At 40.1% G+C, this 67,485-nt stretch overlaps 1 long non-coding RNA gene across 1 annotated transcript; it reads right to left on the bottom strand.

The window, feature by feature from the left end:
- Positions 1 to 40,381: 40,381 nt before the first annotated feature.
- On the bottom strand, positions 40,382 to 62,537 carry LOC125094324 (uncharacterized). The gene is made up of 3 exons (XR_007125457.1): positions 62,491 to 62,537; positions 40,798 to 40,906; positions 40,382 to 40,694 (listed from the first exon to the last, which is right to left on the bottom strand). It is a non-coding gene; the product is annotated as an uncharacterized LOC125094324 (long non-coding RNA).
- Between the last annotated feature and the right edge of the window lie 4,948 nt (positions 62,538 to 67,485).

Genomic DNA, 67,485 nt, shown 5'->3' with positions numbered 1-67,485 from the left:
TGGTGTTTTCTGGAACCTACGTGTCATATAATTTTGCAACATTTGAATGCTGAAACACCTAGGAAATTCCTGCTGTCTCCTATTAAACCAGGAGAGATTTGCAAAGAGGTAAAATGATGTAACTCTTAATTATTTTTTTGTCTTGAAAGACGTAGTTATTTTTCATACAAAATGTGATTTAGTTCAACATGCAATGCATTTTATTGTCATTTTTAATGAATTAATAAATGCATGTTTATTATGCATATTAGTACACAGTGCATGTTTTTAATTCTCAGTTTTAATTTTTAATATGGCATCAGTTACTATAAAAAATGGAAACAAAAGCTCTTAAGAGTCCTCAATACTTTTTAAGGGTATAAAATGGCCCTGAAATCTTAATCTTTGAGAACTACAGCTCTTAGCTAGAAATGGTGTCTCTCTTAATCCCCCACGAAAGCTGTATTGTTCTTTCTTGCTTTTGGTGAAAAAAAAATTGAAGTTTGGAGAGGTTAGGTAAGCTGTTCAAGGTCACATAACTCACAATAAAAATTTTCAAGAAACAAGAGTTCAACAGCTTTACAGTGACTCAAATTCTTATCTTTTCAAATTTACTGTGACTATCCCTTCCTTATATGTTACTAGACACTCCAGCTGGTATAAAACTCAGCAGCCCAACAGCCTCTATGTGCATAAAAGACCACAAAACCTAAACAGTTCAAAAAAGTCTTGTAATTGTCTTCCAAATCTCTACTTGTTTCAGATTCAGATAACATTAGAGATTGCACACATTGCTCTTGATTTTCCCAACTCCCTCCCACCAAGTTTCCTATAACACGAAGATCACATTCCATTCTGATCATGAACCTGACATTTTGCCACTACAGAGTATGGACACACTATTTGTCTCTTCCTTTACTTTCATCTCCCTGCTATCAGAGCCCCAAATAGTTAGGAGCCCAAAAAGATTTCTCATTGGTTTAAACCAAGCATGGTAATTCTGTTCAGCTTGATAAGTGGTTAGTATAAAGAGGTTATGTGATTCCACGCTGGCCAATAACATGGAAAACCACTGGGTTGAATTTCTAGGAAACCACTGCTTTCAGGGAAAAAATCGATTTGAGGCATGGTGCTTTACTGCTTAGAATATCAACTGTGATTTCTGGAGTTTTTCAGCTTTCTTGAAAAAAATGAGGCTACCAACTATGAGAAAAACATCTAAAAGTATCACAATGATCTTTACATTATTGAGCTGTTGAATTAGAACCAGAAAATGTTTACCTTCAGATATTTTATGAGATAAATAAGCCTTTATTTAGCTAACTTACTCTTAGTTCATTATTCTGTTATTGAAGCCAAACATACTACCAATTGAAAAGTACAGAGAGGTTTTCCTTAAATTTCAGAAATATTTCCCTATATAAAAATCTCTTTGCCAATAAAAGTAGATCCATTAATGAAATAGAAAATAGGACTTGCAGACAAGTATGTTAAAATAGTACATACATAAGTATATTTTTTGAGAGTTTAAAAGAAAATATGAATAAGATAAAGAGAGAAATTGGAGAAATAAGAAAAAACCAAAAGGATTTCTAGACCTGAAAAATACAGTATCTGAAATGAAAACTTCACTGCATGAGATTAATGGTAGATTAGATAGCAACAGTTAAAAAAAAAAAAGTATGATCTGAAAACAGCAATAAAAACTACCCAAACTTAAGCTCAAAGAGAAAAAAGACAGTAAATAACTAACAGAGCCATAGTAAATGAGGGAAAATATTAAGTAGTCTAATATAAATGCAGCTAAAGACTGAGAGAAGGAGGGAAGTAGAAAAGAAAGTTTACAGAGATAATGGCTAAAATTTTATTCAAATATAATAAAAACTATAAACACACAGCCAAAAAGTTCAACAGGCATCAAAAAAAAAAAATAAAAACAAAGAAATCTGTACTGAAACCTATCACAATCAAATTGCTACAGCCCACTGATAAAGAGAAAAATCTTAAAAGAAACCATAAGTTAAAATGACACATTATATTCAGAGAAACAAAGATAAGAGTGACAGCAGATTTCATATCACAAACAATGCAAGACAGAGGACAATAAAACATCTTTAAGTGCTGAAAGGGGGGAAATGTCATTCTATATCCAGTGAAAATATCTTTCAAAAGTGAAGAGTAATTTAAAATGTTTTCAGATAAGCAAAAACTAAAAGAATTTATTGTGAAGATATCTCAGCTACAAGAAATGTTAAAGGAAGTTCTTTAGACAAAAAGAAAATGATACCATATGGAAACTTGGATCTACTCAAAATAATTCAGAACAGTTTAACTGATAACTATCTGTGTAAAGGAAGAAAGTGTTTCTTCATGTTTTAACTATTTAAAAGTGAATTGCTTAAAGAAAAAGTAAGCACAATGCATTATAGAGGTGATAACATGTAGAAATAAATTCTGTTACAACCAAAATATAAGGCATGAGGGAGAACAGAAGTACACTGTTTTTAAGAGTAATATGTCGTAGAAGTAAATGGATACAAAATGATATACAATGCAAACATTAATAAGAAAACTGAATAACTCAGGATGCCTAGCTGGCTCAGTTGGTAAAGCATATGACTATTGATCTTGGGGTTTTGAGTTCAAGCCCCAGGCTGGATGTGGAGCCTACTTTAAAAAAATAAATAAAATATTTTAAAAAGAAGAAAAAAAGAGAACTTTGTGATTCTACCCACAGATAAAACAGACTTTAAGTTGAGGAATATTGCTAGTGAGTGATAAAGAAGAACTTCTCATGATAAAGGTTTAATATGTCAAGAGACCTAAAAATCATAAATGTGTAGATACACAGAAGTAAAAGAGAAATGGACAGATTCATTGTTTCTTTGGGTTTTTTTTAAGTTTTTTGTTGTTGTTGTTGTTGTTTTTCAGCATAACAGTATTCCTTGTTTTTGCACCACACCCAGTGCTCCATGCAATCCGCGCCCTCTCTAATACCCACCATCTGGTTCCCCCAACCTCCCACCCCCCGCCACTTCAAACCCCTCAGATTGTTTTTCAGACTCCATAGTTTCTCATGGTTCACCTCCCCTTCCAATTTCCCTCAACTCCCTTCTCTCTAACTCCCCTTGTCCTCCATGCTATTTGTTATGCTCCACAAATAAGTGAAACCATATGATAATTGACTCTCTCTGCTTGACTTATTTCACTCAGCATAATCTCTTCCAGTCCCATCCATGTTGCTACAAAAGTTGGGTATTCATCCTTTCTGATGGAGGCATTATACTCCATAGTGTATATAGACCACATCTTCCCTATCCATTCGTCCGTCGAAGGGCATCTTGGTTCTTTCCACAGTTTGGTGACCATGACCAGAAGAGACCCTGAATCACTAAGGAAATGTTGAAAAACAAAAATAAAACTGGGGGCATCACGTTACCTGATTTCAAGCTTTACTACAAAGCTGTGATCACCAAGACAGCATGGTACTGGCATAAAAACAGACACATAGACCAGTGGAACAGATTAGAGAGCCCAGATATGGACTCTCAACTCTATGGTCAAATAATCTTTGACAAAACAGGAAAAAATATACAATGGAAAAAAGACAGTCTCTTCAATAAATGGTGCTGGGAAAACTGGACAGCTATATGTAGAAGAATGAAACTCGACCATTCTCTTACACCGTACACAAAGATAAACTCAAAATGGGTAAAAGACCTCAACATGAGACAGGAATCCATCAGAATCCTAGAGGAGAACATAGGCAGTAACCTCTTTGATATTAGCCACAGTAACTTCTTCCAAGATATGTCTCCAAAGGCAAAGGAAACAAAAGCGAAAATGAACATTTGGGACTTCATCAAAATCAAAAGCTTCTGCACAGCAAAGGAAACAGTCAAGAAAACAAAGAGGCAACCCACGGAATGGGAAAAGATATTTGCAAATGACAGTACAGACAAAAAGTTGATATCCAGGATCTATAAAGAACTCCTCAAACTCAACACACACACAAAACAGATAATCATATCAAAAAATGGACAGAAGATATGAACAGACACTTCTCTGATGAAGACATACAAATGGCTATGAGACACATGAAAAAATGTTCATCATCACTAGCTATCAGGAGGATTCAAATTAAAACCACCTTGAGATACCACCTTACACCAGTTAGAATGGCCAAAATTAGCAAGACAGGAAACAACATGTGTTGGAGGAGATGTGGAGAAAGAGGAACCCTCTTACGCTGTTGGTGGGAATGCAAGTTGGTGCAGCCACTTTGGAGAACAGTGTGGAGATTCCTCAAGAAATTAAAAATAAAGCTTCCCTATGACCCTGCCATTGCACTACTGGGTATTTACCCCAAAGATACAGATGTAGTGAAAAGAAGGGCCATCTGTACCCCAATGTTTATAGCAGATTCATTGTTATAGTGGAGATTTCAACACTCTTCTAGTAGTTGATAGATAAATTAGAATAGGGTGACTAGAAGATGTAAACAACATTTACCTCCAACTAAATCCATAGTTGTAGAAAAAAACTGATAAAATTAAAGGGAGAAATAGACTATTCAATAATACCCCATTTTCAATAGCAGATACTGCAAATATGCAGATCAACAAGGAAATAGAAAAGATGAATAACTCTAACCATATCTAACAGACATTTATAGAATATTCCACCCAAGGGCACATGGGTGGTTCATTTGGTTAAGCATCTGCCTTCAGCTCAGGTCATGATCCCAGGGTCCTCGGATAGAGCCTTGTGTTGGGCTCTTTGCTCAAGGGGGAGCCTGCTTCTCCCTCTCCATCTGTCTGCTGCTCCTCTTCCTTGTGCTCTCTCTCTATCAAATAAATAGATAAAACATTTTTTTAATTTTTATTTATTTTTTTAATTTCTTTTCTTTTTTTGATAGAGAATGTTTTTTAAAATTTTTATTTTTTTAATTACTCTTCAGTGTACTAGAATTTATTGTTTATGCACCACACCCAGTGCTCCATGCAATACGTGCCCTCCCCAATTCCCACGACCAAGCTGGCTCAACTTCCCACTGCCCACCCCTTCAAAACCGTCAGATTGTTTTTCAGAGTCCATAGTCTTTCATGGTTCACCTTCCCCTCCAATTTCCCCCAACTCCCTTCTCCTCTTCATCTCCCCATGTCCTCCATGCTATTTGTTATGCTCCACAAATAAGTGAAACCATATGATAATTGACTCTCTCTGCTTGACTTATTTCACTCAGCATAATCTCTTCCAGTCCCATCCATGTTGCTACAAAACTTGGGGATTCATCTTTTCTTTCTTTTTTTTTTTTTTTTTTACAGCTTGGTATTCATCCTTTCTGATGGAGGCATAACACTCCATTGTGTATATGGACCGCATCTTCCTTATCCATCTTGGTTCTTTCAACAGTTTGGTGACCGTGGCCATTGCTGCTATGAACACTGGGGTACAGATGGCCCTTCTTTTCACTACATCTGTATCTTTGGGGTAAATACCCAGTAGTGCAATTGCAGGGTCATAGGGAAGCTCTATTTTTAATTTCTTAAGGAATCTCCACACTGTTCTCCAAAGTGGCTGCACCAACTTGCATTCCCACCAACAGTGTAAGAGGGTTCCCCTTTCTCCACATCCTCTCCAACACATGTTGTTTCCTGTCTTGTTAATTTTGGCCATTCAAACCGCTGTAAGGTGGTGACTCAGTGTGGTTTGGATTTGAATCTCCCTGATGAGATTGATGATGAACATTTTTTCATGTGTCTGATAGCCATTTGTATGTCTTCATTGGAGAAGTGTCTGTTCATATCTTCTGCCCATTTTTTTACATGATTATCTGTTTTGTGTGTGTTGAGTTTGAGGAGTTCTTTACAGATCTTGGATATCAGCCCTTTGCCTGTAGTGTCATTTGTAAATATCTTCTCCCATTCAGTGGGTTGCCTCTTTGTTTTGTTGACTATTTCCTTTTCTGTGCAGAAGCTTTTGATCTTGATGAAGTCCCAAAAGTTCATTTTCACTTTTGTTTCCTTTTGCCTTTGGAGACATCTTGAAAGAAGTTGCTGTGTCCAATGTCAAAGAGATTACTGCCTATGTTCTCCTCAGGATTCTGATGGATTCCTGTCTCACGTTGAGGTCTTTTATCCATTTTGAGTCTATGTTTGTGTATGGTGTAAGAGAATGGTCAAGTTTCATTCTTCTACACATTGCTGTCCAATTTTCCCAGCACAATTTATTGAAGAAACTGATACAAAGTCAATGTACAGAAATCAGTTTCTTTCTTATACACTAACAATGAAAATACAGAAAGGGAAATTAGAGAATCAATTCTGTTTACTATAGCATCAAGAACCATAAGATACCTGGGAATAAACCTAACCAAAGAGGTAAAGGATCTGTACTCAAGGAATACAGAACACTCATGAAAGAAATTGAAGAAGACACAAAAAGATGGAAGACAATTCCGTGCTCATGGATTGGAAGAGTAAACATTGTTGAAAAGTCTATACTGCCTAGAGCAATCTATACTCTCAATGTCATTCTGATCAAAATTCCACCGGCATTTTTCAGAGCTGGAGCAAACAATCCTAAATTTGTATAGAATCAGAAGAGACCCCAAATTGCTAAGGAAATGTTGAAAAAGAAAAACAAAACTGGGGGCATCAGGTTGCCTGATTTCAAGCTTTACTACAAAGCTGCAATCACCAAAGCTGCAATCACCAAGACAGCATGGTATTGGCACAAAAACAGACACGTAGGGGCACCTGGGTGGCTCAGTGGGTTAAAGCCTCTGCCTTCAGCTCAGGTCATGATCTCAGGGTCCTGGGATCGAGCCCCACGTTGGGCTCTCTGCTCAGCAGGGAGCCTGCTTCCCTTCCCCTCTCTCTCTGTCTGCCTCTCTGCCTACTTGTGATCTCTGTCTGTCAAATAAATAAATAAAAATCTTAAAAAAAAAAAAAAACAGACACGTAGACCAGTGGAACAGAGTAGAGAGCCCAGATATGGACCCTCAACTTTATGGTCAACTAATCTTTGACAAAGCAGGAAAAAATATACAGTGGAAAAAACTAGCAAACTGAATCCAGCAACATGTAAGGAGAATTATACATCATGACTTATCCCAGAAATACAAAGTTGGTTCAATATATGAAAATTAGTCCATGTAATACACTATGTTAATAAAATAAGAATAACATCCACATGACCATCTCAATAGAGAAAAAATACATTTGACAAAATCCAAAATTCTTTCATGATTTAAAAATAAACAAATAAATACCTCAACAAACTAGAAGTAGAAGGAAATGTCCTCAAACTGATAAGGTTTTATACAAAAATCCCACAACTAACATGACACTTAGTAATGAGAAACAAAGATTTTTCCCTAAGAGTAGAACACAAAGATTTCCACTTCTGCCACTTTCATTTTAATATTGTACTGGAGGTTGTAGGCAGAGAAATTAAACACAGTAAAAAACAAAGGCAAATAGATTGGGGGAAAAAAGTAAAATTGTATTTATTTGCAGATGATTTGATTGTACATACAGAAAATCCCAAGGAATCCCCTAAAAATTGAACAAGTAGGTTCAGCAAGTTTGCTTGACATAAAGGCATTTATTAACAAAGCCTATGAGACATAGAAATAGTGTCTAATTTTACCTAATTCCATCGTGCCTTTTCACCTTCATCAGTAAAATGGAAATAATCTTACCTGCTTCCCTGGCTTAGATGGATTCAACAAGACAATATATGGGAAAGTCTAATTCAGTGCTTGACACCTAATACGTGCTCAAAAATGTTAGTTCCTTCTTTCCTTCCTTATTTAGCTCACTATATTGCTACTTGAAGATGGTGCTTAATAACAGTAATTTGATGAAATACAAATATTCTAGTACAGTTGGATCACCTGACATTCATACATCAACATAAAATAAGCTAATCGAAAAGTTTGTCTCCTACATCTGAGCTGAGCTCAGCTAGAATGGGAGTGAATGTTACTTTGGCAGTCCTGGTTTCTCTCCCCAGCTCCTGCCTTCATAGAGTGTTCACCACATCCCATTTTCTGCAATCAATTCCACCTAATGATTAAATGCCTTCAAGTCCCTCTGGCTGAGGAAAGTAAGGGTTAAGGGAAAGGGACAAACATGAGAGTATAGAGGAAGGTTTAGACTTCCTGCCAGCTCCTCATTAAATTACACTCATTGTACTCTATTTCCCAGGAAAGGAATATGGCATCTTCCTTACAATCTACCTCCCCTTCCAAAAGAAGAAAGGAAGGAAGGAAGGAAGGAAGGAAGGAAGGAAGGAAGGAAGGAAGGAAGGAAGGAAGGAAGGAAGGAAGGAGAGAAAAGCTAATTTTAAAGAGAATTTTCTATGGCATGGGCCAAAAAGAATATGGAATTTCAAGTTCACATGAAAGGGGCTAGAAAACTGGAAGATGACATTGATGAGGGAAGACAGAATTATACATAAAATGATTACTGACCTCTTTCTTCTGTTTTCTCCTAGTGCTACCAGACCCTAAATGCACTCAAGTTTTCTTCACTCATTATAATACCCAAGTGTCATGTAGGACAAGAGGTGGGGTAGGGGCCAGAAGGGACAAAGGGGACAGTTCTTGCTGACTTCCAAAGACTTACATTCAAGGAATACACAACCCCATTGATCTCATTGGTCCAACACAGTTCATAGAGGGGTTCAGCCCCAAATAATAATGATTGTATCTTTTACTGGGTGGCACCCTGTTATGGGTTCAATTGTGTCCCCATGAAAATACTAATGCCCTAACTCCCAGTACTTATGAATATAACCTTATTTGGAAATGGGGTTTTACAGATGATAAAGTTAAGACAAGGTCATTAGGTTGGGCCTTAATCCAATATGACTGGTGCCCTTATAAGAAGGTGAAATTTGAGGGGCACCTGGGTGCCTCAGTCGGTTAAGCATCCAACTCTTGATTTCATCTGAGTTTATGATCCCAGATATAGGGATAGAGCCCTATGTCAGGCTCCACACTCAGCAGGGAATCTGCTATTCTCACCCTCTCCCTCTGCTCCTCCCCATCCCACTCCTGCTCACACTGTCTCTCTAAAATTAAAAAAATAAATAAATATTTAAAGAAAAAAGAAGAAGGGGAAATTTGAACACAGAGAGAAAGACAAAGGGAGAACACCATGTGAGGATGAAGCCAGAGATGAGGGTATGCATCCCATAAGCCAAAATGGCCTGCAAAGCACCAGTAGTTAGAGTAAAGACATGCAACAAATCCTCATAGCCCTCAGAAAGAACTCTGCTGACACCCTGATCTTGGACTTCCAGCCTCCAGAGCTGAGATCCGAAATTTCTGTTGTTTAACCCTTCCAGTGTGTGGTACTTTGTTATGATAACCCAAGTAAACTAATACATCCATTCCATTAGCCAGCGGGATAAGGATTCATGGGTTCAGGACCTTCACTATATCTTCCATGGAAGGTATATAAACCAAAAGGTCCCTGATCAGAATTACCAGTTGTGACCAAGGGCCTCTTCTCCTTGGCTCTACCCCAGGAGAATGGTTAACATAATTTTCTGATCTATCTTATCCTGATCCTTTAAATTAGGTCAGCCTTCCTAGGTCCTGGTCCTAAGAAGCACACCTGCTCCGAGAGCAGTACAGACCTCAGTGGCTCGTGTCCTGAGCTCTGGGATCAGATAGACTACATTCCCACACTGACCCTTCCACATTCCAGCTGCATAACTTGGAGCAGGTACATAACTCCTCTCTGCCTCTGTTTCCAGGAAGGTGGAATGTGCTTCATGGTGTGGTTCTGATGGGTGCACAAGCACAGTGTCTGGTTCCTAGCTAGTGCCCATTAAATGTTTGTTTACCACATGCCTCATGGAACAGCTACAGTTACACATAATTGCTCCAGAGTCCTTCCTCTTGCTCTCGTGTCCCCTACCAAGAGTGTGGCTCAATATCTAAGTTTTGGAAAAATACAGGGCCTCCCTTTCTGATTTTGATTTTTTACTTTCCCCACTGTCCATTTCTGCTATTACTTCTGAGGTTCGGACTTATCCTATATTCCAAACCCAACCTCCAAACGCCTCCTGCTGAGCCTACCCAGGGTCCCTCTTCTAAAGCTCTAAGGGAGAGATACTGGTAATGCAACTATCCCAACAAACCTACTCTGGAAAGCCCCAGTCATCATGGAAAATGCCTTGAGGAAGCATTTACATAAGTGCTGTCTGTGGAGGTGGGCCCAGAAAATGAAGGATGAATAGGTGCACAAGCTGGTAGATTTGTAGCGAATTAAATATATAATCAATTTCACTACTCAGTCTAAGGTTCAAAACTTCTATTGCTGGTCAGAACAAAACAAGCCTGGGATCAAGGTGTTCCAACAGTCATGCTTTGGCAAGCACAATGCAGAGAGGTAATTGTGCATCCAGCAGGCTTTGATGAGTCTCATGGCCCCACCTCCTTCAAACACACGAGCGATCATGTCAGAACAGATAACCAACTGACTCCCATAAACAGGGGCTTGTGAGTCACCTTGCAGAAATCAGGACCCCAGCTGCTGAGATGAACAATGTCAACACTGAGAGTTTGCTGGAGACAATTTTGTGCACAACAGAGTGAATTTCAGCAGGCTTTTGCTCTGCTAATTCAGAGTGACAAACCGTGTGTCTTGTGTGAAACTGCCTACAGCAGCAGTTCCCAGCCAGGGGAGACATTGCCTCCTTGGGGACGTTTAGAATGCCTGGAGACATGTTTGGTTGTCACAGCTAGGAGAGTCAGTACTACTGGCCTCTAGTGGGTAGAGGCCTGGGAAGCTGCTAGTCACCCCACATTGCATAGAAAAGCCCTGCGCTACAAAGAATTATCCAGCCTAAAATGTTGACAGTGCCTTGATTGAGGAACCCTGTCCTAGAAGAAAGGAGCAGCATTTTTCTTCCTGACTTGTATACATGGCTTCTGACTGCCCACAGTCTGGTTCCAATCTGGTTAACCAGCCTTAATACAGATGTTAGCTATTGGCTAAAAGCATGAATGTCTGAGTTCAAATCCAAGCTACCCCACCAACTTGAACAAGATACTTCATTATGGGTGCTTCTGTTTCCTCATCTATAAAATGGGGATATTAATAAAATTTGCAACCAACGACTATTTAAGGACTGAATGAACTACATGAAAAAATCCATGCAAAGTGCTTCATTAAGTATCAAGCATTTAAAAAGCAACTTTAACTATGGTTTTTCTTAACCACTGCTTGACTTTATTTCGTGTTATTTTGGAAGCCACTCTTTTTGCCCTGCCACTGGATGAGAAGCCCTCTCCTTTCCACTGTCCCACCTATGATCATTTTTTCTGCTTCAAAGTTCAGTTCAAATGTTGGTTCCTCTAGGAAACCTTCCCAGGCCTGCATGTAGGGATCAATCACTCCCTGCTCTGAGCTCCTTGGCATTTCATTTACTCCTGTGTCTACCCTGATTACCCACCAGTCTGCCAGCTCCTGCATGGCAGGAGATATATCCTGTCATCCTGCCTGCCCTGGGTCATGCCACAATGAATAGTCTTCAAATTAACTTCAGGCTGCTTTTGTCACCATTGTCAGCCTTTGTTATGTCCCTTACCAGCCTGAGAGCACTTCCTCACTCTTTTGGTTTGCTGAAATAAACAACAAACTCTACATGCTAAGGTCATCTCTGATGGTGAATGTCCCTTGGGCATGAGCATGAGTCCAAGATTTATGAGACTTTCTATGGATGGGATTGGGAGTGGAGAGGGTATAGTTCCAATGTAGATACTCTGGTAAGAAGGAATGAAGTCCTCTCCCCAATTCATATCAAGGGGATAAAGATAGTGGTCATTGCTGTGACCACTAAGATCCCTATTGATCAGCCATTGCATGGGCCTTTTCATGAACTGTCTCCCTGATAGATCCCATGAGGGAGGTATCAGAACAATCCCTATCATCATAATTACTTAACCAATGCCATATCACAGGTAGGTCTAGCTGCCTCAATGTCTTTATTTTAATGACACTGGTTTACTGTTCCTCTAACATAAGTCAATTGGCATCATTCAAAGGACAGTAGAAAAATCTGGCTTCAAGTTAATAACCTTCTTTAGACCCACAGTGGCAGATATAAATGCCAGCTGGAATGTTTCCTAAGCTTTTTCTTCTCTAACAACAGAAGACATTCTTCAAAAGAAAACTTAAAAACAAGCTAGTCTGTTTTGTAAGACTACATAACACAGAACTGTACTAGGTTGAAGTTGATGGGGGGACCTCGGGAGCCACACCCACCTGCCACCCCCTCCCTACTCCTGGTGCCTTTAAAGGAGTTCTGAGGAACCAGCTAATCCAATGTTTACATTTTGCAGATGTGGGAACAGAGACTCAAGAAAAGGAAATTATTTGCTAGTAGTTACACTGCTCAAAAGCAGCAGGATCAGAAATTAATTCTAGGTCCCTTGGCCCTGAATTCAAAGCTCTTTTGAATTCTTTGTTGATATATTTTGATGCCTCATTATGACAACTAGACTTTCTTACTGAGAAGGCAGAAATATAAAATAAAGCTCAAAAAGTCATAAAGGATTACTATGTCTCATCCAGTATGATGCCTTCCATTACGAGATGCATCCAAATTTGAGATGTTAAAAGTTCTGGAGCTTAGAGGCATGTATCATAAGAATCCAGTATGTCAGACTCGCTGGCCTAATTCTGTGCCTATTGCAGACCCACTACCTAATGACTGCTGATTCAATTTCACATCAGACATCTATGGGATACTGTCTATTAATGAACACAGACAGACAGACATAGAAGCAGGACTTGGGCCACTGAGAGGCAGAAAGGTGGAGAGGAGAAGAGGAGGGAAGGTTGTCTGATGCTCCCTCCCCAGTGCAGAGGAATTTACATAGAGAAGTATCTCCCTGAAAACAGTCTCCAGCTGGTCCCATCTGTCCACCAGGTGATTTGGGTCCTGACCAGTCTGTTCTCACTCTCCCTGCCAGGTAGAAACATACAGAAGACGCTGGTAGATCCAGCCCTGCTAAAGCCCAAAGCTGGAAGCTCTAAACTTAGAAGATGGTAATGCTTTGTCCACTCTCCCAGCCCATCTCTATACAATTCACAACAAAATGGTATTTTTCAGAATGACACTAAAATTGCATTAATGCTGAAAGAAAAAAAAATTAATTCTGGACCTTACATCAATAAAATGTGGTATATGGGTCCATACAATACTTATTCTTTTGAATTTTGGTGGAAGATAGTTCTAATGGGTTCTTTCTGTCCCTCAGCACTCTATATTCTAAGACAAAAGTTCTAATAATTTTTCTTTGATTAACTCCTATTTCTGGTGCGCAAATATTTTCCATTTATTCTGTCCCTATGGAAAGGAAGGTGGAATCTACTACTCATCCTCAGATGAAGTAACTTCTGTGACAAGGAATGGATCTTGTTTTTCAAACATCTTTGTTGAGACATAGTTGATAAGCAAAAAATTGGGCATAATTAACATGTACAATTTGATGAGTTTTGATATATGCAAACACCCATGAAACCATCACCACAGTTAAGATAATAAACATATCTATCATTTCCAAAAGCTTACTTGTATCCCTTTGCTTTTCGTATTTGGTTTGTTTTTGTGATAAGAACACTTACATGAGATCACTACCCTCTTAATAATTTTTTTTTAAAGATTTTTTTATTTATTTGTCAGAGAGAGAGGAGAGCGAGCGAGCACAGGCAGACAGAATGGCAGGCAGAGGCAGAGGGAGAAGCAGGCTCCCCGCCAAGCAAGGAGCCCGATGTTGGACTCGATCCCAGGACGCTGGGATCATGACCTGAGCCGAAGGCAGCTGCTTAACCAACTGAGCCACCCAGGCGTCCCACCTCTTAATAAATTTTTAAGTGCACATGACAGTAGTACTATCTATAAGCACTTATCTCTTGCATAACTGAATATTTATACCTTTTAATTAGCAAATCCCCATTTTCCTCTAACCCCAACCCCTGGCAACCATAATTCTATTCTTGATTTCTACTAGTCTATTTTAGATACTACCTATAAGTAGAATAATAGAGTATTTGTTCCTCTGTGACAGGATTTATTTCACTTAATTTAATGTCCTTAAGCTTTAACCATATTATCACAAATGGCAGGAATTCCTTCTTTTTAAAGGCTAAATAATATTCCATTATATACATATACCATATATGTATTGTACCATATGCATATAATTCTCTATCCTTTCATCTTTGGATGGATATTGGGTTGTTTCCATATCTTGGCTACCATGAATAATAATGCTACAAGGAACATAAGGGTATTAACATCTTTTCAAGATCCTGATTTCAATTATATTGGAATCGGGATCTTGAAAAAATATATATATATATATATGTGTATGTACATGTGTACATACACATAAGTGGGATTGATGGGCCATAGAGTATTTCTATTTTTAATTTTTGAGGAACCTCCATACTGTTTTCCATAGTGACTACACCATTGTACATTTCTACCAAAGAATGGGGCTTTGAGATGGAAAAAGGAATCAAAATTCTCTCCTGGCCAAGTTAATGGGTGAAGCTCCTACCCAACCACCATTGTCATAACTAAAAGTTCTTAAATTTCAAAATGACAAATCCTAAAAATCAAAAGCAAAATGAAACAAACAAAGCTAATAGTGTTTGGAGTTAGTGGCTTAACCATTCAGAGAAAAGGATTATTTTAACTGAAATTTAGAATACAGTAATTTGATTGTACATCCCTTTGAAGACAAAAACAACAACCAGAAAGTAATCTTGAAGTATTTTCAGTAATATTGTTATTAGTAATATTGATATAATTGTTTTGAAACTACAAGACCTCAGCCAAGTGTTATTAGAGATTTTCTTTGCCTAGATTTCCATAGGTTTAAAGTAATATACCATGAAGGTGGCCTCATGAGTTGGGGAAAGACAGTGGATATTCTGAATCTAGACCAATCTCCTGACCACCTTTAGCTGTGGCTAGTTAATTTCTCAAAAGCAAACATCCATTTTCACAGTAATTTTTAATTTTCTGCTGAAAAAAACAGACATCTCCAATTATAAAATGACTTATCCACACACATGGCTTGGCCTGTAAGAAATGTGAATTTGGGGGCACCTGGGTGGCTCAGGTCATGATCCCAGGGTCCTGGGATCGAGCCCCGCATCAGGCTCTCTGCTCATCAGGGAGCCTGCTTCCTCCTCTCTCTCTCTCTGCCTGCCTCTCTACCTACTTGTGATCTCTGTCTGTCAAATAAATAAATAAAATCTTAAAAAAAAAAAAAAAGAAAAGAAATGTGAATTTGATCTTACTATCAGGTGAAAATGTGTCCTGGTTTGCCTGGTACTTTCTTGTTTAAGGCTGGAAATCCCAAGTCCTCAGTCCTGGGCAAACTGAGACAGTTGGTCACCCTATTATGCAAAAAATTAATTCACTTTTTCCGTGATCTGTCTTTCTTTTTAAAGTCCTCTATATCAGCTGGTAACAGTTCAGGCCATGCCTTCTAGAAAAGATGGCACCATGACAAAATGCCTTTTCTCCTACCACCATAGTTCTCTTTTGATAGAAAAGAGGGCAGACAGTTGGGGATGGGTAGGATGAGGACTTTAGGTCATCTTACTGTAACCCACTTCCCTAGCACCTTATGTTTTTCACTGCTTTTCAAAGTCCCACTTAGAACACTACATCAAAAATTAATGACATACTGTATGGTGACTAACATAACATAATAAATAAATAAATAAAAACCCACTTGCCTTCCCAAAAGTGCCATACCCCCAAGGTATGGAAGGGAAGAAAAATGAATGGGTAATTCCCAAACCAGCTTGAGTAGAGATCTGAGACAAAGGAAGGGAATGGTATCATAAATTCCTAGAAGCTTAGGATCTATGTGTGTTTGACTCCTTTGAAGGGGGCAAGATCTAGGATGAGTGTGTAGGTGGCTTCTGAAAAGCAAAATAAGAGAAACATCATTTGGTTGCAAAAAGAAAATTAAAGTCAGACAGTTCATGCAATGAAGTCATCCACTTGTAGGGTCTGGATCCAAAGGATGTGACTAGCTGAGGGAGCCAAGATAGGCAGAAAGGAGTGAGGATTTTAAGGAGGAGCCTACAGAGCAGACCATGGAGAAATCCCATGAAAAGAGACTATGGCCATCACGCTTTTTCTTTGGTTTTAAAATACTTATTATGGAGAATTATAAACATACACAAGAACAGAAAGAATAATATAATGAAAACAAACTGAGGGTCCTGGGGGGAGGAGGGTAGGGAGAGGGTGGTTGGGTTATGGACATTAGGGAGAATATGTGCTATGGTGAATGCTGTGAAGTGTGTAAGCCTGATGATTCCCAGACCTGTACCCCTGGGGCTAATAACACATTATATGTTAATAAAAAAATTAAATAAAGAATAATATAATGAAACTCCATGTATCCATTTCCAGCTTCCAACAATTTATTAATTCATGGTGAATCTTATTTTATTTATTCCTCCCACTCCGTAACAGCAGATAATTTCAAAGCATTTCAAGCATATACATTTCAAATTTCAAAGTATAGACATTATACTGTTTCATCTATAAATATTTCAGTGTATAACTCTCAAACAGAAGACCTCTCTTTCAAAGCATATTTACAATCCCATATCATGTCTAAAAAAAATAAACAGTAACTCCATCCTAGCATCAAATACCCAGTCTGGTCAGAGTTCCTCCATTTCCTTACTACACTGATTAATATGTCTCTTAATTTCTTTTTTTTTTAATTTTTTAAATTTATTTTCAGCGTAACAGTATTCATTGTTTTTGCACCACATCCAGTGCTCTATGCAATCTGTGCCCTCTCCAATACCCACCACCTGGTTCCCCCAACCTCCCACCCCCCGCCACTTCAAAACCCCCAGATTGTTTCTCAGAGTCCATAGTCTCTCATGGTTCACCTCCCCTTCCAATTTCCCTCAACTCCCTCCTCCTCTCCAACTCCCCTTGTCCTCCATGCTATTTGTTATGCTCCACAAATAAGTGAAACCATATGATAATTGACTCTCTCTGCTTGACTTATTTCACTCAGCATAATCTCTTCCAGTCCCGTCCATGTTGCTACAAAAATTGGGTATTCATCTCTTCTGATGGAGGCATAATACTCCATAGTATATATGGACCACATCTTCCTTATCCATTTGTCCGTTGAAGGGCAGCTTGGTTCTTTCCACAGTTTGGCAACCGTGGCCATTGCTGCTATAAACATTGGTGTACAGACGGCCCTTCTTTTTGCTACATCTGTATCTTTGGGGTAAATACCCAGTAGTGCAATGGCAGGGTCATAGGGAAGTTCTATTTTTAATTTCTTGAGGAATCTCCACACTTTTCTCCAAAGTGTCTGCACCAACTTGCATTCCTACCAATAGTGTAAGAGGGTTCCCCTTTCTCCACATCCTCTCCAACACATGTTGTTTCCTGTCTTGCTAATTTTGGCCATTCTAACTGGTGTAAAGTGGTATCTCAATGTGGTTTTAATTTGAATCTCCCCGATGGCTAGTGATGATGAACATTTTTTCATGTGTCTGATAGCCATTTGTATGTCTTCATTGGAGAAGTGTCTGTTCATATCTTCTGCCCATTTTTTGATATGATTATCAGTTTTGTGTGTATTGAGTTTGAGAAGTTCTTTATAGATCCTGGATATCAACCTTTTGTCTGTAGTGTCATTTGCAAATATCTTCTCCCATTCCGTAGGTTACCTCTTTGTTTTGTTGACTGTTTCCTTTGCTGTGCAAACCCCGAATTGCTAAGGAAATGTTGAAAAACAAAAATAAAACTGGCGACATCACGTTACCTGATTTCAAGCTTTACTACAAAGCTGTGATCACCAAGACAGCATGGTACTGGCATAAAAACAGACACATAGACCAGTGGAACAGATTAGAGAGTCCAGATATGGACCCTCAACTCTATGGTCAAATAATCTTTGACAAAGCAGGAAAAAATATACAGTGGAAAAAAGACAGGCTCTTCAATAAATGGTGCTGGGAAAATTGGACAGCTATATGTAAAAGAATGAAACTCAACCATTCTCTTACACCGTACACAAAGATAAACTCAAAATGGATAAAAGACCTCAATGTGAGACAGGAATCCATCAGAATCCTAGAGGAGAACATAGGCAGTAACCTATTCAATATCAGCCACAGTAACTTCTTTCAAAATATGTCTCTTTCAAAGGCAAAGGAAACATGAACTTTTGGGACTTCATCAAGATCAAAAGCTTCAGCACAGCAAAGGATATTTACATTTTTCTATCTTTACATGTTAGAAGCAACTTCATGTTGCTCCTAAGTCATTTTAACAAGACTCCAAGGGTCTTTGATAGTTTCCTTGCTTTCTGGTGTGATAAGATGCCCCACACTCATCCTATACATCTCTTATCTTAGACCTGGACTAATGTACTTTTGCAAGAAAATCCAGTTCTTTTTGTGAGAAATGTTATTTGGATACAAAAATTAGGATGTGAAGGTCCTCATTGCTACTGTATTGATCATTCTTTCTAGGTTTTTTCAATGGACAGAACTAATTTTTTTTTCTTTTTAAAATATATCAGCGATTCATTTTACTTGTATCTTCTCTTTCTAATAAGGAGAACTTCAGTTCCTAATAACATTAAAATTATTACTTATATTACATATTTAAGTACATATTTGTGTGTATGTGCATGTGCCCATATATCTATATCTTAGTATGACACAGAAGTGACATGAACAGGGCCTCCATTCTCATGACAGAGGGTGGTGAGATAATATAAGTTAAGTATTGAGGGTACTTAAAGAGGAGTATGTAGAAGAGGACAAGGAAAGAAGAGGAACACAAAGACCATTAAGAAGTGAGGGATACTTCACTAGCACACCATGCACAAAACATTGTTCTCAGTATTGACTATGTAAACTCACTGAATCTCACTACACCACCAAAAGATAGGCATTATTCATCAAAAGAAATGAAATCTTGCCATTTGCAATGACGTGGATGGAACTAGAGGGTGATATGCTAGAGTGAAATAAGTCAATCAGAGAAAGACAACTATCATATGATCTCTCTGATATGAAGAATTTGAGAGGCAGAGTGGGGGATTGTGGGGGGGTAGGGAAAGAAAAAGTGAAACAAAATGGCATCAGGAGGGAGACAAACCATAAGAGACTCTTAATCTCACAAAACGAACTGAGGGTTGGGGAAGTATGGAGAGGGTGGTTGGGTTATGGACATTGGGGAGGGTATGTGCTATGGTGAGTGTTGTGAAATATGAAGCCTGATGATTCACAGACCTGTACCCCTGGGGCAAATAATACAGTATATGTTAATAAAAGTAACTAAATAAAAAAAGATAGACATTGTTATTATCATCATCTTAAAAAAGAAAACTAAATTACAGAGAGGTTAAACCACTTGTCTAATGTGAAATTACTAGTGAATAGCAGAGACAAGATCCAACTTTGATACTTGGACCTTAGAGTACCATCATGATGCTATATGCCTCTCAAGATAGAGTTTTAATGAGTGACATAAACACACACAGACACACACACACACACACACACACACACACACAAATACTCACACACACATATCCAGATACATGATTTGCAAGGTTAACATTAGCAAACCCAAAATTATAAACATCTCACTATAAAATGGGATTTGGAAATCTGTAATATTCTTACACAAACAGCACCACTCATAGGGGAGAAGACCAGGAGGAGATTGGAATTAAAACTCTCTCTTTCTAGGTAGATAAATGATCAACAGATAATTGGATGGATGGGTGGGTGGATGGACAGAGGAAACTATCTATCCATCCATCCATCCATCCACTCTTTCTTCATTCTGTAAATTAAGATACTGAGAGAGTTAGGGAAGTTAAATAAGAAACTTCCCAATGTTAATCACCTGGTAAAGCTATGAATCAGAATTTTTTATTCCAAAGAGTTTGTAATGCCTCTACTTTGAGGAACCCAGTGTGACAGAGGTAGTGGATGGATAGTCTTAAATGTGGGATCCAGGTTGTCTGCTCTCAATGTACAGCACTAGCATTATCCAAGAGGTTTCCCTTCTGAACAGAGAATTCAATCCACTTTTCCCCTAAAATGAGCTAGAAATAGTTCATTTTTACTAAGCTGTCTCAGCATAATGGGTGAAAAGGGTAAGTCCCTAATGCAAGCCAGAGCAGGTGCAGGAAGCCATCCACCTCCTCCCTGCATCCCAGAAGGCCAATCATCACAGCCTTTGTACCAGGAGGACCAGGAATCAGGGCCTACAGCTGGGCAGCTCTCATGCCAGGAATGTATAAACCCAGAATGGAAGCTGGAGGGAGAAAGAAGGCAAGCTTAGCACATCAGTTCCCTGACTTGCTCCCCGTTGGAGTTGGAGCCGGGGAGAGCAGACATAAAAACAGCACCAGCTGGTGTGTTTCCTGGCAGGGACACCAGCCACAGACTTGCCTGCCCCCAGACATAGGCGTGCATCAAACTTCCATCTGTAGCCCCATTCCCTTTGTTTACCCAGCCTATGAGGCAGGAGAAAGGAACAAACCAATGTTTCAGAGACCCAACAGGACATAGTCTCTGCCTCTGGTGGAAGAGGGTTGATGGATGATAGCCTGGCAGTCAACAAATGAAGCCTCATTATATTTGTAAATCCAAGTATGAAATAAAAGAGCTTTCTAGGCACCTCTGCTGTCACACCTGCCCTCAGCAGCTGCCCTCACCCACCTTCCCTACCCATGCTGTCTCTCAGCAGTCCTGGCTACTCTACAGGGCTGGGGCCGAGTAGTCCAGGACAAGGTGAGGCTCACCCAGCAGGGTTGAGGGCAGAGTAGGAAGAGAGCCCCCTGTGCTACCTTGGCTTTTTGTCCTGGTCTGTCCACCTGACATGTCGGCCCCTTGTCTCCCATTCCTGGAATGGCAGCCTCTTACTTGTTCTCTTTGGGATGTCCCTAAAATGGGCATCAGGCAAGAGAGATGAAAGAATGGGTGTCCATACCTAACTTCTGACAGGGTTTTCCTCCTCTTTAAAGTTTACCCATGCCTCTTCTCTTTGCTTCTCTCCTTTAGTATGGCCACATGCTGTCTGCCGCCATGAAAGCCGAAACTATCTGTGGCCAGTTCTCTCAGAGGAGCCCAGAGATCAAGGTGAAAGCTGAGACCCAAGTCTCTTTTCACAGTTCAGTTCAGCAAGACTTTGTCAAGTACCAATCCATGTGCAAGGCCTAGAAAGAGGCAAAATGAAGAACCAGGAGGTCTCTGTCATCATGAGATCACCTTAAATCCAGCATTGCACAAATAAGAAGAACCTGATGTGCTCAGCATCTATTCGTTCCACAAACACTTAGCACCTCTTATTAAAAGGGACCCCATTCTGTATCATGCTTAGCAAAATAAGTCAATCGGAGAAAGACAACTATCATATGATCTCCCTGATATTAGGGAGAGGAGATGCAACATGGGGGGTTAAGGGGGTAGGAGAAGAGTAAATGAAACAAGATGGGATAGGGAGGGAGACAAACCATAAGTGACTCTTAATCTCACAAAACAAACTGAGGGTTGATGGGGGGAGGGGTGTTGGGAGGGGGGGTGTGGGGTTATGGACATTGGGGAGGGTATGTGCTATGGTGAGTGCTGTGAAGTGTGTAAACCTGGCGATTCACAGACCTGTACCCCTGGGGATAAAAATATATTATATGTTTATAAAAAATAAAAAAAAATAGAGTTAAAAAAAAGGGACCCCATTCTGAAAGAAAATGGACTCTCTCTCTCATGACACCAGTGAAGGTAAAGTGTTTTCCTAACATGACAACTTGAAATAAAATTATTTCAGACCAACATATATCACTGTCTCATCCAACCTTGATCAAGTACCTATTGTATGTGTGAATGGTGCCTCATGTTAGAACCTGTGGGGTATACAAACATAATTGAGTCGCGGATTCAGGCATTGAGTGAATCCAAGTCTTCAAGGGTATAAAATTGAGTGAAGAGACAGGAACAAAATAACAGTAACTTCAGTTCAGGACACACTAAGTTACAAATAAGGAAGAGAAAGCTACAATTCATCAAGTGGCCACTTACTATGTGCCTTGTGCTTTATACACAAGATTAGTAAAGTGTCTTTACTAATTTGGGGCAGTATTTTCTAATCATCTATTCTATGCTCCAGGCCTGGTGATAGGGCCTTGAGAGAGATACAAACAAGCAAACACATCATTACAATGTAACAGAAAGTAGTGACAGGCCCCTTGATCCCAACTTGGAAACAACTTGGAAAATCAAGAGGGCTTCCAGGGAGAAGTGACTCCTAAGTTGAACCTGAAGAATGAGTCAGCCAAGCAAATCAGAGGAAGAATTTGTTCCTGGCAGAGAAAAATGGCATCTGCAAAGTCCCCAAGGCATGACAGGCATTTGGTTTCCTCATTTAATAAGAGAGGAAACAGAGGTGAATCTGGGGGTGTTATAGAAGTTCCTCAAAATCACACAGCTAGTAAATGACACAAGTAGAATTTGTTTCTTGAGCAAAGAGAGAACAAAAACCAAAAAAAAACCAGAAAATTAAAATGTGGTGTTATGAGTGCTACAGTAGAGATGTGTACAAAGCCCTTAGGGGAGGGGCTGACGGTAGAGAAGGGATCTATTGTTGAATACCTGAGATGTTCCCAGCCCTACATTAGAGATGTGTATGCACCATCTTATTTAATACTTGCAATAGTTCTGTAAAAGCTAATAATAGAGAGAGAGAGAGAGAGAGAGATCTCCACTGAAGAGATCATGGAGTGCTTTGATAAAGAGGTTAGAAATGAAAGAGGGTAGATCCAAGGGGAGTGAACACATGAGGTAAAGGGAGTGTTAAGAGACAGAATCATGGATGGGCCAGAACATAGGATAATGTAGGGGTTACGAGGAAGTGTTTTAGAAAATAAAGTTGGAAAGAATTTTTATACATGGGAAGATCCATCCATCAAGCCCCACCAGCACCATGATTGACTCCAAATGACATTGGACATTTTAAGAGAAAGATAAAAGGAGAAGACAAAACATTGGGTACTATAATATAGAGACAGAGGAGCCCTCGGCATAAACTGAATACTTGTACCCCCCAAATCCATATGTCGAAGCCATGATTCCCAGTGTAATGATATTTGAAGGTGAGGCCTTTGGGAAACAATTGGGTTTGGATCAGGTCATGTGGGTGAAGCTTTCATGATGGGATTGGTGCCCTTAAAAGGGAAAGAAGAGACCCAGGCATCATCTCCATGCCTTATGAGGATAGAGCAAGAGGGCATCCATCTCTGCCAGGAAGCAGGCCATCCCCCAGGAAATTCATCCAGTAACTTGATATTGGCCTTCCTGACCTCCAGAACTGTCATAAATAAAGTTCTGTCCTTTAAGCCACCCAGTTATGATATCCCAAGCTGACTAAGATAGCCCTGCAGTGGGAGACACTCCCCTGACCTGAAGGGGTAAACACAGAATCTTAAACTCATCCAAGGGAAGAGTGTGGGTTCTCCATGCCCAATGGATCTGGATGTACTGGCAGACTGTCACTCCCAGAATGACTGGCAGTGGTCCACTGTCTTGGCCCACATTTCCATCTTTTCTTCTTCTCTTTCTTTCTTTCATTGCTTCTACCATTCCTCCCTATGAAAAGCAGAGTTGAGTTTATTACTTCTTGAGATAAACAAACCTAGTTGTAAAAAAGGGGGGAGGGGCTTTATAACAAACTCTCTCTTTCTCTCTCTCTCTCTCTCTCTCTCTATATATATATATATATATATATACATATAGCTTCAGAATTACATTTGATGGAATAGCTGAAAGTGTGTTGGATTTTTAATGATGGTGTCTGGCTACCACATTATAAATTAATTAAAAAAATCTAAAATTCATTCCTTCAAATTCAAGTTTCCACAACAAATTGATAACTAGAGGCTTCTTCACAGTACAAAAGAAGGGTTTTATTTACTCTTAGTGGTTTTTTTCTTGTCTTACTTTGGTGATCTCCAGTAAAAATCAAAGTTCTTTTTTTTTTTTAAAGATTTTATTTATTTATTTGACAGAGAGAAATCACAAGTAAGCAGAGAGGCAGGCAGAGAGAGAGGAGGAAGCAGGCTCCCTGCTGAGCAGAAAGCCCGATGTGGGGCTGGAACCCAGGACCTGGGATCATGACCTGAGCCAAAGGCAGCGGCTTAACCCACTGAGCTACCCAGGCACCCCTAAAAATCAAAGTTCTTATGAGAAAAAAGAAAAGGTACGAATAGTCCAAAAATTACTGAAAGGAGACAAGAGTTTGAGAGGGTCGAAGGTAGAGTAGGACTTGCTAGCAGTTTATAATCAACCCTCCTGGGAGGCCGGGTAATGGAGAAGTGCATGGGCTTTGGAACCAAGAGACCCACGGATGCCACCAAGTTCTCTGATTGTGGCAAGTCACTTCTGTTTTGGTCTCATTGAGAAGGTAAGGATGCTGCTCCATGTCCTCCCTACAGGACTATTGCAAGTATTAAATAAGATGGTGCATGACAGGTGATCAATAATAGATCCCTTCTCTACAGTCATCCCCTCCCCCAAAGGCTTTGTATAAATCTCTACTGTAACACTCATAACACTGCATTTTAATTTTCTGTTTTTTGGTTTTTGTTCTCTCTCCCATTAGATATGAGCCACTTAAGAATACAAGCCATGTCCAATTTTCCCAGCATCATTTATAAAAGAGACTGGCCTTTTTCCACTGTATATTTTTTCCTGCTTTGTCGAAGATTATTTGACCACAGAGTTGCAGGTCAATAATTGGGCTCTCTGCTCTGTTCCACTGATATATGTGTCCATTTTTTTGCCAGTACCATGCTGTCTTGGTGATCACAGCTTTATAGTAAAGCTTGAAATCAAGCAACATGATCCCCCAGTATTGTTTTTCTTTTTCAACATTTCCTTAACAATTCAGGGGCTCTTCTGGTTCCATACAAATTTTAGGATTGTTTGCTCCAGCTCTTTGAAAAATGCTGGTGGAATTTTGATTGGAATGGCATTGAAAGTATAGATTGCTCTAGGCAGCATAGACATTTTAACAATGTTTATTTTTCCAATCCATGAGCACGGAATTGTCTTCCACCTTTTTGTGTCTTCTTCAATTCCCCTCATGAGTGTTCTGTAGTTCCTCAGGTACAGATCCTTTACCTCTTTGGTTAGGTTTATTCCCAGGTATCTTATGGTTCTTGGTGCCATAGTAAATGGAATCAATTCTCAAATTCCCTTTCTGTGTTTTCATTGTTACTGTAGAAGAAAACAACTGATTTCTGTACATTGATTTTGTATCCTGTCACATTACTGAATTGCTGTATGAGTTCTAGTAGTTTGGGAGTGGAGTTTTTTGGTTTTTCCATATAAAGAATCATGTCATCTGCGAAGAGAGAGAGTTTGACTTCTTCTTTGCCATTTTGAATATATTTTATTTCTTTTTGTTGTCTGATTGCTGTTGCTAGGACATCTAGTATTATGTTGAACAAGAGTGGCAAGAGTGGGGATCCCTGTCATGTTCCTGATCTCAAAGGGAAGGCTGTCAGCTTTTTCCCATTGAGGATAATATTTGCTGTGGGTTTTTCATAGATAGCTTTTATGAAGTTGAAGAATGTTCCTTCTCTCCCTGTACTTTGAATCATTTTAATCAGGAACAGATGCTGTGTCTTGTCAAATGCTTTTTCTGCATCAATTGAGAGGACCATGTGGTTATTCTCTCTTCTCTTATTGATTTGTCCTATCACATTGATTGATTGGTGAATGTTGAACCACCCCTGCATCCCATGGATAAATCCCACCTGGTCATGATGGATAATCTTTTTAATGTGTAGAAGAATGAAACTCAACCATTCTCTTACACCATACACAAAGATAAACTCAAAATGGATAAAAGTCCTCAAGGTGAGACAGGAATCCATTAGAATCCTAGAGGAGAACATAGGCAGTAACCTCTTCGACATTGGACACAGCAACTTCTTTCAAGACATATCTCCAAAGGCAAAGGAAACAAAAGTGAAAATGAACTTTTGAGACTTTATCAAGATCAAAAGCTTCTGCACAGCAAAGGAAACAGTCAACAAAATAAAGAGGCAACCCACTGAATGGGAGAAGATATTTGCAAATGACACTACAGACAAAGGGCTGATATTCAAGATCTGTAAAGAACTCCTCAAACTTAACACACACAAAACAGATAATAATGTCAAAAAATGGGCAGAAGACATGAACAGACACTTCTCCAATGAAGACATACAAATGCCTAAGAGACACATGAAAAAATGCTCATCATCAATCTCATCAGGGAGATTCAAATCAAAACCACACTGAGTCACCATCTTACACTGGTTAGAATGGCCAAAATTAATAAGACAAGAAACAACAAGTGTTGGAGAGGATATGGGGAAAGGGGAACCCTCTTACACCGTTGGTGGGAATGCAAGTTGGTGCAGCCACTTTGGAGAACAGTGTGGATATTCCTTAAGAAATTAAAAATAGAGCTTCACTATGACCCTGAAATTTCACTATTGGGTATCTACAGATGTAGTGAAAAGAAGGGCCATCTGTATCCCAATGTTCATAGCAGCAATGGCCACAGTCACCAAACTGTGGAAAGAACCAAGATGTCCTTCAACAGACGAATGGATAAGGAAGATATGATCATATATGCAATGGAGTATTATGCCTCCATAGGAAAGGATGAATACCCAACTTTTGTATCAACATGGACGGGACTGGAAGAGATCATGCTAAGTGAAATAAGTCAAGCAGAGAGAGTCAATTATCATATCGTTTCATTTACTTGTGGGGCATAAGGAATAACATGGAGGACATGTGGAGATGGGAAGGAGAAGGGAGTTGGGTAAAATCAGAGTGGGAGACGAACCATGAGAGACTGTGGACTCTGAGGAACAAACTGAGGGTTTTGGAGGGGAGGGGAGTGAGGGATTGGGTGAATCTGGTGGTGGGTATTATGGAGGGCACATATTGCATGGAGCACTGGGTGTGGTGCATAAACAGTGAATTCTGGAACACTGAAAAGAAATTTAAAAAAAAAATAATACAAGCCATGTCTTATACATTTATCTCTGGCAAATAATACAGTGAATAGTAGCCCCTCCATTAACCATTCCCCACATGCTTGAGTTTTTAAGTTCTCACCTCAGTTAAGGATCTAAAACAGACACTTTTAAAAAACTAAAGCCAGTGGTACAGATTTCTCAGGGGTGTTGAAGTTCAAGGGAGAAGCAGGCAGGCTAAGGCAGGAGTCATCAGGGAGAGTTTGTGGAGGGATATGGGACTTGAGAGGAATATTGAATACTAGGCAGCCCTGAGTGGAATTAGGGAAACCACTTCAGAAAGGAGAAAAATGTGCAAAAGAATGGAGGCAGAAAAAGCATGTCACATTCAAAGGACAAGAAGATGATAGATGCTCTCAGGTTTTTGCAAATGATATGGTAGGAGTATGGATCCACCCTCGTGCCCAAGGAGAGGAGTAACATGATGTTTAAGTAGGCCAGACACAAAGTCCCTCAATCTCCCAATATTCAAAAAAAGGAATATCCCTGGAAAATATTTGTGCCTTGTCTGGTGTTGTTGGAGAAAAAAGTTCACATAAAGGAACTGAGAACCCCAGAGAATCCCTACATAAGGTGTTGAGGGGGTCATCATGCACCAGCGTCCCAGCCCAGTATCCTGATGGACCAGGCAGCTTACAGGCTTGGATGGCGGGCCATTGATTCTCAACTCAGTAGCAACCTCAGAAGGATGCTATCACAAGCCGTCTTGTCCAGGGAAACAGAACCAATAGTATATGTATGTACATACATAGAATAAGATATATTTTAAGGAATTGGATCACATGATTATGGGAGTTGATATGTCCAAAATCTGCAGTGTGGGCCAGCAGGCCAAAGACCCAGTAAGAGCCAAGGCTATAGTTTGAGTCTGAAGACCATCTGCTGCAGAATTCCCTCTTGCTCTGCTGAGGTCAGTCTTATGCTCTAACTTCAACTGATTAGATGAGGCCCACCTACACTATGAAGGGCAATATGCTTTACTCAAAAATCGATAGATTTATATGATATATTTATATTTATAATGTTTGGCCAACTCCCTGAGCACCGTAGCCCAATTAAGCTGACACATAAAATTAATCATCACAGAGTCCAAAGCCTTCCAAAAAAGAATGACAAAGGACACGTTTGAGGAAGGAGCATTTGTTAGAAATGGAGGGTAAGTTTCAAAAGAAGAGATAGAACCACAAATGTGAAAAGACATGATAATTAAGATAGATCAATTTTATGTGCAAAGTATTTTTCACAGACAGTGTTTTATTTCACTCACTCAACACTCTAAGACTGATCTTACTCCCATTTCAAAGATGAGGGAAGTAAGGTTTATTAAATGTTTCTCTTGAGATCACAAAGCCAGGTGACCAAGCACAGATGCTATGTTTCCTAAATCCACTGTGTGATTCTTTAAAACCAAACTGCCTATCTTCAGAAAAACTGGGATGATCTAAGCACAGAATATAACTCAGAGGAGAAAAGACAAGAAAACAAACAGCACTGGTGAAACACACAGAAGCATGTCATTCTTGGTGAGTGGTCAGCTCAGAAGTAAACTGTGTCTTAGCTCCTCTGGGAAAGGAAGGGAGGAAGGAAGGAAGGAAAGAAGGAAGGAAGGAAGGTGGGAAGGAAGGAAGGAAGGAAGGAAGGAAGGAAGGAAGGAAGGAAGGAAGGAAGGAGAAGAGGGAGGGATGGAAGAAGGAAGGGAGGGAGGGAGGAAGATAGATGTGACTACTGGTGCCATCACTGGCTGCAATTTTAGATGAATACTTTAGAAGATCCACAAAGAACTCTTGAGTGGGGAGCTCCTTTCAGAACAGGTTAAAGTATCATAATTGGTCAGGTCTCTTGCAAATTGCCTGACTCAGAGTCCTGTTTATTACCATTTCCAAATGACAGAAAAGCATTTCCTTCCTTTGTGATGGTCTGGAAATTGAACAAACTGAGAGGACCCCATTATCTGCTCCTGATTGCAACCCACAACTGGGTTTTCTTATGAAGCACAAAGGAAGAAAGAAGAAAGGGCATCTTTCCTTTCCAACAGGAAAGATAAATTGTGAGTTGTTATGAAATTATGTTGTTACTATTTTAGGCCTAGCTATAAATCTGTGTATCTGCTGGGTTAGCTTATAGTTGTCATACACGTGGTCAGTCCAAACCGAGAGTATCTTTCATGATTCTATATATCACTGGACAAAGAGCACAAAGACCAGACTCAGCCAGGTCACTAACCAGCAGTGTGAGCTCCGATGATTGACTTAAGCTTGCTGACCCCTGCCTTGTCTACTTCCCAGCAGAGTTGACATGTGAACAAGTGTTTTGCAAGCCATAAGCCATTATTATCACCATGGTTAAAACAACAATAACACTTATTTTGTCTCCAGTTTATAATTTCATGCCATCATCCATCTGGGATCTATTCTGTCCTATAGCCTTTGGGACCTCTGTGGTCAGTGACAGTGAAGCTGGAGAAAGTCTGACCCCAGCTAGACAGGACCTGGAGATTCCAAAGTATCATGGAGCCTTTATTTATGTAATATCACTGGTGAGTTTTTTGCATCTGATTACAATAGTAATTCCTCCAACTACAAACACACACACACACACACACACACACACACATAGAAATCAAGCAAGCATAATCCTTGGAGTCAAACCAATCATGATTTAAATCAGGTTCTCTGCTATATAATAGCTAAGTAACATGAAATAGTTACACATCATTTCTGGACCCCCTTTTCTCATTTTAGAAAAAGCAAGCAATTATAAAGAATTGTATACAAATGATACACATACAAAATCAAATACAAATGTATTTAAGGTAACACAAAATTACATAACAAATGTTATATAATAAATGCTAAACAAATGTTAATCCTTACCACTTATGCTCTTGCCTCCACAATACACCAAAACAGAAATGACATTTTCCGGATGAGACCTTCACAAACTGGATTTTCTTTCAGATATTAAGCATACCTTGTACATACCAGGAATTATGCTGGACACCGAACACACAAATGTAAATAAAAATCATCTTCCAAGTACATGATATTTGATGATAAGAATTAAGCTGAGTCCAAAACATTAAGTGAAGTATCAAAACATACTCTGTTGAGAAATGAAGATCCTTTGGGAGATGCCTTAGTAAAAATAAGGTCATGGTGCCCATGAACACAGGGCTAGATCTGTCTGGATGACTACCAGACTTTTAGCACCTAGTAAAGAGGGCCCTCAATAAATGTTTTATCTTTTTTTAAAGATTTATTTATTTTAGAGAGAGAGAGAGCATGATGGGGAGGGGCAGAGGGAGAGGGAGAGAGTCTTTTTTTTTTTAAGGTTTTATTTATTTGAGAGAGAGAAAGAGAGAGAGCACATTAGCAGGGGAAAGAGGGAGAAGCAGGCTCCCAACTGAGCAGTGATCCTGATGTGGGGCTCCATCCCAGGACTCTGAGATCATGACCTGAGCTGAAGGCAGATGCTTAACTGACTGAGCCACACCAGTGCTCCAAGGAAGAGAGTCTTAAGCAGACTTTGTGCTGAGCACTAAGCCTGACCCAGGGCTCAATCCCAAGAGCCCAAGATCGTGACCTGAGTCACAACCAGAGTTAGACGCCTAACTGCACCACCCAGGGTCCCCACAATTAATGTTTTCTTAAACAAACCTATTAAGAAACAGGAAAGAACAGGGGTGCCTGGGTGGCTCAGTTGTTAAGCATCTGCCTTTGGCTCAGGTCATGATCCCGGGTCCTGGGATCTAGCCCTGTATGGGGCTCCCTGCTCAACGGGGTGTCTGCTTCCCCCCTCCCACTCCCCCTGCTGGTGTTCCCTCTCTCTCTCTGTCTCTATCTGTCAACTAAATAAATGAAATCTTTAAAAAAAGAAAGAAGGAAAGAAAGAAAGAAAGAAAGAAAGAAAGAAAGAAAGAAAGAAAGAAAGAAAGAAAGAAAGAAAGAAAGAGAGGGAGAGAAAGAAAAGAAACAGGAAAGAACAATGAGTAATTAGCAATTACCCATTAATCAATTAATTACATTAATTCTGGTGTGTTGAGAGACATCCACCTGCCAACAAAATCTCTTTCCATGGGGCGCCTGGGTGGCTCAGTGGGTTAAGCCGCTGCCTTCGGCTCAGGTCATGATCTCGGAGTCCTGGGATCGAGCCCCGCATCGGGGTCTCTGCTCTCTCGGGGAGCCTGCTTCCTCCTCTCTCTCTGCCTGCCTCTCTGCCTGCTTATGATCTCTCTGTCAAATAAAAAAAAAAATCTCTTTCCATACACCTTCAAGGTGCAAGAAGAATCATCACTCGGGGTGTCTGGGTGGCTCAGTGGGTTAAAGCCTCTGCCTTCAGCTCAGGTCATGATCCCAGTGTCCTGGGATCAGGCCCCACATCAGGCTCTCGGCTCAGCGGGGAGCCTGCTTCCCCTTCTCTCTCTCTCTGCCTGCCTCTCTGCCTACTTGTGATCTCTGTCTGTCAAATAAATAAATAAAATCTTTAAAAAAAAAAGAAGAAGAAGAAGGAGAATCATCACCTCTCAGGCAAGAATGGCTTAGTGAGGTTCCTGTGTTGCAAATGGTTGGAGAACTAGATTCACTACTGTGAATCATCAGCTTTTCAGACCACATCTCTCCTTTTCCAGATGCTGACCAAAGTCACACAGTTCAATAGTAAAAGAGCCAGGATCAACTCTATATTGTGATCACCATCAGAACTTTTTGCAATGTGTCTTCAGACCTGCATTGGACTAAATGTCTGCATAATCTTGAGGAGCTGAAATCTGCCCTCCCATAACCACAAATACCCTGAAAGAAAAAGGCAGTTGAACTCCAAACAAGTTCTATATAAAACAGGACACATTGTGCCATGTTTCAAAGAGGCAACCTGTCAAACAGGCAGCTCTGTCCACAGCTCTTGCAGCCAGAAAGAGGGGTTTTGTTTCCAGTTTCCTAGAATCTCCCATGTTATTTTGGGGCCAGTCCCAAGAAAGTGAGAGATTCAGTCCAGTCTCTGTCACTTGTATCAACCAGGACAAGAACAGTCTGAATTCTTGCCCTTCATTCTCACTTTATTTTTTTTTTTTTTTTGGATGTTAAGTTCTAGGTTTGATTGTCTTTATTTTTTTTTAATTTTTTAATTTATTTTCAGCATAACAGTATTCATTGTTTTTGCAATACACCCAGTGCTCCATGCAATCCATGCCCTCTCCAATACCCACCACGTGGTTCCCCCAACCTCCCACCCCCCACCCCTTCAAAACCCTCAGATTGTTTTTCATTCTCACTTTAAACCACTTTCCCCTGCTATAGTAACGCCAGCAGAAGGATAGGGTTGCTGGCCATCATTCCCTCTCCATCATCTGGAATGCTCCTGCAAACAGGTGGTCTTCATAACCCAGCCCAATTTCACCTCATCGAGCAACTGGGGTACTCAGTGTGAATACCTTTGGCTTCCCACCTATAGATGCAAACCTATACTCATTAACACAGTATAACCTCATATCTACTAAGCTCTATGCTAAATGCTCTACATATCTCATCTAGTCCTTATAACAGTCCTACACATGGGTAATAGTATCATCGTTCCCATATTACCAGTGAAGAAAATAAGATTTAAAATGTTCTATCACTTGTAAACTGCAGAGCCCAATGCAAACCCAAACCACCCGGCTTGACATCACATTACAGTGTCACCTTCCTCTGCCACTTTCAGGAAATGACATGCTGCTTCTCTGGCCTCCAAGGAAAGGATCTCTCTCCACCCCATCTCCTCAACCCCCTGCCTCTTCAGTCATGTTATTTTAGTTTTTTCTCTCCTTCCTTTATTTTTGACCACTACTTCTGTATTAATTCCTTCTACACAGTATACATCCATCTCATCTTATTAAAAAAAGTTGCTCAACCCTCTACCCACCTCTACTTCTGTTTCTTCTGCCTTTGTTCTCCTTTCCTTCACAGCTGAGCTTCTTGAAAGATTCATCTGCATTTATTCTCTCCAATGTCACTTACTACTGCCTTTCCAATTCACCAAAATCAGGAGTCCTTATAATACCATTCCTGTATAAATCTCCCAGCTAAAGTCACTAGTCAATGCAAGTGTGCATCAATAGTCCAAACTCCCTCCCCACCCCAGCTCCAAACTTGTATCTCAAGTGTGCCTGTTGACATCTTGTCTCATAGACATCACAAATTGATGTGTCCCCATGACTCCCCTGGTGACACCCTAGGTTTCCTATCACAACTGGCACCACCATCACCCAGCTGCTCTCTCCACATGTCCTCCTTGATTCTTCCCCTTCTCTCAGCCTCCAATTAAATCTACTTGAACAGCAAATCCTGATGTGCTTGCCTCCAAAAATATTTCAAAACCATTTGCTTATCTCCATCTCCACTGAAGCCCCGGAGGTCCAGGTGCCAGCACCTCTTATCTGGACCACTGTAAGAGCCAATGAACTTATGTCTCCCCCAACCACGACTTCCTTCTCATGACCTACATTTTTATCCAGTTCTAAAGACTCATTAAAATGGAAATCAAAGTATGTCATTGCCCTGCTGAAAGCATTTTGGTGGCTTCTAATTTTTTTTGTGGAAATAAGGTTTCCTCAAATCCCAGCATGACTTGACTTTCTCATTTCCCCAAGTGTTGGGAGCATGGACATTGCTGTCAAAAGGATTTGTGTCATTTTCCATGCAACTCTGGCCAAGTTCTATGAAAAACGAAGATACAAATGCATACTTCACAGAGTTTCATATAGATTTTTTTCAATTAATTATCATTAATTAAAATAATAATTACCTTCAGAAATGTATATACATCAGAGTTGGTATTTCAGATTATATGAGACAATATGGACCACTCAGTAAATGGTACTGTGAGAATCAATCACTTGTTTTAAAAAATAAGTTGTAGTGGATATCTGCATCACGGATGTAAACCCATATATAAACATTGATTCTAAATAGTTTATATATTTAAATATTAAAGGCAAAACTTCAAAACTATTTATACATGTGTAAAAGAACATACTCTTATGATTCAGAATGGCTCAGTCAGTTAAGTGGCTGCCTTCAGCTTAAGTCAAGATTCCAGGGTCTTGGGATCAAGTTCTGCATCAGGCTCCTTGCTAACAGCGAGCCTGCTTCTCCCTCTGCCTGCTTTGCCTGTCATTCCCCCTGCTTATGCTCGGTCTCTCTCTCTCTCTGAAAAATAAATAAATAAAATCTTTAAAAAGAAAAAAAGAACACAAAAAGTTTACACTTAAAAAAAGAGAGAGAGAGAAAGATGAACTTAAATGAACAGGCCCACAAGTCTTCCAAGTCCCATTTCATAATCACTGTACCCCCTTCATTAGGAGGCAGCCACAAGTTGTGGTCTGTGCTTCCTTTCCTGGTAAGTCCTAGGCTCCTGCACCACTTCCTGTTGCTCTCTCAGCCTCAGATTCTCAGTGCTCAGAGCTCTGATGCATTTTCACAGGACCCAACCCCAATGCTGAATGTTGCAATCTAGAAAACCTACCCACATGTGGAATAGAATATTAATCAAAAATAGCTCACTCTTGAGTGATTTCAGACTCCAAAGCCTGTTTTGATGTGAAAAGGACATTGAATTTCTAATTCTCTGGACCCCTGTGGGAACCATTTTCCCATCAAGGATTTGGACGGAGGTGACTGCCTGTAACCAATTAAGATGTGTGTTTGGTGTTTGGCAGCTCCCTGACCCACGGCTTCTGTCCCTTCATCACCGGGGGCCTTGTATTGAGTGGCAGATGCAGGCAAAGCAGCAGTGACTGGGTTAGGCTACAGCCTGTGTCGTTTGGCTGTGTTTACAGTCAGCCCAGCTGCAGTCAGTCAGTCGCTCTGATGCTTGGGGAACAACAGTAGCTTTTCCAAGTCAACCTATTATGCTTCGTGGCATAACAGAAAGAACATTATAGAAGAAGCACTGAGATTTCCAGCTCCACTGCTGTGACGTTCTGTGGCTTTTCCCCAAAAAAGTAACCTCCCTGGACCTCACTCTCCCTGTTTGGAAACTAATAACAATTCTGCCTTTTTTCCCAGGGCAAGGAGAGGTTTTACAGATTAAATGCAATGATGAATTTAAACTCTAAGTTAATACACAAATATTAATATTAGCCAACATTTTAATGCTTTTTATATGCTAGACATTCTAATTGCTTTATATGTGTTGAATCATTTAATTATACTTGTAATTTTATGAGCTAAGTACTGTTAGTCCATTCTAAATATTAAAAAAATAAATAAATAAAGGCATAGGGGCGCCTGGTGGCTCAGTCAGTTATGTAGCCCACTCTTGACTTCAGCTCAGGTTATAATCTCAGGGTCCTGAGATCAAGCCCCACATTGAGCTCTGTGCTCAGCAGGGAGTCTCTCTCCCTCCCCTTCTGCCCCTGCCCCCCTCAAATAAATAAATCTTTAAAAAATAATAAAGCCACAAAAAAATTTAAGGCTCTGGCTGACAAAATTTAATGGTGAGATCCAGGATCTGAGACTAGGCTCTACACTACCTGGTTAAGGTGCTACACTGAACATCCTAGGGATTGTTTTCCTATTGCTTTAGTTTTACTTTTAATAATATCTTTCATACCAGAAGGGCCATCTGTACCCCAATATTCATAGCAGCAATGGCCACAATCGCCAAACTGTGGAAAGAGCCAAGATGCCCTTCAACAGATGAATGGATAAAGAAGATATGGTCCATGTATACAATGGAATATTATGCCTCCATCACAAAGGATGAATACCCAAGTTTTGTATCAACATGAACAGGACTGGAGGAAATTATGCTGAGTGAAATAACTCAAGCAGAGAGAGTCAATTATCATATGGTTTCACTTACTTGTGGAGCCAAAGGAATAACACAGAGCACATTGGGAGATAGAGAGGCGAAATGAGTTGGAAATCGGATGGGGGGACAAACCATGAAAGACTGTGGACTCTGAGAAACAAACTGTGGTTTTTGAGGGAAGAAGGGTGAAGGGTTGGGTGATCCTGGTGGTGAGTGTTAAGGAGGGTACGTATTGCAAGGAGCACAGGGTGTGGTGCATAAACAATGAAACTTAGAACACTGAAAAAATAAAATAAAATTTAAAAGTAATAATAATAATAATAATATATTTCATACCAAGAAATTTGTATCTTGTTCATGCTTCTATAAAAACACTTGCCATTTTGTTATAATTTAGTTTTTGTATCCCTGTCTTTCTCTGCTAGAGTCTGAGGGCAGAAACTATATTGTCATCTGTAATATTCCCAGCACTGTGTACCAGTAATAGGCACTCTAGAGATTTGTGGGCTGGATAAACAGAAGAAACAAGACAATGGACAGAATGGACAGATGGATGGATGGATGGATGGATGGATGGATGGAAGGATGGATAAACAGATGGATGGATAGATATAGGTCACTATCCAAATGACCATCCTGCCCCAAATTGTCAGGTTTTGCAGAGTGGTATTTGACCATCTTGAAATGACAAAATTATGTATTTTCTTCATCCTCACTGACTTTTTTTTTAATAACTTTAAATTATTTTTACATAGAAAATCCGTTGGCTATTGTCAAAGTTTATAAAATAAAAAATAAAAGTAAAAACCTGAGGTTTGAAAAGGACACAAGAAATGGAGCTGTTCCAGTGATGAAGAAAGGATGGGCTGTGACCTCTCGAGGAAGAGCTGATTCTAACATTTAGGCATTTTTGTACTTGCTTTCTTGGAGCACTACAAGAGTGATAACTGCATCTTGAATGTCTTTGAATCCTGAGCACACCTACTGTGATCCAGAAGCAGCCACACAGTACACGTCAGGCTGACACATGCAGACCAGTGGGTTGGCTACATCCCAGCCTCTCCTCTCGCTCGCCTTTCCAGTCCCACCCAGCAGGTATCTCTACCTCTGCCCTTCCCTCCTTCCTGAGAAATGTTCAGCTGCCTGTCCTCCCTCCTCTAGGGCAAAAGTACTAATGAGAGCAATGCATTAACTTTATCCTGACTTTTTTTTTTCCTAAAGACTTTATTTATTTATTTATTTGACAGACAGAAATCACAAGTAAGCAGAGAGGCAAGCAGAGAGAGAAGGGGAAGCAGGCTCCCTGCTGAGCAGAGAGCCTGATGCAGGGCTTGATTCCAAGACCCTGAGATCATGACCTGAGCCAAAGGCAGAGGCTTAACCCACTGAGCCACCCAGGCGGCCCTACCCTGACTTTTGTATGAGAAGCATTTCCTGTTTAATAGAAAAGCTCTTCACTCAAGGCATCAGCAAATTTCCCTTATGGGAGAGTCACACAAAGTGACTCAAAATCTGATCTGCCAAAAAAACTGAAGTATGATCCTACAGCCAAAGCTTCCAACTTGTGTGAGACTAGGCTCTTTCTCTCTTTATTCTTTTCTTCTGCTGAGATCCATGGGCTCTTTTCCTTGCCATCCTTGGTTTTATCCTTCAGTATACAGAATTAAAAAAAAAAAATCAAGATTACTGGGGGAAAAAATAAAAGAGGGAGGGGAGGGGGGGAGGAGATGCCAGCTAAAGAGTGTGGCCAATATTTATTGAGCACTTATGTCCAAGTTATTAAACTACTGCCTCTCAACTCCATATCCACCCTTCTGTGCTCTGCTCTGATGTTGGGATTGAGGTAATAAACCATATTTCTTTGTTGCCAAGTGTTCTCTTCCATGCCCTGCCCACTGGGCTGCTAGAGAGACGGAGACAGTGGAAGAGGAAGAGGCAACAAGCTCCCTCCTGCTTGACTCTCTGTTCCTGTCTGTGTCACATAGGCAAGAGCTCTTTACCTGGGCAGAAGTAGTTTGTTTTTTTTTTTCCAGTTTGTTTGTTAGTTTCCCACACTCTCAAGATTGGTCTCACTGTGCTTCCTCAGAAACACATGGTGCTGGCTGGTGTCCCCTCCTAGAGGCTTGGGTTGTGAGCTCCTTCTCTTTGGGTCCACATTCTGATAACCTCACCACATTCCTTCATTCTCCCTTTACTATGCCTGTGCTACCTCGTGGGGACTTTTGGTTTTTGTTTGTTGGCTGGCTTTTGTTTTGTTTTGTTTTTCCCATTTTTTCCTCTAATCCCTATTTTACCAATCCCCTATATTAAATTCTCTTCTGTTAAGATGTCAGTTAGAATTTCTGCTTTCTGAATGAACCCTGATTGATTCAATTTCCTATGTGCCAGACACTATGTGCCTTTTACACCTATAATTGCATTTGCCCTTTACAAAATCCTACAAGGGCATTATCCTCTTCTTTATGGGTAAGCAAACTGAGACACAGAGCAATCAAACTCTTGCCCAAGCTCACATAGGCTTGCTTGTGGTGTTGGAAGCATCTAATTCCAAGAAGGTCCTATCTAAAAATACCTATTTCCATGAGACTTATGCTTTCTGAGAGTGAATCTACGTCTTTAGTGCCAGGGTCCTTCTTAGAACCAAAACTATAGGCAAAGTTCCCTGAATAAAGAAGCATGTCACTCTCCCTCTCCACCCACAGATGGAAACCACACAGAGATTTATTACTGCCAGATGGCTGCAATGTAGGGATGAGACAAAAGGATACCTGGAACACGGAAGACCAGCACAGTAATCCAAACTTATTTACCACCTACACAGCTACAAAGGAATTAAATTTCAATTGAGAAATGATTATGCCTTTCCCCGGAGTTTCTGATGAAAAAAGCAAATGAAGTTATTAGAGTTGTCTGGAAGCCACCCCACACCATAATGTTTTCTTTTTTCCTTGCAATACATCATGTGTCTCTCTCTCTATTGGCGTCACTCTCTTTACTCCTTTTGGCATCTCTTCATCTCGTGATCTCCTTCAGTCATTTTCATTCCTCTTTTTCCATCACTTTTTCACCCTACCTGCCACTTCTGCAAGTAAAATAAATTCTTGGAAGACAACTTCATCCTTGGAGAGATACAGTCAACTTTTTTAACCTTTTTAACACAGAAAATATTTCCAATACTGACTTTCTCATCAAGAAGTTACTTGTAACACAAAACCTTCTGAAGCCCTAGTAATTCCTCCTATCTGTTTTGTTGGTGATTGAAATGTGCACACCTGGTGTGTGATGACAAGGTTACTCTTACTCAGATCAATGGACTTCAGGAGATTTGTAGTGCTTTCCTTCCACACAAGGAGCCACAACTGGCCATATCTTTATCTTTGTCTTTTAAAAAGTTCTATCTCATTCCCAGTTATTAAAAAGCCAAAATGAGGGCCTCCTGGGTGGCACAGTCAGTTAGGCCTCTGCCTTTGGCTCAGGTCATGACTCCAGGGTCCTGAGATTAAGTCCTGCACCAGACCCCCTGCTCAGCATCTGTTTTTCCCTCTTCCCTGCTCATGCTCTCTCTCTCTCTCATAAATAAAATCTTTAAAAATAAATAAATAAAAGAAAAAATGATGTGTCTTACATGTTTCTCTCCACTTTTTTATTAAATATATGGTCTTTTAGTTTTCAGATTTCAGATTTCAGATTTCAGAATCTAATCTGAGATTCTTGGATTTGGCATTCTACCCAGTATGGCTTTTTCTAATCATTGTTTGAAAAAATAACCATTTTTAGTGGGGCCTACTGATATCTCAAAAAGAAAGAAAATGATCTCATTTCTTGTTAAAAATTTTATCACCAAAAGTCACGATTACTCTTGGGACGAGCCTGCAGTGGGTGCCCATTCTGCTTAAAAGGCATCCTCCTGCTGTCTGACAGGGGCGTTTTGGGACCGTGGCTATGGGATGGCACCAGCCGCAACCTCAGTTAATACTCCATCCTCATGGATGACATGAAGGGTCCTCTGGGAGGGCGCTGAGCTTGTAATGTAATGGGAGTAAGATGAACATGGGTGTGAATCCCAACTCTACAATTTACTTACCCACTCAGAGTCCCAGCTGTCTCATTTTATAAAATGTAGATAAATGCTACCATTAAAGTTAGTAAGAGGGAGGTAATATCCATGCTAATCTACCTAATTGTTCGAGAAACAGTGTTAGATACTGGTGGAAACATTCAATCCACAGAGCAACTCCTCAAGTTACATTGAAGTTGACATCTATTTTACATATGAGGAAACCAAGTCTCAGACAGTTAATGAGGTTTCCCAAATTCCAAAACAAGTAGATAGTCAACCCACGTCAAAATCAACTTGTCCATTCCAAAGTTATATCTTTTCCCCAAACCACACTGGTTTCCAAAAAAGAATAGGTGGGTACATTTGCAAACAGCCTGAATGGTAATGAGGTGGGAATTCTCTTGCCAGAGCTCTCTAAATTACACCATATATCCCCTTCAGGGACATAACAGTGATGGCAGGGGAAGGGTGTGAAAGAGGAGCAGAGGAGAGCACAGTGTCAATGGCAGGGAGAAACTCTCAAACAGTGAGGGAAAGACTGGCAGCAGATGAATTTGGTGGACAAGTCTGACTTCACTTGCATCCATGAAGGGTACCACCCATGTGCAGTTTGGTCTAGTGCTATATAATATTGCTGAAGCTTGAGGATACCAATATACCACATTATTCTCTCCTAAGGATTCTGGTCCAGTTGGAATGTAGACAGAGGTTCTAGACAAGAATTAAAATACAGTGTCTGCTTTATTACTAGTAGAGCTTAATTGTAGAATGATGCTTGAACTCAAAGCCAAAATGGGCCACTGAAATGACCTACCTCTATCTTTCTCTCATATTTCTCAGGAGATTCTACTTCTAGAGGAAACTAAGATGTTGGCCAAATGAAAGAATCACTTTCAACGCTCCAACCTGGACCTCAGTTTTTCCTTAAAAGGAAAGACATATTGGGGTAATTATATATCAAATAAGCTAGCTCCAGAGGGAAGGGGAGACAATCCTCCTTCTAAATATATTAACATAGTATTATAAAACATTACAACCCTTTTTATTAAGACAAAACAAAATAATACTCATTACTTTGGTTCATTATGAAGACAAAAACTTGCCTAGGAAACTGACTTCCACATGTAAAATTATTTCCATGGGAAAATACCTTTCACCTACCAAATAAACCAACACCAAAATGTTAGAAACTCAACCCATTTATCAGTATAAATACAGCCCTGCATTCTCACAGTACCCACTATTTCTAAGGGAAGGTCAGCTTCAAAGCTCTTACTTTTAATTGGGACCAAAAAGAAAAAAATTGCTAAACTCTAGTTACCATCATAATGATGAGGAAAAATCCAAATTCCATTGAATCTTTTCCCCTTCATCACCTTCTGTGTACACAATACCCTCTGCTTATGTTTGTCTTCCTTCCAAAGACCTAATTATATAGAAAAAGAAACATTTTTAAAGATAAAAGTTCTTGTTGATGTTGTGTGAATTCATTCTGTTGTGTTTGGGAAGCTAAGTTTTGCAGAGTCCAAGGAAAGAGAATTTGCCAAATAATTCCCCCAAAGAGCTAATTTGCTGTACTCTATTTTTAGAGATTAGTATCCTCACTTTGGCTCACTGTGAAATAGGATCTACTTATTTTGCTTCAACTGTGCACACAAGAAATTATTCTGGAACTGCAACTTGACTATCATTTTGGAATATTTCATTCAATAAATATTCCCTGAGAATTAAGCATTTAGGGATAAACCCTAGTAAGTAGCAATATAGAGTTTCAGGTTGGTATTTTCAATATCAATATAGATGATCCATCCAACACTCTAGCTTCTCAATTCTTTGACTTTCTCTCCTACAATAATTGTGTCCTCTATCTCATCTCACAAACCCATCCCATGTCCTATCCCAGATTACCACCTTCTACTGCTATCCTTCTAAAAGATCAGCTGGAAGAATCCCACACTTACTACCAACTCCATCTCCAGATCTCTCCTGCTGTGCTCACATTTCAACAATCCCTCAATCACAACCAGATTAAAATTTATTCAATTTAGTGTTCCTCATCCCTCACCCTTTTGTTTTTAGTCATGTGAAAATCCATAGCCCGTCATTATAATCAATTCTCTACATAGGCATCTATTCTCCCCCCCACTCTTCCTTAGGGAAAATCAAAAAATGAACCCAAAAAATGCTTAAAACTAATTCTCAACCTTCTTTTGTGCCTGCAAACAGCTGGAAGAAAACACACAAGCGCATGGGTGATTCCACTTTGAATTCCCGAGTAGTGACGTCCAGAGAGTCTCATTGCTGTTCGTGAAACGTACCACATGCCCTTCTTCAAACATCTCTGCCTGTTTGGCTGCCTGTTTCTCAGCTTCTTCCTCAGCATCCCTCCTCAAAGTTCTGCCATTTTTGCTACTTCCTTATTCTTAGTGAATGACCTTGCATTTTATTTAATTGAGACAGAAGCGCCATCAGAAGATAACCTCCAAATGTTTCACACAAAACTACCACACTAAATACACCTGAACCATACATACTGCATCTCTCCCCATATAATAATGGCATGCTCCCGTCCATGGCCAAAACTTCAACATGTGAATTAGTTCCTATCCCATTTCACTAACTCAAGGAAATTGCTCCAACGAATCTCCATTTCTTCTATCATCAATCATTTCCCCTTCTTGTTCATTACCAGCAGCATCCAAATATAATATAATGTCCCCCATCAATCACTTTCAACTACAGTCCATTCCTTTCACAGAAAAACTCTTCCAAGAGTGGTCCATGTTCTGTCTGCGCTTTCCATCTTCTCTTGAACATCCTCAAGTTAGGCTTTCAACTTCATATCCTCACCAAAACTAATTCAATCAGGGTCAGCAATAGCCTTTACTCTGCCATTCAAAACCAATTCTCAATTCTTACCAGATGTAGCCTATCAGCTACATTTAACATGATGACCACTCTCTAATCTTTGATATATTTCTTTTACTTACCTTTGGGATTATCACTTGGCTTTCCTCCTAACACACTGGCCACTCCTCAGGCTCATTCACTGGTTTTCCTGACGTATGAATGTTGGAGTGCTCAAAGACCTGTCCTTTGGATCTCTGTTCTTATTTATCTACATTTACTTTCTTGGATAGATCAACTCATCCAATCCCATGGCTTTAAATATCATTTATATGCTGATGATATTCAAATACTCATCACTAACCTGGACATATCCCCTGAACTCTAAACTCCTACATTCAACTTCCAATTTAAAATATTCCCCTACATGTCTCATAGGCATCTCAAACTTCACATTTTTAAAACTCAGCTCCTTCTCCTTTTCTCCCAACCTGCCCTTACCCTCATCTTCCCCATCTGAGTAAATGGTAGCTCCATCCTTATAGTTTCTCAAGTTGAAAAGTTAAGGTAATTCTTCACTCCCATCCTGCACTTTGTTTTCAACAAATCCCTGTTGACCTTAATTTTGAAGACTATCGATAATCAGACCACTTCTCACAACTTTCTGTTATCACTCTAGTCAAAGCTGTCATAATTCCTTTTTTGGATTATTATTATAGACCTAGTCAGCAACCCTTCCTTTTTCTGTCCTTGCCCCTCTACACTCTGTTTCCTGTATAAGAGCCAGAATGACCTTCTAAAATTATAAATCAAATTCTCTCTCTCCTCTGTTCAAAACTCTTCAATAGATTTTTGCATCACTGAGAATAAATTAGAAGTCATAACCCAGTCCTGAAAGGCCACTGGTGTCTAAGACTGGCTCCCTTCCTCGCTGACCTCATCTCCTACTGGGGCCCATCTCTTACTTTACTCCTGCCACATGAGAGCCTCAAGGCTGTTCCTGACCCATCCAAGCACATGTCTACCTCCAGGAGTTTGTCCTGACTGCTCTCCATGTCTGAGAACTGATTCCTCATGACATCCTCTTAGCTGTCACCTGCATTTCACAGAGGACTATACTCCAATGTTAGTATATTAAGAGGATTTCCCCTAAGTAACCTGTCCAAAATAGTTTTGCACTATCATTCAGTGTCCTCTTCCTTGGTTTTACTTTTCTTCTTAACACCTATTATCATATGACATAGCGCATAATGTCTAGAGCCCACCCACGCAATTAGAATATAAGTTCCATGAGATTAGGAACTCCATATCTTTTTTTTTTAATTTAATTTTATTTTTTCAGTGTTCCAAGATTCATTGTTTATGCACCACTCCCAGTGTTCAATGCAATACTTACCCGCCTTAATACGCACCACCACGATCACCCATACCACCACCCCCCTCCCTTCGAAACCCCTCCACTTGTATCGCAAAGTCCACAGTCAATCATGGTTCATCTTCCCTTCCAATTTCCCCCAACTCACTTGTCCTTTCCTCCTCCTAATGTCCTCCATGTTATTTCTTATGTTCCACAAATAAGTGAAACCATATGATAATTGAATTTCTCTGCTTGATTTATTTCACTCAGCATAATCTCCTCCAGATTTGCCCATGTTGATACAAAAGTTGAGTATTCATCCTTTCTGATGGAGGCATAATATTCCATTGTATATATGAATCATATCTTCTTTATCCATTCATCTGTTGAAGGGCATCTTGGCTCTTTCCACAACTTGGCGATTGTGGCCATTACTTCTATAAACATTGGGAATACATATGGCCCTTCTTTTCACTGCATCTGTATCTTTGGGGTAAATACCCAGTAATGCAATTGCAGGGTCATAGGGAAGCTCTATTTTTAATTTCTTAAGGAATATCACACTGTTTTCCAAAGTGGCTGCACCAACTTATATTCCCACCAACAGTGTAAGAGGGTTCCCCTTTCTCCATATCCTCTCCAGCACTTGTTGTTTCTTATCTTATTAATTTTGGCCATTCTAACCGGTGTAAGGTGGTATCTCAATGTGCTTTTGATTTGAATCTCCTTGATGGCTAATGATGATGAACATATTTTCATGTGTCTGTTAGACACTTGTATGTCTTCTTTGGAGAAGTGTCTGTTCATGTCTTCTGTCCATTTTTTGACGTTATTATCTGTTTTGTGTGTGTTGAGTTTGAGGAGTTTTTTTATTCATCTCGAATATCAGCCCTTTGTCTGTAGTGTCATTTGCAAATATCCTCTCCCATTCCATGGGTTTCCTCTTTGTTTTGTTGACTGTTTCCTTTGCCGTGCAGAAGATTTGATCTTGATAAAGTACCAAAAGTTCATTTTCAGTTTTGTTTCCTTTGCCTTTGGAGACATATCTTGAAAGAAGTTGCTGTGGCCAATGTCGAAGAGGTTACTGCCTATGTTCTCCTCCAGGATTTTGATAGATTCCTGCCTCACATTGAGGTCTTTTATCCATTTCGAGTTTATCTTGGTGTACAGTGTAAGACAATAGTTGAGTTTCACTCTTCTATACAGAGCTGTCCAATTTTCCCAGCACCATTTATTGAAGAGACTTCTTTCCACTGAATATTTTTTTCTTCCTATGTCGAAAGTTATTTGACCATAGCGTTGTGGGTCCATATCTGAGCTCTCTACTCTGTTCTACTGGTTTATGTGTCTGTTTTTATGCCAGTACCATGCTGTCTTCGTGATCACAGCTTTCTAATAAAGCTTGAAATCAGGCAACGTGATGCTCCCAGCTTTGTTTATCTTTTTTTTTGTACTAAAAATAAGACATTTCGTTTTATTTGTGATTTTCACATTCTTTTACAGGAATTTATTCATATATTACTTATGTGATAAAACGTTTAGAGATGGAGAAAATATTAGAACACCAGAAGCAAATAGATCATAACACTGATTTTATATGCTAAAAATATGGGTGATTCTTATTTTCTTTTTACTTTTTTTTTATTTCTTTTCAGCATAACAGAATTTATTGTTTTAGAACCACACCCAGTGCTCCAAGCAATACGTGCCCTCCTTAATACCGTCCACGTGGCTCCCCCAACCTCCCACCCACCCGACCCCTTCAAAGCCCTCAGATTGTTTTTCAGAGTCCATAGTCTCTCATGGTTCACCTCCCCATCCAATTTCCCTCAACGCCCATCTCCTCTCCATCTCCCCATGTCCTCCATGTTATTTGTTATGCTCCACAAATAAGTGGAACCATATGATACTTGACTCTTTCTCCTTGACTTATTTCGCTCAGCATAATCTCTTCCAGTGCAGTAACCATGTTGCTACAAAAGTTGGGTATTCAACCTTTCTGATGGAGGCATAATACTCCATAATGTATATGGACCACATCTTCCTTATCCATTCGTCCATTGAAGGGCATCTTGGTTCTTACCACAGTTTGGCGACCGTGGCCATTGCTGCTATAAACATTGGGGTTCAGATGGCCCTTCTTCTCACTACATCTGTATCTTTGGGGTAAATACCCAGTAGTGCAATTGCAGGATCATGGGGAAGCTCTATTTTTAATTTCTTGAGGAATCCCCACACTGAGGAATCTCCACACTTCTTCAAAGTGGCTACACCAACTTGCATTTCCACCAACAGTGTAAGAGGGTTCCCCTTTCTCCACATCCCCTCCAACACACGTTGTTTCCTGTCTTGTTAATTTTGGCCATTCTAACTGGTGTTAGGTGGTATCTCAATGTGGTTTTAATTTGAATCTCCCTGATGGCTAGTGATGATGAGCATTTTTTCATGTGTCTGATAGCCATTTGTATGTCTTCATTGGAGAAGTGTCTGTTCATATCTTCTGCCCATTTTTTGATATGATTATCAGTTTTGTGTGTGTTGAGTTTGAGAAGTTCTTTATAGATCTTGGATATCAGCCTTTTGTCTGTACTGTCATTTGCAAATATCTTCTCCCATTCCGTGGATTGCCTCTTTGTTTTGTTGACTGTTTCCTATGCTGTGCAGAAGCTTTTGATTTTGATGAAGTCCCAAAAGTTCATTTTTGCTTTTGTTTCCTTTGCATTTGGAGACATATCTTGAAAGAACTTGCTGTGGCTGATATCAAAGAGGTTACTGCCTATGTTCTCCTCTAGGATTCTGATGGATTGCTGTCTCACGTTGAGGTCTTTTATCCATTTCGAGTTTATCTTTGTGTACGATGTAAGAGAATGGTCGAGCTTCATTCTTCTACATATAGCTATCCAATTTTCCCAGCACCATTTATTGAAGAGACTGTATTTTTTCCACTGTGTATTTTTTCCTGTTTTGTTGAAGATTAGTTGACCATAGAGTTGAGGGTCCATATATGGGCTCTCTACTCTGTTCCACTGGCCTATGTGTCTGTTTTTATGGCAGTACCATGTCTTGGTGATCACAGCTTTGTAGTAAAGCTTGAAATCAGGTAATGTGATGCCCCCAGTTTTATTTTTGTTTTTCAACATTTCCTTAGTGATTCAGGGTCTTTTCTGATTCCATACAAATTTTAGAATTATTTGCTCCAGCTCATTGAAAAATACTGGTGGATTTTTTATTGGAATGGCATTAAAAGTATAGATTGCTCTAGGCAGTATAGACATTTTAACAATGTTTATTCTTCCAATCCAAGAGCATGGAATGGTCTTCCATCTTTTTGTGTCTTCTTCAATTTCTTTCATGAGTGTTCTGTAGTTCCTCGAGTACAGATCCTCTACCTCTTTAGTTAGGTTTATTCCCAGGTATCTTATGGTTCTGGGTGCTATAGTAAATGGAACCGATTCTCTAATTTCCCTTTCTGTATTTTCATTGTTAGTGTATAAGAAAGCCACTGATTTCTGTACACTGACTTTGTATCCTGCCACGTTACTGAATTGCTGTATGAGTTCTAGTAGTTTGGGGGTGGAGTCTTTTGGGTTTTCCATATAAAGAATCATGTCATCTGCGAAGAGAGAGAGTTTGACTTCTTCATTGCCAATTTGGATACCTTTTATTTCTCTTTGTTGTCTGATTGCTGTTGCTAGAACTTCTAATACTATGTTGAACAAGAGTGGTGAGAGTGGGCATCCTTGTCGTGTTCCTGATCTCAATTGGAAGGCTGCGAGCTTTTTCCCATTGAGGATGATATTTGCTGTGGGTCTTTCATAGATAGATTTTATGAAGTTCAGGAATGTTCCCTCTATCCCTATACTTTGAAGCATTTTAATCAGGAATGGATGCTGGATTTTGTCAAATGCTTTTTCTGCATCAATTGAGAGGACCATGTGGTTCTTCTCTCTCCTCATATTAATTTGTTCTATCACATTGATTGATTTGCGAATGTTGAACCATCCTTGTAGCCCAGGAATGAATCCCACCTGGTCATTTTGGATAATCTTTTTAATGTGCTGTTGGATCCTGTCTGCTAGGATCTTGTTGATAATCTTAGCATCCATATTCATCAGTGATATTGGTCTGAAATTCTCCTTTTTGGTAGGGTCTTTGCCTGGTTTGGGGATCAGGGTAATGCTGGCTTCATAGAAAGAGTCTGGAAGTTTTCCTTCTGCTTCAATTTTTTGAAACAGCTTGAGAAGAATAGGCATTATTTCTTCTTTGAAAGTTTGGTAGAATTCCCCAGGTAATCTGTCAGGTCCTGGGCTCTTGTTTTTTGGGAGGTTTTTGATCACTGCTTCAATCTCGTTACTAGATATCAGTCTATTCAGGTTGTCAATTTCTTCCTGGTTCAATTTTTGGAGTTTATAGTTTTCCAGGAATGCCTCCTTTTCATCTAGGTTGCTTAACTTCTTGGCATATAACTGTTGGTAATAACTCCTGGTGATTGTTTCTACTCCTTTGGTGTTAGTTGTGATCTCTCCCTTTTCATTCATAATTTTATTAATTTGTGCTTTCTCTCTTTTGTTTTGGATTAGTGTGGCCAATGGTTTATTGATCTTATTGATTGTTTCAAAAAATGAGCTTCTAGTTTCATTGATACATTCCACTGTATCTCTAGTTTCTCCCTCATTGATCTTTGCTCTAATCTTGATTATTTCCCTTCTTTTTTTAAATTTTTTTAATTTATTTTCAGCGTAACAGTATTCATTGTTTTTGCACCACACCCAGTGCTCCATGCAATCCGTGCCCTCTCCAATGTGTGGAGTTGGCTTAATTTGTTGTTGATTCTCCAGTTCTTTAAGGTGTAGACACAGCTGGTGTGTTCTGGATTTTTCTATTTTTTTGAGGGAGACTTGGATGGCTATGTATTTCCCCCTTAGGACCGCCTTTGCTGTATCCCATAGGTTTTGGACTGAAGTGTCTTCATTCTCATTGGTTTCCATGAATTGTTTAAGTTCTTCTTTGATGTCCTCGTTGATCCAAGCATTCTTAAGCAAGGTGGTCTTTAGCTTCCATGTGTTTGAGTTCCTTCCAAACTTTTCCTTGTGATTGAGCTCCAGTTTCAAAGCATTGTGATCTGAGAATATGCAGGGAATAATCTCAGTCTTTTGCTATCAGTTGGGTCCTGATTTGTGACCCAGTATGTGGTCTATTCTGGAAAAGGTTCCATGTGCACTTGAGAAGAATGTGTATTCTGTTGTTTTAGGGTGGAATGTCCTGTATATATCTATGAGGCCCATTTGGTCCAATGTGTCATTCAATTCTCTTTTACTTTATTGATTTTCTGTTTGGATGATTGTCTATTACTGAGAGAGGCGTGTTAAGATCTCCTGCTATTAATATATTCATATCAATATGACTCTTTATCTTTTTTAAAATTTTTTTAAGATTTTTTTTTATTTATTTGACAGACAGAGATCACACGTAGGCAGATAATCAGGCAGAGAGAGAGGAAGGGAAGCAGACTCCCTGCTGAGCAGAGAGCCCGATGTGGGGCTCAATCCCAGGACCCCGGGATCATGACCTTAGCCAAAGGCAGAGGCATTAACCCACTGAGCCGCCTAGGCACCCCATGACTCTTTATCTTGATTAATAGTTTTCTTATGTAATTGGCTGCTCCCATATTAGGGGCATAGATATTTACAATTGTTAGTTCATCTTGGTGGATAGTCCCTTTAAGAATTATGTAGCGTCCTTCTGTATCTCTGACTACAGTCTTTAGTTTAAAATCTGATTTATCTGATATGAGAATCATTACCCCAGGCTTCTTTTGAGGCCCATTGGCATGAAAGATGCTTCTCCATCCCTTCACTTTCAGTCTGGGTGTATCTTTAGGTTCAAAATGGGTCTCTTGTAGACAACATATGGATGGGTCCTGTCGTTTTATCCAATCTGCAACCCTGTGTCATTTTATGGGCACATTTAGGTCATTCACATTGAGAGTGATTATTGATAGATACATTCTTATTGACATCGTGTTACCTTTGAAGTCTTTCTTTCTGTAGATTATCTCTATATTTCTGTTCAATGATATTCTTAGGATTTTCCCTCTTTTATAGAACCCCCTTTAATATTTCCTGTAGTGTCAGCTTGGTGGTTGCATAGTCTTTTAAGCCTTGCCGGTCTTGGAAACTCTTTATCTCTCCATCTATTTTGAACGTCATTCTTGCTGGATAAAGTATTCTTGGCTGCATGTTCTTCTCATTTAGTGCCCTGAATATATCTTGCCAGCCCTTTCTGGCTTGCCAGGTGTCTGTGGACAAGTCTGACATTATTCTGATGGGCTTTCCTCTGTACGTAAGTAGCCTCTTTGTCCTAGAGCTTTCAAGAGACTGTATCTACAATTATGATTTCCCAATTTTACTATCAGGTGCCTTGATTTTTTTTAGACTCTATAATCTTGGTGGGAGATCGTTCTGCCTCTAATACATGAACACTGGTTCCATTCGCAAGATTGGGAAAATCCACTATATCTCTAGACTTCTTTCTTTCTCCTCCCCTTCAGGGATTCCAATAATTCTGACATTGGAACGTTTCATGGCATCATTTATTTCCCTGATTCTGTTTTTGTGGTTTCTAAGCTGTTTGTTCCAGGCTTCCTCCTGATCCGTTCTCTCTATCTGTCCTCCAGATCACTAATTCTAAATTCTGTCTCAGTTACCCTAGCTTTGAGGGAATTTAGATTAGATTGAAACTCATTGAGAGCATTGTGAACATCATCCCTGGTGGCTTTCAGTTCTGCCCTAACATTGTGTACATCATCCCTGGTCGCTTTCAGTTCTGCTCTAATCAATTCCGTTTGGTCATCCATGGCTTTCTCCAACCTAGCTAATGCCTGGATAATTGTTAGCCTGAATTCCCTTTCTGACATGTTGTCTATGTTGATAACCATTAGCTCTGTTGCAGAAGGCCCATCCTCTGAATTTTTCTTCTGTTGGGCATTCCTCCTCCTAGTCATTTTAGTGAGAGATGGCTGAACAGATGTAACTGGATGTATCGACCATGGTGCAGTCAAGGTGCACCCTGGAATGCTTCTGAGAAATCAGGAGTCCCCACCCAAACGAAAGAAAAAAGACAGAAAAAAGAAAAGAAAACGAAAAAAGAGAGAGAGAGACAGGAAAAAAAAGAAAGATAAAAGAGAAGGCTCAGCCCAAATGGGCCACAAGGTAAGATTTATGAAGTATACAAACAAAAACAGACAAACAAAAAGACTGATAAAAGTATATGACAAGAGAAATATATATATATATATATATATATATATATATATATATATATTTGTATATATGCAAAAAAAAAAAAAAACCTCGTCAAATAGAACCCCAAGTATAAGATTTATATACTATCAGGACAAACACAAATACACAGAAACACTGGCAGAAGAAAAAATGGGAGAGTGGTTATAAGTTCTCAGTGTGGGCGAGGAAGGTTATTTTGATTCTTCTTGAATGCATCTTGATATCTTTGTTAAAAGACTCAACTTTCCTAAGATAAAGGGGGATTAAAAATTTGTTTAGCTATAGGGGTAGCATTGATTGAGGAAAGGGGATTACCTTGAAGTTTAACTCTACATGGATGTTTAAAAAATAAAAATAGAAAAGAATAAACTAAACTAAACTAAACTAATTTTTTTTTTTAATTTAAAAATAGAAAAGCAGGGCGCCTGGGTGGCTCAGTGGGTTAAGCCTCTGCCTTCAGCTCAGGTCATGATCTCAGGGTCCTGGGATCGAGGCCCGCATCGGGCTCTCTGCTCAGTGGGGAGCCTGCTTTCTCCTCTCTCTCTCTATGCTTGCCTCTCTGCATACTTGTGATCTCTCTCTCTGTTTCAAATAAATAAATAAAATCTTTTAAAAAAAATAGAAAAGCAAAAGAAAAACGGGTATATGTATCAAAAAGTTCAGGTTAAAGGTTATTATGGAATTTGATGTACTGGACATCTCACTGTGATGGTAAATAGGTTAGAAAACTATCTATATATATATATAAAAAAAAAAAAGAACCAGAATAGAGGGAACGAATTAAAACTAAAAGTGGTATCTATGAAGTAGTGGTGGTTGTTCTCTTGTAGTCTTTTTTTTTTCCTTTTTTATTTTTTTTCCTGGTTGGCTTTCCGGGGGAGGGGCCTGCCACGTGGGTTTTTAGGCAATGTTCCCTGAGTTAAGTCCTCCAGCCCCCCTCAAGGGAGTGGGCTCTGAGGAAACCGGTTTTTCAGGATTTTGTTCTCTGGAGGCTTTTATGTTTCTTTGTTCATTTTTGTTGTTATTGTTGTTGTTGTTTTCTCTTGCCTTGACAGCTTTTGATAGTTTTTGGAGGTTTGGAGGAAAGCAAACTGCACCCAGACGTCCCTCTCAGAGAGAAGCCTCAGTCTGTTCACCTGTGAGTGCTCCAAGCACATAAGTTCCCCCTCAGCTGCTGGCAAAGCACGTTCTGAGTCGTGGTCCCTGGGGACACAGGAACTCCTACTTGTACCCAAAACCATGACAGCAGGGGCTGTCTGGGCAGCTCCGGACTGCCAGAGAGGTTCCAAGCAGTGATCGCACACTGAGATTTTCCCGCTGGCCCAGGGTTGGGAGTGCCTGGTCTTTCCAGGTCCGAGAGCTCCTAGCTGGTGCCTGCACACACCTCTCTCAGGGGAGGATGCGGGGCATGGCTCAGACTCAGATAGCACAGCATGGCATTCACATGGGGACAGTAAAAAGTGGCTGGCGAGGCTCCCAGCCCCTCATGGGAGCCAGACCCCATGTGCTCTCAGGCGCACTGGTGGGTCAGGGACCAAGTCCTGGTTTCCCTGCTGCACTCTCTCTGGCTCAGTGCCATGGGTGGCTGTCCTGGGTCCGGGGACTTAAGCCCCTGTCCCTAACTGCCCTGATTCCCACAATTTCTCCCTTCAATCCTTTGCTCTTTTTGAGTGCTTTCAACCAGGCTCCAAGTTAACGCTGGTCCCCAGTGCAGGGCACTCGTATTGGGGTATTACTTTCCAATGGGTCGCTTCTGGTGGCTCCCTCCCCCTTTTGTTTATCTTCCAATATCAGTCCAACGTTCCCACTCTGCTTTACCTGCCCACTGGCATCTTCTGCCCCCGTAGAGATCCAGATGTGTGTAATTCTGATCTCAGGCTGATTTCATGGGTGATCAGAGTTCTTTGGTAGGTAATCAGCTCACTTTAGGGTCCAGGTTGAAACAGCGCCTCCTCCTACTTCCCCGCCATCTTGTCTCCCTGTTTTTCTTTTTCAATATTTCCTTAGCAATTTGGGGTCTCCTCTGATTCCATACAAATTTTAGGGTTCTTTGTTCTGGCACTTTAAAAAATGCCAATGGAATTTTGATTGGGATAGCATTAAAAGCATAGATTTCTCTGGGCAGTATAGATATTTTAACAATATTTATTCTTCTAATCCATGAGCATGGAATGCTTTTCCATCTTTTTGTGTCTTCTTCAATTTCTTTCATGAGTGTTCTGTAGTTCCTTGAGTACAGATCCTTTACCTCTTTGGTTAAGTTTATTCCCAGGTATCTTATGGTTCTTGGTGGCATAGTAAATGCAATCAATTCTCTAATTTCCCTTTCTATATTTTCATTGTTAGTGTATAAGAAACCAACTGATTTCTGTATATTGATTTTGCATCCTGCCACATTACTGAATTGCTATATCAGTTCTAGTAGTTTCAGGTGGAGTCTTTTGGGTTTTCCATATAAAGTGTCATGTCATCTATAAAGAGAGAGAATTTGACTTCTTCATTGCCAATTTGAATACATTTTATTTATTTTTGTTGTCTGATTGCTATTGCTAGGATTTCTAGTACTATGTTGAATAAGACTGGTGAAAGTAGGCATTCTTGTTGTGTTCCTGATCTCAGAGAGAAGACTGTCAGCTTCTCCCCATTGAGAATGATATTCGCTCTGGGTTTTTCATAGATAGATTTTATGAGGAGATGGAGAGGAGAAGGGAGTTGAGGGAAATTGGAAGGGGAGGTGAACCGTGAAAGACTATGGACTCTGAAAAATAGATTTTATGAAGTTAAGGAATATTCCCTCTATCCCTATACTTTGAAGAGTTTTAATCAGGAATGGATGCTGTATTTTGTCAAATGCTTTTTCTGCATCAATTGAGAGGACCATGTGCTTCTTCTCTCTCTCTCTTATTGATTTGTTCTATCACATTGACTGACTTGTGATGTTGAACTACCTTGCATCCCAGGGATAAATCCCACCTGGTCATGGTGGATAATCTCTTCAATGCACTGTTGGATCTTATCAGCTAGGATCTTGTTGAGGATCTTAGCATCCATATTCATCAGAGATATTGGTCTGAAATTCTCCTTTATGATGGGGTCTTTGCCTGGTTTGGGGACCAGAGTACTGCTGGCTTCATAGAAAGAGTCTGGAAGTTTTCCTTCTGTTTCTGTTTTTTGGAACAGCTTCAGGAGAATATGTATTATTTCTTCTTTGAACATTTTGTAGAATTCCCTAGGGAATCCATCGGGTCCTGGGCTCTTGTTTTTTGGGGAGATTTTTGATCACTGCTTCAATCTTATTACTAGATATTGGTCTATTTAGGTTGTCAGTTTCTTCCTGTTTCAGTCTTGGAAGTTTATAGGTTTCTAGGAATGCATCCATTTCTTCTAGGTTGCTTAACTTATTGGCATATAGCTGTTGATAATAATTTCTGATGATTGTTTCTATTTTACTCGTGATCTCTCCCCTTTCATTTATAATTTTATTAATTTGGGTCCTCTCCTTTTCTTTTGGATTATTTTGGCCAGTGGTTTCTCAATCTTATTAATTCTTTCAAAGAACCAGCTTCTAGTTTTTGTTGATATGTTCTGCTGTATCTTTAGTTTCTTACTCATTGATTTCTGCTCTAATCTTAATCATTTCCCTTCTTGTGTGTGGGGTTGGCTCCATTTGTTGTTGATTTTCCAGTTCTTTATGGTGTACAGAGAGTTGATGTATTAGGGATTTTTCCATTTTTTTGAGTGAGACTTGGATAGCTATGTATTTCCCCCTTAGGACCACCTTTGCCATATCCCATAGGTTTTGGACTGATGTGTCTTCATTCTCATTGGTTTACGTGAATTGTTTAAGTTCTTCTTTGATTTCCTGATTCATTCAAACATTCTTGAGCAAGGTGGTCTTTAGCTTCCAAGTGTTTGAATTCCTTCCAAACTTTTTCTTGCTGTTGAGTTCCATTTTCAAAGCATTGTGGTCTGATAATATGCAGGGAATAGTCTCAATCTTTTCGTATCAGTTGAGCCTTGATTTGTGACGCAGTATGTGGTCTATTTTGGAGAAAGTTCCATGTGTGCTTAAGAAGAATGGGTATTCTGTTGTTTTAGCGTGGAATGTTCTGTATGTATCTATGAGGTCCAGCTGGTCCAACGTGTCATTCAAAGCTCTTGTTCCTTTATTGATTTTCTGCTTAGATGATCTGTCTTTTGCTGAGAGTGGTGTGTTAAGATCCCCTACAATTAATGCGTTCATATCAATATGACTCTTTATTTTGATTAACAGTTGGCTTTTGCAGTTGGCCTCTCCCATACTGGCGGCATAAATATTTACAATTGTTGATCTTCTTGGTGGATAGACCCTCTAAGAATGATGTAGTGTTCTTCTGTATCTCTGACTACAGTCTTTAGTTTAAAATCTCATTTATCTGATATGAGAATCACTACCCTAGCTTTCTTTTGAGGCCCATTGACATGAAAGATGGTTCTCCATCCCTTCACTTTTAGTCTGGAAGTATCTTTAGCTTCCAAATTTGTCTCTTGTAGACAACATATGGACAGTCCTGTCATTTTATCCAGTCTGCAACCCTGTGCTGTTTTATGGGAGCATTTAGGCCATTCATGTTGAGAGTGATTATTGAAAGATGTTTTTATTGACATCATGTTACTGGAAAAGTACTCATTTCTATAGATGTCTTTGTAAATCTCTGCTCAAGGTCACTCTTGGGTTCTTTTTTTCTTTTATAGAACCCCCCTTAATATTTCTTGTAGTGCCAACTTGGTGGTCACATACTCTTTTAAACCTTGCCAGTCTTGGAAGCTCTTTATCTCTCCAACCATTTTGAATGTCAGCTTACTGGATAACATATTCTTGGCTGCATGTTCTTCTCATTTGGTGCCCTGAATATGTCTTGCCAAGCCTTTTAGGCTTGCCAGGTTTCTGTGGACAAGCCTGACATTATTCTGATGGACCTTCATCTGTATGTAAGGAATCTCTTTCCCCTAGCTGCCTTTAGGAACTCTTGTCTAAAATTATGATTCATGAATTTCACAATTAAGTGCCTGGAGGTCTTTCTAGATTTGTCGATCTTGGGGGGGAGGTGCCCTTTCTGCCCCTAGGACCTGAACACTTGCTCCATTCCCCAGATTAGGGAAATTTTCATTCAGAATTTTTTCAACTGTATCTTGTAGTCTTCTCTCTTTCTCCACCCCCTCAGGCATCCCAATAATTCTGACATTGGAACTGTTTGGGGAGGGGCCTGCCACATTGTTTCTCAGTTGGTCCTGCTTGGGCTGAGTCACTCTGCCCCCTATCAAGGGGGTTGGCTCTGTGGAAACCGGTTTTTCAGGCTTTTATTCTCTGGAGGTTTTTGTTCTTTTGCATCTTTTTGCAACATTTTGGAGGTTTAGTGGAAAGCAAACTGTCTAGTACCCAGATGTCTGCCTCAGAGAGAAGCCTCAGACTGTTCCAGTGGTCCAGAACACACAGACTTGCCCTCTGCAAACTCTGCTGAACACCACAGCCTCCCATAGGCAGTACACATCCCCCAGCCACTGTCTCAGTGGCCGCCCAAGCACCCCACTTGTCTCTGCACCCCCATGCCAATAAAACCATGTACAATATTGGTCCAGGCAGGCAAGCTTGAACCCAGGTGCCTGGGTTGCTGTGACTTGAGTATCACACCCCCAAAAAGATTAACCTTGCTTGATAATGAGTAAAGATAAAAAGAATCAGGGATGCTTTTGATTGTTCCCTCCTTGCATGAAGAGAATGCCCAGTTACGAACTGTTCCTATTAGGTCTGTCCCACCAGGAAACACATGTCTCATCCATCATTCTGGCACTTTCCTCTTTTCTTTCCCCTGGATCACTAGGAATCATCCTCTGCACATGAATGATATGGCTGTCATTCAGACAATTGGCACTCCAGAACTACACATTTTCTGTACAGGTACAGAACTGAACATCTTACAGGCACTGAAACACATAGACTTACAAACTGTCAATGCCTTTTCAACCCACTATGTGGGAACAAGTGCACAGACCAACATCTGGACTTATCCCCCATTTCCCTAAACTAAAGGGCATTAAGTGGACAGCTGCAGTTCTCTGCTATCAGGGAATTGAACATCTTTTGTGTGCAGTCCCTGGATCCATCCACATACTCAAATCAACTCCATTACTCTATTCAGAAGGCATTTCCCCTCGAAGAAGCTGCTACATAAGAGGTACCTGGCTGATTCAGTTGGTAGAACTTGCCATTCTAGATCTCGGGATTGTGAGTTCAAGCATCACACTGGGTGTAGAGATTACTTAAAAGATATGTAGCTGCTACATGAACCACAGGTAAGACCACAGGTTTCAGAGTCAGACAGAGATGGGTCTGAATTCCATCTCAGATCCGTATTGACTATGAGACCATAATTAGTTACTTCACCTTTTTGTCCATTTTCTTATGAGGTAAAAATAATAATAATGTTGATATCATAGGCTTGCTCAAAGATTTATTCATCATGGACACAGAAAGCCTTACCACAGTGCCAGACATATCCAGAGAACTCAATAAATAGATTAATTTTTTTTTTAATTTTTACTTTTCAGGACCCTTCTTCTTCTGTGGTAGGTTGTTTCCACATATGGCAACAATGATCTTTCATCCCACATGCCCATTTGCAACATGACTTTTCCACTCCTCCCTGTAAAGCAGGAGTCTGTTTCCCACCCACCCACTCCTTGAATATTTTGGGCTGGCCCCATGTCTTGCTCTGAAGGAAAGAACACAGGAGAAGTCGTGCTATGTGACAGCAGAGCCTAGAGATTGAAAGCTTGGTGCTTCTGTTCCACCCTCCTGGAGGCCAGCTACCACATGCAAGCATGGGCTAAACCACAGAATGGTGGGACAACACATAGAGAGAAAAGCCACGTGGTGGAAAACTGGTGCCCAGTGACAGCCCACACCAAGGCCCCAGATGTGTCCCTGAGGTGACTTGGAGCACAATCATATGATTAGCCCATGATCTCTCTAGTGCAATCAGATCTGAGCGCTCACATACTAAAATACTATACATATTACTTTATATTAAGTTACTTTCCTTTTACTTCTTCCTTGGTTTTATTGATTTGCTTTGAAATCATATTGTGGATGGGTTATACTATCTTTCTGGTAAAGTGAAGAACACGTTATGTAATATTAGTTACTAAATGGAGGCATAAGAATCACAGCCTTTGGGCCATCTTGCCTAGATCCGGGAGACTCCTGACAGATATTTGGTTACCCACATGCTATCTATATAAAAACTAGTTACGATTTCTCACAAATTCATTGATTCCTTTTTTCTCTCATGGATCTCTTCTGTCTGGGCCAGGATTTTTCTACATTATTTAATCCAAGACATTTTGAGTAACATGAAAATGATCTCTCTCTCTCCCACCCTCTCTCTCACACACACATGCATGCACATACACATACACAGTTACCAGATTTTACTGAGAGAATAACCTCTGCCTCCAGCAGAAACCCACCCCATCTAGTCATTACACTAGACAGTCAACAGCAGGCTCCTTGAGAAAATCAACAGTGCAGCTCATGTCCAGACCTTACCCCTTCTCCCAGAGGGCCTAGAACATGGCTGAGTACTTAATAAACATTTGGTTTATTTCTTCCATGTTGGCTTTATAAAACAGAAGAAAATATTGCCTGAAATTAATATCAACTTGTTCAAATTCCTGACTCACTGTTTTTGAATCTCCAGAGGAAATATTTACTTTAACACCTCCCTCCACACACATACAGAAATCCAAGAACCCTAAGAATTCTCCCATGCTACAAATATCTCCAGATTAAATGATTTTTGTACAAAACCAGATTAATTGCCTAGAAATACTCAGGGGGATCATATTAAATCTTTGGATAACAGAGGTCTGCAAAACATCTTTAGGCGTGGGGAGCACCATTGTTTACTCCACCAGATTCTTTACACAGTTTGTCTCGATGCTCACAGAGCTCCCTGAGGTGCGTAATTATTCCCATTTCACAGATGAGGAAATCACTCAAGAACAAGAGTGAAGGGCGCCTGGGTGGCTCGGTGGGTTAAGCCTCTGCCTTCAGCTCAGGTCATGATCTCAGGGTCCTGGGATCGAGCCCTGCATCAGGCTCTCTGCTCAGCAGGGAGCCTGCTTCCTCCTCTCTCTCTCTGCCTGTCTCTCTGCCTACTTGTGATCTCTGTCAAGTAAATAAATAAAATCTTTAAAAAAAAAAAAAGAACAAGAGTGAAGTGGTTTGAAAGTCAAGGTCATATCTTATCCAGTGGCAGAGCCCAGTCCTTAAAGGCTGAGTTTAGTGTGCTTCCTGTGACATCCCAACCAGGGCTGTAGAAAGTCTATAGTGGTGTCAAGCAAACACCTTTTTGGTTGGTCCTCACTCTTCCCATTTGTAAAATAGGGAGAAAACCATCACCACATCACCTACTTGTTGCAGATCACAGAAATTAGCTACAAATCAACTGGTTGGACCCACATGGGGCACAGAGTAGGTGCTATTATCAAACAGCTTTTTACTTTTTTTAATTTTTTATTAACATAGAATGTATTATTTGTTTCAGGTGTACAGGTCTGTGATTCATCACATTACACAATTCACAGCACCTACCATAGCACATACTCTCCCCAATGCCCATCACCCAGCCACCTCACCCCTCCTACACGCCTCCTCTCCAGCAACCCTCAGTTTGTCAAACAGACTTTTAAAACAAAATCCCAAATTAGTAATCATTATATCAGGGCCTCAGCTGTTTTCTACAGAAGGGATTTTTGTGTGCTCAGGACAGTAAGGAATTTTTGCATTTCATGGAAGATTCAACCCTGATGAGGATGGGAAAACAGGAAGTACACCGCCTGTGTCACATGTCTCCTAGAATGACCTGTTTTGTATACCCCATTAAAAAGGGCTTTCAACACTTGTGATATCCAACACCTATTTCCATTATTCATCTGTTATATTTATTATTCCAACTCCTAAAAGCATGTTCCCAGCACCAAGGCCATGAAAACCCACATGGTAAAGCCCCAGCATTGCCGACTTTTCAAACAGTTTTCACTCCGGGGCTACGGGAGAATCACAGAATGGAATGTGTCTTAGTGATTCCATTGTGACACCACTCTTCATTTTACTGAGAATGAAACTGAGACACATAAAGGGGAGGTGCTTGTTTTCTCAAGCTAGACCCTCATTGCTCTGGGAACTAGTGATCCCCTTGTTTTACATTTCTTCTTTCTATGCAATGCGCACCTAATGCTGCAGCCATTGAAAGCCACATGTGAACCCCAATGTCCCCTATTCTTCCCCCCATGCCTGTCTGTTTTGCACATGCACCATCCTTCAGCAAGAATACTTCTCTCTGTATCATCCACCAGGCTATTTCCAGCTTGTCCATCCCCTTCAACTCAATTGCCCATTTGAGCTCAGCTGGGCTCTGGCAACAGACTTAGCTAGTCTCCCTGCTTCCACTCACCTTCTTGCAGATCAACTTCATTTTTTAATGTAAATCACACCATGACACTCTCCTGCTTAAATGCCTCCAGTGGATAAATGAAAGAAGATGGGATCAGGAGGGAGACAAACCATAAGAGACTCTTAACCTCACAAAATGAACTGAGGGTTGCTGGGGGGAGGGAGGTCGGGAGAGGTTGGTAGGGTTATGGACATTGGGGAGGGTATGTGCTATGGTGAGTGCTGTGAAATGTGTAAACCTGGCGATTCACAGACCTGTACCCCTGGGGATAAAAATACATTATATGTTTATTAAAAAATTGAAAAATTAATAAAATAAAAAAAATTTTTTTAAAGCCTCCAGTGGCTTCCTGACACCACTAGATAAAACCCAAACTTATTGCTCTGCCTCCAAGGACCTACAGAATCTGGCCCTGGCTCCTTCTCATCTCACTTTCTGCCATCCTCCTTGCCCTGTGTTCCATCCACACTGACATTTCTTCTGCTCCCTAACCACTCATATTCTTACTGGGGTCCACTTTTTCTTCCTCTTCCTGAAACTCTTGCCCTCACATCTTCATAGAGGTAATTCTTTGTCATTCAGGTCTCAGGTTGCTTCCACTACCTCAGAGTTTTCCCATTACCATATAGTTATTCTGCTTCCCATGCCATGAGTATTTCTCTGAAAACATTTCCAATTGTCTAGAATTATCATTTGTGTATTCACTGTCTGTCTCTTCCACTGGATGTCTATTCTACCCTGGAAACAATAGGGTCTTGTTTGCCAATAATCCTTAGAGCCTATCACAGCACCTGGCACAGAGTTTGTGCTCAATAAATATTTCCTAAGTGGATATGCGAATCAACATCCAATCTGGCAGGATAAGCAAATCAACATCCAAGACCAGTGTTTTCAAAAGCTACATGATGGCAGTTAATAGTTATGTCAGTTCTCCACTTTTCTGCTTTCTACAGTCTGTCAGCTGGGACTTCCTGTGAGAATCCCAAAATATTGATCTCATTATATAGGCCTCATGCGTTAATTTTCTCCAAGTGATTCATCATTCTACCCATTTGTTCTCGAATGAATGTTTTACCCACCCTCACCCAGGAGAATTCTCATCCTCACTTTTCACTTTTATCCACTCCCTGTCTCTTCTGTTTCTTTTTCTTTTTTTTTTTAAAGATTTTATTTATTTATTTGACAGACAGAGATCACAAGTAGGCAGAGAGGCAGGCAGGGGGTGGGGCGGGAAGCAGGCTCCCTGCTGAGCAGAGAGCCCGATGTGGGGCTCGATCCCATGACTCTGAGATCATGACCTGAGCCAAAGGCAGAGGCCCAACCCACTGAGCCACCCAGGCACCCCTCCCTGTCTCTTCTTGTGTCCCTGATAGATGTTTTGCCCACCCAATGTTGCCTAGAAACTCCCCACCAATCACCACCAACCACATGGGGCACAGGGTCAACAGTAAAAATGAAGACACAATTTTATCTATAAAGAAAACACATAGGTTAGGTTTCGACAACCAGGCATTAACACTTACTCTGCCACTCACTTAGCATGACACCTTGAGAATGAATCTTAACTTCTCAGGATCTTTTATCTCTAAAATAGAATGTGGTCACCATGAGAATACTCCTCTCAAGTCTCCTACTGCATGGAGTGTAATTGACTGAGGGCCCCAGTCACACTATTTGAAATCCTTCATCTCACTGGCACCACCACCCAAAGTCTGAAAGAAGCAAGGCCACTCCTGGGAGAGGCAGGCACATTTCTGGGAGATGTGAGACTCCACAGACCCATGACTTAGGCCCAAAGACTCTCTACCAGCTTTGCTGAAACTTCTTTTGAACTGCTCTTCCATTGAATATTTCTGCTACTCAATCCTTCCTTTCCTCTTCTGTGGTAGTAAGACTTGCATCATGATCTGATGGCTCCCCCATTCTCCACTGCCCCTTTTCCCTTGAGGGTGACTTCCATAATCAATCTCTTTCATGACCAATCCAATTTTGTCATCTGCTTCTTGAAAGACCTGAACTAACACATTGAGACAATACCTCATTTTCCTTCCTCCTCTGTTGCTGTGAGGATGGTGTCAGTGAAAATGTTTTATTAAGTACATATGGTTTTATAAAATATAAATCATCACATGAAAGACAAAGCTGCATTCATTCATTCATTCAGCAGTTAGGTACTGAAAACCACCATGAGCTGGGCTCTGGGCCAAAGATCTGAAGACACAAGAAAATAATGTTCCTTCTTGAGCAGATCATAGGCTAGAGGAGCTGTCCAGATACCTCATGACCTTGCACTTAGATAATAATACAGTTTTAGTAGAGAAATAGAAAAGAAAAAAGATAGAGTAAGAAGAAAAGATGTCGGAAGGAGGCAAAAAAGTCATAGCCATTATTCCAAGGCACCACGAGTATTAGATCGTGCCTGTTCAAGTGTATGTGACTGGTTTTTAAATTGTGCTCTACTAAACACAGTCCGCTGCTCCCCTCCTGCCAGAGCCTTGCAGCACCAGCAGGCCTTGTTGGGATGCAATGCTTGTAAAGCGTTTGCAGGGAAACTCTTCAACTGTTGTCACCATTTCGTGGCCCAGAATATTCAGCTCAACAACAGACCTCCAAGAGAATATGCTCTGTGTTGTAATTTTCCAAAAGCGACACGATTATAAAACCCAAGCAGATGGAAAGACGATTACAGTGGACGGGAAAAGCTGTTAGCAGTTTCCATTTGTAGACAAAACCATTATTTTTTAGCAGATCGCTGCCAGAATTTGATGAATCTGGTACTCTTTGCACCCTCTGCTTTGCAGAAAGCCCCGTAACTCTGTCAGACTTTGAAAACAGTTGCAGGGTGCTATTTTTGTACATTTGTTTATGTAGAAGGCATTAGCTCATAGGGTTTCACATTTAGCTTGTTGTTAATCTCTAAACTGCCATTAATGTATAGTTCCCAATCCTGAAAATTGGACTTCAAAATAAATGGCTATGCGATCATCTTTCATTTAAAATATTACTGCACCCCATCACTCTGTGTCAGGGCCAAGCTTGTTTATACGAGTGCTTGATTATATAATTACATATTAGAAATCAATCAAGGAAAATTGATTGGTGTACTTTACAGCAAAGATTTCACCAGAAATAACCCTGTCTCGAGCTATAGGAGTGGAGCACCAGGTTAGGAATGACACAACAACTTCAAGAGCCTGTCACCATCTTGTTTATTTCTCATCACAGAAAGGAGTCATTGTCCAAGGAGCACTGATGGAAAGAACTGTAGTCTGTGAATAAATGTGGTCAACAAATCAAGCTCTAGGTAGTGTGTATGTGGGAGGGCGGGTACTTAACAGGGATTCATGAGACTCAAATTCTAGCTTCAAATTTGCTGGTGACCTCTAAGCAAATTGCTCAGCTTCCTCAAACCTCCACTCCTCTGTCAATAAAATGGGAGTGCAACAGTGGGCTGCTCAGACTCAGAAGTGGGCAGTGTCTGCACAGATACATTGGAAGTTGAATAGAATCTCAAGCCTCAGCTGAGTTTCACTCCAGACCAGAAGACTGGTGGATGATATGTGGATGGCCGTTCCTCCTAGATGGTGACAGGATCACTAAGACCTCCCCCATTGAGCTTCCATGCAGCCCTGGAGTTACCAAACTGAGGGTTGCCATTTTGTTCTATCAGGCCTTCCTGGCTGCACATTCCCTTCCCCAGCCTGTGACCACTTTTTTTTTTCTTTTATGATCTCTGCCACTAAGAAAATTTATTCTGCAAAGTATGCATCCAAATCTGTCTATGGCAAGTGTTTGTGCCTTTGTTTCTAGTTCTGAAGAAGATTATCTCTGTCTTGTATGATCTGGAAGTGAGGAAGGCACACCAATGAAAACTTCAATTACCAAACCATGGAAATAAAATAACAATAATGACAATGATAGTAATGATGTAATCCTCCCAACTGTATTGGTTCTTCTGGAAAACAAATTCCATAACCATAAGGATTATCATAAACCTAGAAGTACTCATTTAATTTAAAGGATTTTTTAAATTAACTTTTTATTTGCTAGTTTTTTCATTCCTGAAATAACTCAGGTTTGTTCAGTAAAGGAAAGGAAATGCACATGAGCAAAGTAGAAGAGGAGGAAGAAGAAAGGGGAAGAGGAGGAAGAAGAAAGGGGAAGAGGAAGAGAGAGAAGAGAGAACTATTCTTAATTCCTCTTCATAATCCCTCCATCCAAATAGAACTACCATGAGCATTTTAGACATCTTCTTATATTATTTCCTGTAAATGTATGCTAAAAATTTACAAGAGTGAAATCACATTGCATATACTGTATTACCTGCATTCTTCACTCAACTATAGATCATAAATCACTTCCCATGTTATAACGTATTTCTCTGCACCATTTTAAACAGCTGCATCATCTTCCATTGAAATTATGCACCATAGTCCCAAACATACCAGAAACTTCTTTGTTACCATGTCTTTCCTGGCATTTTTCTGAGAATGTTGTTGCCATCCTGAGGGCAAACCTAACACCTGTAGCCAGAACAAAGTTATCTTAGAAAGCAGATATGTTGATCAGGATTGCAAATAAGGCCTTTCCTTGTCAATTCATTTGTTTCTTTTCCAGGTGACAAGTTTTTTCAGACTGTTACCTCCACTTGCTGTATGACACTTGTGAGCTTCCTGAGGGCAGGTGTGATGCTGTACTTGCCTCCTCGATGCCTGTGACGATCCCAAGGTCCAGCACATAGTATACCTTGATAAAGGATTGTCAAAATGAACTAAGCCAAACCTTCCCCTTGTCATGAGTAAATGTTTACTTATCATGCAAGCCCTAACTCAAAATCACATTTTTCCCCATGAACACATAGTTTGAGTTTCCTTCCCACAGTAATTCCACAGAATTTTATCCAACTCCTTTAGTATTTATCACAATAAGTTTTCTGTGTGTCTGCCTATCTTTCTCTCTATAGATGCTTATTCCCAGCACCTAGTAAGGTCTGGCATGAAATAAAATGAACAAACAGCCAGAGATTTTTTTTTTTTGGCAACTAGCATAGTCATACAAAATGTTGACACTAAATAAAAGTTTGAATTGAATAGAATTGAATTGAACTGAACTGAATTGGTGCTAGGATTTCCAACAGCAGAACTGAACAAACTCCTACCTCTTTATCTGTAGTTTGAACCTTACTGATCTTACTGAAGTCCAATGATGGACGAGTATAGCATATACTCTTTCCCCTTTCTCCTCTCTCAAAATTCAAAATGCTGACACTTTTCATGCCCTGTTGATTCTTTTCCTTCTTACAAAGGATAAGGTCGGACATGGTTTACTTGCAATGATTATATTGATCCTCATTCTAGAGAAGCAGTTGGGTCTTTCCCTTGAAGGTGAATTGTCATTGACCTTTACTTAGAGAGACAGATTCTGACCATGGGATGCTTTAGGGAAAGTCAAGTTTCAGTATTTAAATGTGACCAGCCCAGTGAGCTAAAATTTTTACCCTGGCAAAATTAATTCTCATCATCATGTCAAATGAGCTCTTTCATGTCACTTCTGAAAGGGTTATGTACAAACACGGATTTGAACACTAAGCAAAGGAATATGAAATTGTTTAGCCTTTCAAATCAAATAAAATCTGTATCCTTTTCAAGTTCAACACTGGCGTTATAAGTCCTGTATACAGCAGAAAGGATAGTATGGACAAGAGCTAACTGAGTGAGCAAATCTGGGTTGAGTAGGAGTATGATTCTTTACCTTGGAACAGGGCTGCCAGATTTATAAAACACTATAATAAGTGTTGACTCATTTGTCCTTGAAACCACTCTTGCAAGAAAAATATATTCATTTCCATTTTACAGAAGATAAAACCAGGGCTCAGAAAGAATAAGGAATAAACTAAAAATTAAAAAAAAAAAAAAAAAAACTGGGGGCACCTGGGTGGCTCAGTGGGTTAAAGCCTCTGCCTTCGGCTCAGGTCGTGATCCCAGAGCCCTGGAATCGAGCCCTACATTGGGCTCTCTGCTCAGCGGGGAGCTTGCTTCCTCCTCTCTCTCTCTCTGCCTGCCTCTCTGCCTACTTGTGATCTCTGTCTATCAAATAAATAAATAAAATCTTAAAAAAGAAACTGGTAAGAAGTCTGGTATCAAAACTCTTGCTCTTTCTACTGTATTTTGCTACTATGTGATTTTGTTTTTGTGAAATAAAGCCATTCATAAACAATTTCCTATGCATTATCTCATCTGATACAAATACCTGTTGCTGAGAGTATCCACTGCTGATAGTTCACACCTGAGTCCTTCCCCAAGACTTTCAGCAGAGAAAGCTGCTTCACCCCATATTATACTGCTTTCTCAGAGACAGCCCACACCCATTAACTGGGAGATGTGGGGGATACAAAATTCAGCTTCTACCTAGATAGGGACAAATCTAAAGCACCATCCTAGCTCTGAAACTCCCCCATGAAATCATCTGAGACCTCTATTATAAGTGCATTAACTCCTCCCTCTCACCTCACTCCCTAT

Source organism: Lutra lutra, chromosome 2, assembly GCF_902655055.1.
Source record: "Lutra lutra chromosome 2, mLutLut1.2, whole genome shotgun sequence".
Lineage (NCBI taxonomy): Eukaryota > Metazoa > Chordata > Mammalia > Carnivora > Mustelidae > Lutra > Lutra lutra.
The sequence above is the reverse complement of the archived record's forward strand: the minus strand, read 5'-3'. Positions and strand labels throughout refer to the sequence as shown.